The sequence below is a fragment of the Myotis nattereri genome (assembly GCF_964212035.1).
Source record: "Myotis nattereri genome assembly, chromosome: 7".
Classification (NCBI taxonomy): Eukaryota; Metazoa; Chordata; class Mammalia; order Chiroptera; family Vespertilionidae; genus Myotis; species Myotis nattereri.
Window position 1 is genome coordinate 58,654,027 of NC_138082.1, and position 72,089 is coordinate 58,726,115.

At 36.4% G+C, this 72,089-nt stretch overlaps 2 protein-coding genes across 2 annotated transcripts; both read right to left on the reverse strand.

Annotated features, from left to right (window-relative positions):
* Positions 1-19,527: 19,527 nt before the first annotated feature.
* On the reverse strand, positions 19,528-20,049 carry LOC308522640 (protein tyrosine phosphatase type IVA 1-like; the record flags this gene model as incomplete). The annotated part of the gene is made up of 2 exons (XM_081096113.1): positions 19,528-19,641; positions 19,714-20,049. The coding sequence occupies 2 exons, from the start codon at positions 20,047-20,049 to the stop codon at positions 19,528-19,530; spliced, it is 450 nt and encodes a 149-aa protein (XP_080952239.1).
* A 344-nt stretch (positions 20,050-20,393) lies between these two features.
* LOC308522761 (uncharacterized protein) lies at positions 20,394-20,528 on the reverse strand (the record flags this gene model as incomplete). The annotated part of the gene is made up of 1 exon (XM_081096326.1): positions 20,394-20,528. The coding sequence occupies one exon, from the start codon at positions 20,526-20,528 to the stop codon at positions 20,394-20,396; it is 135 nt and encodes a 44-aa protein (XP_080952452.1).
* Between the last annotated feature and the right edge of the window lie 51,561 nt (positions 20,529-72,089).

Sequence of the window (72,089 nt, forward strand, 5' to 3'; positions counted from 1 at the left end):
TGTAGGTAGTTTTTTAAAAGCATGTTCCATGTACAAGGCAATATATATGGTGCTAAGGAGAGAGATAGCTAAGCTATGATCTGTGCCTTAGGAACTCAGAATCTTTTGGAGACAATAGCAAAATAAATAAATAAAATATAGTACAAGAACTTTATTTTTCTAAGTCTCTCAGTCTTCTGTTGCTAGATTCATTTTTCATTACATGTGTTTCACAAATAATTATCTCCCATATTCTTTAAAGTGATTATTTTGAATGAAAACACAGAAAATTTATTATTTGCTTTTATAAGAATATGCATTCTATACAAATACTTTCATTTAATCTGGGTTAGTTTAAGATTTAAGTGGGGTGGATATACTCTAGACCAAGGTAAAGAATTTTATGTGTTTTTGCTGCAAGTTTTTTTTTTTTCTTCTCAATCCTCACCCAAGGATCTGTTTTTATTGATTTTATTTTTAGAGAGAGAGGAAGGGGGGGGGGGAGAGAAACATCAACTGATTGCTTCCCATATGTGCCCCAACAGGGGTCTACCCTGAAACTGGGTGAGTCCTGACCAGGAATCAAACCTGAGACCTTTTTGTTCCTTCAGTGAACTGGACAGTGTGCCAACAAACTGAGCCACACTGGCCAGGGCGTTGCTACAGGTTTTTATGCATAATTTTATGAGTTTTTACTGTAAGTTTAACATTAGGTTATAATATGCAAAGGATATGTAAAGTTACTGATATTTTTGTAGATTTGTCTTAAATTTGTCCTATGGATTGAGTTGTGTATTTAAAGGACTTTTGCCTTTAAGAAGGGCTGACAGCCTTTGTAGGGGTGTGAACACAAGAGTCCATGTAACAATGCAGTGCTTATGTCTGAGCACTTGGGCTCTCATATTGTTAGTAGAGTTACAAAAGACTATGATGTTCTTTAAAGAAACAGCATCAATGCCATCAATTTTAATATTAATTTTAATTTTGGAATGAAGAAGTTTTAGAGTAAAAATCTAGGTCATTCAAGTTATCTAAGCAGCCGTGGCATCAAATGATCTGAATATATTACAAGAAAAGAACTATCATTAGGGTGAGACTGGCTTCTGTTCTTTGTTTCCTGTTTGGCCACATTGATGCCAAGAATTATGAATATTTGGAAACATCCTCAGTAATTGAGTTTTTCACTTTCTTCATGATGTTTGTTATTGCATAAAGTCCTCATTGAATTTTGTAACCTTTACAATGATTTCATAGCAGAGAAAACGATTTCATACAAGGCATATTTTAAGAGAGTATTACTTAAATGAGTTTGAATATTAAATCCTGATGTCATTTGATTTACATATTATCAAAGAAACATAAAGTGTGTTTTCTTAAAATAATCTTAGTCTTCTAGTAACTACCTAAAACTATTCATAACATAGTGTAATTCTTCCTAGACAAACTCACTAAAAATTATGCTTTTGTGATCACTTGTTTAAACTTACCAGTTTTTTTTTTAATCTTTCCTGTTTTATAACTGGTCCAAAGTTTGATAATTTAAAGTTAAAATGCCCTTTCAGAGTTGATGACTGTTCTATAATGTACTTTCTCCTGTTCACTTAATAGAGTTGTACATTAATAAAAATCTGTAGATTAAAGCTATGTAGTTATTTTTCTAATAAAAAAGTCTCCCCAAATATCTGGCATTTTGGATCAAATTTTAATGTTTCCAATTTTGAAATCTCAGCATAAAACTGTTGATGTGGGTCCCTTTTGATAAATTATAAAGGTAAACTTTAATGAACATTGAATAGGGTCACCTTTGCTTCTTGGGGTAATAGAATAAAACAAAACAAGCAAACACATTTTTCTTACTGCCACATGCCTCTCCTTAATAATAACTTTTGTCTCTTCTGCAGAAATAGATGCTGTGTAAGTCTCATTAAATTACCTGACGGATGGAATAAATACACAGTCCATGGCTCGGCAGTCCATAGTAAACTGAGCAAGGGTCTTGATATCTCGGAGTTCTGCTTATTTACACATGCCTTGGACTCTTCTCCCAGATATGTAAATTATTCTGGTTAAAACTAAATGCTAAAGTCTACACCATTAGTCTTCCACTTCATGATCTCCACATGGGGCTGTTAGAGGGATAATGTACCATACAATACACGGTTTACTTTTAATTAATAGAAAAAAATGTGAAATGAATATTAAATGTAGCTTAATGTGGAAGAAAGCTCAGAGCAGTTTGGTGGCTATTTATTTATTTATTTTAAAAATATTCAGCCCTGCTTCATCATTAGAAAATAAGCAATGCATTACAGGACCTCAAGCCTCACTGGAACCTTTGGAAGCAAAAGGGGGCTTGGAGAGGCCTTAGCAAACCTGCTAAAGGTCCCAGGCCTGACACAAAGAGGGGGTGTTGCAGGGAGAGGAATGGAGTTTTTTGAATCCTAACAGGACAGAGCTTTCCTGCCCGAGTCTCTCCATTCCCTGCTAATATTGTCTCCTGTTCTGTATACCATACGAATTGCAGGATCTGGTACGAAATCTTAGACTAAGAAAGCTCATCAACCAGAGCATTTAATTAAAACGCACGATCTGTTTGTCTGCGTTCTAATTCAATGTGTCAAAATTAATAAATAGAATTACCAGTTTGCAAACAGTTTATCACACTGTTCCCGACCACAGAATGCCATTTTAATTATGCAACCTTATTTATGGCAATAAAATGATCGCGTTTCATAATATTTGCCAACAACACACGTTAGGATTTAAAAAGAAAAGCTCTATTAAATCATCACTTTCTCCGGTGGATTCCCTTTTGTCTCGCATGGCTCACCTACGATAAGGTAAGGACCCCGACACAAGACAAAAAGAACAGAAATGGCTTTGGCGAGGCTTTAGGAGATAACCAGGCCCTCACTGAAGGCACTCATTTGCAAGATTAAAGGATTTGAAGTAAAGCCTGAAATTAGTAACTTTTCATCTCCTTTTACCCAGACAGGCAGTGTTTTATAATAAAATAAAGACCTTGCACTTTCAAACCTTTGTGCCAGCCAGACTGTGAAACGGAATGCTACTCAATTTTAAATTATTCATACATTCTTAATTGTGATGTTATCCTTATAAATGATAGTAATGGTACCGTTTAAAACCTAAAAACCAGCAGGCACCTGCCAGTGAAAGCACAACCATTGAATGCTTAATATTAGAGGCTATTCGAAAAGACTCAGCTAGGAGGGAGTCAGTAAGACATTTGATTTTACACTTAGGAATTAGGTAGCTTGACGTGATTAGCAGAAGGGAAGTGAAATGCCAGTGCTTAATTTACAGAGACTTTACAGGCCATTTGGAAAAATCAGCCTGAGCTCAGAGAGTACCTGCAGAAAATTCTAACTCTCCTCCTATGAGCATTAGCTACAAACAATTATTTTTGCATTAGTTAGCAGGGATCAAAATATACGGTGAGGTGAAGAAGATGTCTGAGGTCGTGAATAATACAATGTATTCACTTTCAAAAACCTGAAAATTTGTGTGTGCCTGTCCCCATGCATTTGTGTGTGAGTGTGAGTGCTTAAAAAAGTTTTTGAGAAAGATCCCTGTAGCAGTCCAAATAGTTCTTTTGAGTATTAAGAGAACTGAGCTAAAAGTCTATAAAAACGAAGGTCTTTACGAGACGTATATACCAAAGTCACTTTATTTTCTCCAACATTTAAAAAAAAAAGATGTTGCTTTGAATTCATTTTCAGAATCCTTTTAGTGATATCCACACTTGTCATGGTGTTGGGGGAAGAAATGTCTCTCTGAAATGTGGCCATATTCTTTTGGAACACACTTGTTAAAAAAAATTGAAACTTTTTGAGGTTGTGTCATTTTTAGATGGACATTTTTATATGCATCACTTTCTGTAACCTTTTGAGCAGTTTTTTTGTTTTTTGCTTTTTTTCTGTTTGTAATTTCACATTACAAGTCTTTAATAGTAAAAAAGAAATTAGCTTTTAAATGTTTTATTCAAGTGTCATTTTTCAGAAGACTAAATAAGCAAGGAGATCATTATTAGGCTTCCAACTTTGGACTGGGACATGCGTGTCCCTAGGGTTCTAATGGCACCGTCTTAGGAATCATAAAGTGATTCCAGCCTACATGCCATTAAAGGCTTAGAGGAGCTGGTGTTAGTGAGCCACACTTGAATGCCTAGAAATCTGTTATTTATTCCTGAAACCTTCTCTCATACTAATCAAGGAAAGTTATCTTTATGTCCAGAAGTCTAAAAGTTGATCCATGTGGGATCTTAACACTGTTTTTCCCAAAGCCCCAACTGTAACTGTGTTTGTTGTTATTGTTTAGCTGTTTGCTTGTGTCTGCTCTGTGGCCTCACTGAAATGAACTACTTTTCTACATGCATGTATACTGAAAATACACATTTTTAAAATGCTAATAAATACTTGGTCAGGTAGGAAGCCTAGTAATATTACACCATTCTAATGAAGTGTCTCAGACTTAAAATGTATTATTTACTTCAGATTTGAAATTTTAGAGTTTTAGAAGAAATGTAGTTTACATATTTCAAGCATGGGTGCTTGATTTAGAAAATTGGGGTTACTCCAGGACCTGCGGCTTATTTACCAGCTGCATGTTCTTGGACACATTGATTAAGAAATGAGATCATGCAATGAAAGCATTTAGACACGTGATGAGGCCCAGTGACTTTCCATAGTCATGGGCTAAATTGAAGGTCAATTTTTGGAGAAACCAGCTTTGTACATTGTTCTATATAGCTTCACTAGCAAGTGATCAGGTCATTAGGCTATTTAACAAACAAAATGCAATAGAGTAATAATAAAATCAACTTTGTTTAGTTGTTCCACTTTATATCCTTCCTGGGATAATTCTTATCCAGCTCCCTGATGAAAGTTCCAGCAGGCCCATGAATTCGCACTCATCTTTAAGAGCTAAAATGTGATCTATTATTATTTCCTTAAGTTCAATATTCAGTTTCAATTCACTGATTAAAAAGTTTCAGTTCCAAAAGTAACTTTTTAAAAATATATATTTTTTTTATTGATTTCAGAGAGGAAGGGAGAGGGAGAGAGAGATTGATACATCACTGATGAGAGAGAATCATTCATTGGCTGCCTCCTGCACGCCCGACACTTGGGATTGAGCCCACAACCCGGGCATGTGCCCTGACCAGGAATGGAATCATTACCTGCTGGTTCATAGGTCAACGCTCCAGCACTGAGACACCGGCTGGGCCCCAAAAATAATTTTGAAAATGTAGCTTAATTTAATCTTAAGTCTCTTCCCCGTCTCTATGGCATCACACTGACAAGAGCTGCAGGTGCAGTGGGAGGCATGGCCTTTGCTCTTTCTCCACCAAGTAGTGTCCTAGCTTCCAAGGTTGCTGACCCAGTTATCAGGTTCTGTCAGGGTCAAAGGTAGGGGCAGGGAGGAGAGGTCAAGACAGAAGTCAATTCAACACAGGATGTTTTTACTTATGCACTATTTCTTTCTAGAATCGCTTCATTTGTATATTTGAGAAACTTCATTTTGTTCTTTAAGAACTAGCTAATTCAATGCTACCTTTTCCCACTACAGCTTTCCCTGCTTTCTCCAGTCAGAAGTAATTATTTTTGTGTGTGCTTGAGGCACTCTGTACGTGTCTTTAGGACATTACTACTTGATGCCATGAGCAATTAGAAGTCTTTTCCTTTAATCAACTGTCTACCACATGAAGGAAAGACTGTGTGTACACATTACTCCTTTTGTAGGTCTCCAGACAGTAGCATAGCTTTGGGTAGTATAGCATTGTAGCTACAACGATGAATTTTTAATCTGATTTGGACAGACTGGATCCATACTTACTTTTAGTGAAGTAAAAATTTACACCTAAAAACCACTTGAGTTCCATCTTTACTCTCAGTATGTAAATCTTTGTGTGCAATTTTTTTTTTTAGTTTATGTAATAATTCTGGCACTTTCCCCACAAGTGGAATTATTCTTTCTGGGAAAACTTAAGTGTTTAATTCTCCTAATCTTGATAGTACAAATTTCTCATTAGGCAAGTCTTCTTGGTATAGAAATTTATTTCCTTTGGATAGTTCTGATGCTAGCTCAATATTTGTTTAATATGCAATCACATTATTTATAAAAGTATAATACAGAAAAATTTGAAAAATAAACAAAATAATTCATAACCCAATTTTTCACAAAGGAATGGGAAAATATTTTAACTTGACTGCTAAATTTGTCAGATTTAATATACCTCCAAGGTAACTAATTGAGAAAGATTCTTTGGCCACAGTACCTGTAATTGATTTATAATGTCTGCCATTATACAGAAAGGAGTACTATATATATGCCATCCTCTTCCTAATACAGCCACTAATCATAAAGTAAGGATTTCTTTCTAGTCATTTTCACCTGTGTATGTTATTTATGTTGTAGTTATGGTGCCAAATAACAATTCTGAAATCATTTATATATGTGGCTTAAGCATTACCGATTTTTAAGCCTTCCTCTTTCCAGCCTAATTTCTGCTTCTGACTTTATTGAAAGTACCAAATTTTTATGAATTACTTATTAGTATACAAGATGAGAAGAAAGATTTTATCAATTTTTAAATTCCATGTAGAAGAAATACATATAGGTTACAGTGCTATTTATTTTAATCTGTGATAAAGTATCTTTATTATGTTGAATACAAATATTTCACTAATTTTATATATTTAATCTATAATTCTGTATTAAAATAATTAGTTTCACATTCTTTCTTGATATTATAATTATTGGAATAAATTTGATAAATTTCTGGAGAGAATATTTTCAACCTGTCATATTTCCCCCACAGGCTAGTAAGCTTACAATGAATGCATCTTATGGATGGCAAGACAATGGGATTTATTGATACCTGACAAATAGACAGATAGATAGATAACAGACAATGGTAGATAGATAGATAAATAGATAGATAAGCATTTTTATAGGTAGATGATAGACACATACACACATCATATATAATAAAGAGGTAATATGCAAATTAACCCTCACGCCCTTGCATCACAAGATGGCCACCCCACATTGTCACAAGATGGCTGCCCCCATGTTGTCACAAGATGGCTGGCAGGGGAGGGCAATTGGGGGTGACTGGGCCTGCAGGGGAGGGCAGTTGGGAGTGACCAGGCCTGCAGGGGAGGGCAGTTGGGGGTGACCAGGCCTGCAGGGGAGGGAAGTTGGGGGTGATCAGGCCAGCACGGGAGCAGTTAGGTGTCAATCATGCCAGCAGGGGAGTGGTTAGGAGACAGCAGTCCTGGATTGTGAGAGGGATATCCGACTGCTGGTTTAGGCCCGATCCCGCAGGGGTCCCAGATTGGAGAGGATGCAGGCTGGGCTAAGGAACATCCCTCCAGTGCATGAATTTCATGCACCAGGCCTCTAGTATACTCATAAATTTGGGCATTACATCTTTTTAAAAAATAAATCTTTATTTTTGAAAGCATTATATATGTCCCCTTCCCCCCTACCCCCCATTGCCCTCTCACATCCCTCCCTTCCCAAGCCTTCATGGACATTACATCTTGATTGGCAACTGTCTCTTCAGAAATTACTACATAATGTGCTCTGAAGATTAGGGTGAAGACTACATATTCTAAAGATAATATTAATTACACATTAATTATACCCTACATTCATATGTCATTTGTTTTATTAAACTTTTTACTTTAAGAAAAATGTAGATTTGCATATGTTTGTAAGAAATTAGTCCTTTTACTAGTTTTCCCCAATAGTAACTTCATATAAAACTCTAGAATCATATCATAAAACTGTAGTATCATAAAACCAGAATATTAATATTAATACAGACAAGATACAGAGCAGTTTCATCATCAAAGGCATCTCTCCCATTGCCTTTTACAGTATATCCACACACACACTTCTCCCACACTATGCCCATTTCTATAACTTTGCCATTTCAAGGATTTTATATAAATGAAATCTTGCAGTATGTAACCTTTTGGTGACTGGTTTTTTTTACTCAGCATAATTCCTAGAGATTTATTTAAGTTGTGTGCCTCAATTTTTTTTTCTTTTTTGTTGCTAAGTAGCATTTCATTGTATAGATGTACTGAAGTGTGTTTAACTATTCACCCATTAAAGGATGTTTGGGTTTTTCCATATTCCATTTTTTGACTCATGAATAAACTGTGATGAATATATTTGTACAGATTTTTGTATAAATCTAAGTTTTTATTTCTTTGAGATAAATATACCAAAGTTCAATTGCTGAGTCATAGGGCAGTTAGTTGCATGTTAACTTTTATAAGAAACTGCCAGACTACTTTTTTTGTTGTTGTTTCTTAATCCTCATCTGAGGATATTTTTCCCCATTGTTTTTCAGAGAGGGTGGAAGAGATGGGGATGGGGGAGAGAGAGAGAGAGAAAAACATTCATATGAGAGAGACACATCAACTGATTGCCTCATGCACACTTCCTGACTGGGGATGGTGCGTGAACCCCCAACCCTTCCGTCAATAGGCCAACACTCTACCCACTGAGAAAATTAGTCAGGGCCCAAACTACTTTTGAGAATGGCTGTAGCATTCTCACCATAAACGTATTAGTTTCCGGCTTCTCCGAATTCTCACCAGCATATGGTATTGTTATATATATATATTGGCATTAGCCATTCTGCTAGGTAAGTAGCGTTACCTCATGGTTTTAAATTACATTATCCTGATGGCTAATGATGTTGATCTTTTTATGGGCTTATTATCTGTCTACCCTTACAGCAACATATTTCATCATGTATTTTTCTCATTATCTAATTCATTTTTTTAATTCTTGAATTTTGAGACTTTTTAAAAGTACATTCTAGATATTAGTCTTTTATCAGATATGTGGTTTGAAAATATTTTCTTCCATCTGGAAACTGTATTTTCATCCTCTTTACATGGGTGTTCACAGACCAATCTTTAATTTAGATAATATACAATTTATTATTTTTTCTCTTATGGATAGTGTGCTTGGTGTCAAGAATATTTTAGGTACTCTAGGGCTGATGCCTTTTCACAGAAATTTTAGAATAATCTTCCTTATGCATACTTTCTGGGGTTATGATAAAATCTGCATAAAACATATAGATCAATTTATGAAGAACTGATATCTTCACTTTTAATTATTCTGAACTTAGAGTCTTCTTTCATCAGTGTTACATGATTTGAAACATAGAGATCCTGCACCTATTTTGTTAGGTGTATACATTAGTAGTTAACTTTTTGGAGTAATTGTAAATGGTATTTTGTTTTCATTTTGACTAACATTGTTTAAATTTCTCCAATTGTCCAATGGTTTTCTTCTTTCTTGCTCTCCTAATTCTAAGGAGGACTATATGACCATTCACTTTTAGGCAATGCTTAGCCTTCTATGGCCATTTCTTCCTTATTCTAAAGAGTTTATAATGGAAAATGGAAAACAGAAAGGCATGACATTTTCTAAGTTTTTATATAGCCATATTGTTTGTGAGAGTGAGGTTCAAACAAATGTGGATGACATAGACTAACAGACAAAATAGAAACTTAGATGCCAAATAATAACTCAAGTATATCAGCCATTTGAAACTGTGGCCTCTGTAGTTTGAAATGATGCATTTATATCTGCATAAATTTTTAAGCACCCCCATTATTATATGTGCATGTATATCTAAAATACATGTGGTAAATTATATAGCAATATATTATGAAATAAGAACAAAATATCTCAGCATTTTTTAATGAACAAGATAAACAAATAGAAATCCCACATTATTCTCTTATTTCAAAGAATTACTTGCATACTCAAGTTTTAAGGTCACTTTTGAGATTACAAGTTTAATAACCATATTCAAAAGGCGGTTAGCTAAGGGGCCTCTCATGCTATAAAGCAGTGATGGCGAACCTTTTGAGCTCGGTGTGTCAGCATTTTGAAAAGCCCTAACTTAACTCTGGTGCCGTGTCACATATAGAAATTTTTTGATATCTGCAACCATAGTAAAACAAAGACTTATATTTTTGATATTTATTTTATATATTTAAATGCCATTTAACAAAGAAAAATCAACCAAAAAAATGAGTTCGCGTGTCACCTCTGACACGCGTGTCATAGGTCGCCATCACTGCAAGGGATGTCTCAAGTTTTGTGTTCCTAGCTTAATCTTGTTTAATATTTTTATTGATATGTTTTCATGTCTCCTTTTGTAAATATCCAATCTACTATGCACACATGAGTGCAGTGATCTTTATAAGTTTAGGGCCATTCTTTCTCTTATGAAAATTTTTACAATGGCTTTCTGTAGCACATAGAATGCAAACTCAAAATCCTTTATGGCAGCCTACATGGTTTGGTCCAGTCTCACTCTCTTCCTTTATCAGTGGTTCTCACCTTCTGGCCCTTTAAATATAGTTCCTCATGTTGTGACCCAACCATAAAATTATTTTCGTTGCTACTTCATAACTGTAATGTTGCTTCTGTTATGAATTGTAATGTAAATATCTGATATGCAAGATGGTCGTAGGTGACCCCTGTGAAAGGGTCGTTCAACCGCCAAAGAGGTCGTGACCCACAGGTTGAGAACCGCTGCTTTATTTCTTGTTGACATCTTCCGTGTCATCTTTACAGTTCTGGCTTCAGCCTTTTTCTCAGACATGCTGCACTCTCCATCCTTGGCCTGCACTAAGATTTTCCCAGATATTTCTTTTGTTGCCTCTTGCAATTCAACATAAAGGTCCCAGATTAAATGTGAGTTCCTTTATTTTGTCTTCCTTAAATTCTCAGTTCATAGTAGAGTTTGTCTATCTTCCATCTCCTATTTCCTATTATCCTCTGTCACAGCACCCTGTCCCCTCATTACACTACCACAAGTGAAAATTATTTTGTTTGCCCATTCTCTTGTTTTTGCTTTACATCTCTTTCCCCTAAGTGACTATAAGTTATATGAGGGTGGGGTCCTTATCTCTCTTGTTCATTTCTGCACACCATAAAATGGACTAAACAGATCTGTGATGATTAATGAAAGAATATTGAAGATATATAAGAAGGAATAAAACTGGGAATTATGTTTAAATGTGTATTTGACTTCAAAAAACAATTGTGTATATTTTCCCACAAATAGTGGAGGATCTTGCAGTTTTTCTTGACTGCATATTTACTATGAACCAGCACTGACATGGCTGAAAAATTAAAGCGAAAAGTTATGGCCAGAACCAGGGAGGTGATAGCTTTAGTGTATTATGCTCTCTTTAGACAGTGCCTAAGGTACTGTGTTCCATTTGGGTGCACCTCTCTCTGTCTCTCTGTCTTTCTCTCTTGCTTCAGTATTTTTTTGTTATTGTTTTTCACTAGGGCATCATTTGTATTCAATAAAATTCACCCATTTTAAGTGTAGTTTGATCGGCCTTGGTAATTGTACAACATCATGACTTTCGAGACACAGAACAGTTATTAGGGTGATATTTTAAAAGGTAGCATCAATTATTTGAAATATATATGGAAAAAGATCAAGATTATAGAGTGATTAATACTTATGCATGATGGAACTGATGGGAGTAATGGGGCATGTTTTGACTTGGAGAAAATGCAAGAGTGAAATGTGATAATGTTTTGAAGGACCATCATTTGAAAAAAAAGGAATTAAATGAATTTTTAATGTACATAAGGAGTAAAATAATGATTAATATGTGAAGATTAAAGATAGGTAAATTTTAGCTTAACCACGGTGAAGATGTTTTAGAAATTAATGCATTACAAAGTAATAAGCTTCCCATAGATGTGAGTACCTAGCCAAGAGTTAAATATGTCAAGAAGTTTATAGAAAAATTTCTTAACTTGGATGGAGATTAGAGAACATGATTTCTAAACTGGCTCTTATAAAATCGGTTGAATGAATGAGATCATGAAGGTTGGGAAGGGCAGGCAGTAGAATACTCAAGGAAGAAGCAGGATTTGAGTTAACGTAGGGAGGCCTTAGAGATTTCAATTTGTCACAAAGAAAGGTAGGTAGAAGTAATATTCGGAAGAAAAAGTGTTAGAAATGCAAAGGTATGCAACAACACATTTCAAACCAGGTTAGATTGTTCTAAATAACCACTTGGATTTTATGGATCACAGACCATTGAAATAGAAAGGAAAAAAAAAAGTGTCCTCTTACATTGTTTTTCTTATTTTCTTTATTCATAAAATGGATTTAAATGTAAAAGGAAAAAGATTTTTATCTACTTGCACAAACTCCCTGGTCTCTTAAGCAGGACTAATGATCTTAAATGTATAAATAGCATACAGCTACAAACAAATATATATTTTTCATTTGAAAACATCATGTAGGTTTGCTTTTCTTTCAGGCAGATAATGGGCCTTTTTCCCTCAAAGTTCAACCGACAAGGAAGAGGCAGATTTTTCTCTATAATTTGCTATTATCCTAAAACTCAAAAGCAAACCCAAATGCCATCAGTGGCTATAAACTGTGATGTGTTTGAAAATGGAAATTTGACCACTTCAAATAGCAAAATCTTCATTTCCATTAGAGCTTTATGAACTGTCTGATTGTAGATCAGGATAAAACATACACTTTTTTATAGCCTGCTATGATGCACTAGGCAAGATGATGAAAACAAAGGCAATTATTTGTACTAGAAATAGCATATATCATTAAGCATTTTATTCATGAATATAGCCACATTGGTTCACCTTGCCTATTGCTGGATTTATACCCTCAAATGTATAGAGAGGCCTTCTATTTTAGCTAGGAGATTTGTCCTTGGGAATATTATGTTTATCTTTTAATTATACACTTAAAATACAATATTTTAAACCACCAACATTCAATAAACTAAATAGTCAATTAATTTGGTAATTATCTTCCCCATCAACTCACAAAGAAACTACCCATTAAAAAACACACACAAATACTACTATATGTAATACTTCAAATAATAAAGAATTAAAAAAACAAAAACAAAAAACACAGATATGTTATTTCTCATTACTTTAGCCAAGGAAAATAAAGACAAAGGTTAAACAAATTCTTTTCATACAATTAAACACAGATAAGAAGCAAAGTTTAGTAGATCTTTCAGAATTGACAAAGTAATGAAATATTTTATTAGAAACTAGAAGCCTGGTGTATGAAAATCATGCACTCAGGAGGGGAGGGGAGTCCCTGAGCCTGGCCTGCACCCTCTCATAGTCCGGGAGCCCTCAGCGGATGTCCGACTGCCATGGAGGTGGGAGAGGCTCCTACCACTGCCACTGTTCTTGCCAGCCATGAGCCTAGCCCTAGCCTCTGGCTGAGTGGCACTGACCACCAGGGGGCAGCTCCTGTGTTGAGTGGGATTGGGCTGAAACCAGCTCTCTGACATCCCTGGAGGGGTCCTGGATTGTGAGAGGGCACAGGCCAGGCCTAGGGACCCCAGTGGTGCATGATCAGGGCTGGGGAGCGATGCGGGAGGTTGGCCAGCCAGAGAGGGACCACAGGAGGGCTCCAGGACATATCCGGCCCATCTCGTTCAGTCCTGATCGGCCAGACCTCAGCAGCAAGCTAACCTACAGGTCAGAGTATCTGATGGTCAGTGCACACCATAGCAACTGGTTGACCAGTCAACTGTCTGCCCCCTGGTGGTCAGTGCATGTCATAGCGAGTGGTTGAGAGGCCTTAGTATCTTATTAGCATACTACGTTTTGATTGGTTGAACAGATGACCGGATGACCAGACACTTAGCATATAAGGCTTTTATTATATAAGATAAGGACCTAAATATGGTTTTGAAAAATTTTCAAATGAAAAAGTATTATTCAAAAAATAAAAATGTAACTGAAAGTTATTGTGAATCTCCAAGCTAGTCAACCTAGAATAAATCTAGGCTATTTTATTTTCCTCATGGAGATAAAAACAAAGTAAGTAGAAAGGCTCCTTTTTTTTTTTTTTTTTTTTTGAGGAAACTGACAACAAATATTTCCTAGTGGAACAGAAATGCTTGCCCAGACTGTTGGGATAAATGAGCATTATGAAAACAAGTTTACTGAAATATTTCTCCTTTTTTATAGCTTAGAAACCCATGCTTTAAAGGGTAGGTAGGATCTTTCTTTTTCAAGATGCAAGACATTCATGTACTTAAATCTTAAATGTAGGGGGGGTTTCTTTGTGATCCTTGTTGTCTGGATGTTGGTCATCCAAGCTTGCTAGTGATTTTGTCTTATTATTGTAGGCTCAGGAATATTCAGATCTGTGTGATCTCTGGTGCTTTTTCTTGCGCGTTAGAGTTGTAATATGCCCACTTGGGGCAGATTTGGAGATTGAGTCTACCACTTTTCAGCTCTGTTACTTTGGACAAGTTTCTTAACTTTGCTGAGTTTCAGGTTTTCACCATGACATGGGTTACTGCTACCACTTTAGGAGGATTGATGTAAAGATTACAGAGAATGCATGTAAAGCATCTGATGCAGTGTCAGGTTGACATAAAAACTGACACAAAACAAAGGAAAACTAGCATATTTATTATTGGGGAAGAGAAAATTAGAAAATCATCATCATGTTTGGGAGGGATGAATGTGATTCATTGGTTGTTTGTTTGTTCAAACCTGAGAAATACTAGATTCAGCTGTATTGAGATCTTCTAAACTCTTGACTCCAAATATGCTCATCTTCATTCACTTGTTAGTCATTCATTCAACAAGCCCCTGTTAAGTGCCCACTGTGGTTCAAGTAGTACTTTAAATCCTAAGTATTCAAAGATGACTGACTAGAAGAGAGGTTAGTCCAACTCTCCATGTGATCCCTCCCATTCCAATGGGGGAGACAGATTCATAAACAAGGATATATTAAGTGCTTTTGTGGCGGCCCAGGCAAAGTACTATGAGAAACTAAGGAGCAAGCATTGAAATCCTCCTAGAAAAGTCAGTGAAATTTCTAAGCAGAGGTGAAACTTGAGTTGAATTTTTAGAGATAAGAAGCTGTTTGCCAGGCAGATAATGTGAGGAATATTCCTGGAAAACACCAGAATATGCCCAAGGAGGAAGTTGAGGAAGATCCTAGCATGTGAGGGGGAGCACACATGGCTGAGTATAATTGCTATCGCATGGTGGGAGTATTAGAAAATGAATTTTTAAAAGTAGGTAGAGATGCTTATACTATTCCATGGAAACAAAGGTGACCCTGGAAGATATTAAGCAAGAATTAGATACCAGACTTGCATTATACAAAGATCTATTGGTGTCAGTTTTGAGCATGTAATTGATTGTTGGGAAGTAGATGTAAAAAGACCAATCAGAAGTCACAAAAATCTATTCTTGATAATTTAGTATTGCAATGACTGTTAATCCAATCAAATGAACTTTTGCATATTAACACTATATAACTGCCTGAAATAATGAAAGTGGTCACTGTGGCTTCAAACAATTTTTATGTCACCCTCCCTTAAATTCTTTTGTTTTATGTAGCAAAAAAAACCCCTATACAGTGATATGAAGAATCAAATATATAGCTGTAATTTTATGTCTAAGTTTTTTTCTTCTGCAAACTTATTTTGCTATGTGTGTAATTATATTATGCAAATGTGCACAATATAAAAGCATTTTTAAATAATAAAACAAATATCCAAGTACACAACAGCTACTTTAAGAAATAAAGTTTACCAACACTTTTTAAAGCCACTTGTGTGCCTTCCCTGTCACATTCTCCCTCAGACCTGTTATCTCTATTATCTGGGATTTTGCACACTTTTTCCTTTATTTTTCATAAGAACTTTGTATATTTTTCATTCCTTTGTAATTTTTTTTCCCTCTGCCCCCATGCCAACCTAAGACAAGATTAAGAGTTGTAGTGTCTACCCTAGGTCTGATTGACATACACGAGATTATTCCCCATTTGGTATTACATAGCACAGAGTTGGTGAGGTGAAAGCACATTTTATGTTAGCACAGACTCAAAAAAAAACTTGGAGCACTGGATTGCACATATGTTATCTTTGAACTGCTGCCAAATCATAAAAGAATGTAGAGATATGAAAACTATTATGCCAAGTGAAATATTGTCATTAAGATTATACATTTTTTGGTGTCAGTCATTTATATATTTTTTGAAATAATTTTGACTATCTGAAATACTGCTCCAAGGTTCCAAATACACTTTCTAGGTCAATAGTAACTATTTTTCTAGGTCTTCTTTGAGTAGGATATTTTATATAAAGCAGTTCTGTTAAATAGTGCCCAGCACAAAGTACTCAAGAAATGTTGGCTCACAGTGTTGTTGCTGTTATTATTGTTGCCACCTTTACTCCTTTAGTGATATTCTACTATTCTATTGAAAAAAAAATGCAGTGATGGGAGATGTCACTGTATAATATTGGGAAACTTTGCTTCATTAATGTATAATACCTTACAGTATTGTGATATTTTGCCTATTGGTAGGATTTCAGTGACCCTCGGATTAAATTTTTTGCAACCTTTCTCTCTTTCCATTTCAATCAATGTAACCATCCCTATTAGAGAATCCTTTTCATAGTATTTAAGTTATGAAAGCAGCAGTGGTAGACATTACTACTGCTCATCAATATCTCTATTCTTTCTGAGCTCACTGAGTTAGGCCTACCATGCCTCTAGGTAGGGTCACATAACTGATTCTGGCCTTGAAATGTGTCCGTTTTGGTGGAGGCGATGAAAAGCCTCTGCATGATTCTCCAATCTTCATTTTCTCAGTAGTAATCATAGAAATTGTATATTGAGAGGGTGGATCAGCAAGATTGAACACCTTAGGCTGTTATGTTGCCACAATGAGGACAGCTGCCCAGGAGGGTAACCTGACCTATAGTACATTTTGCATGAACTAGAAATAAATTATGTATTAAGCCACTGAGATTATGAGGTTGTTTGTTACCTAGTCTGCCTTGACTAATACAAAGTACTACTTTATTTTTCATGCACAACTAAGGCTGGCATTCTTGTCTTGAAGAAAAAGAGCACATTACTCATTTTAAAGGACTATCACCGTGCTTGTACTAAAAGGATGAAAACATGGGAGATAAATATTTATTGCTGTTGGCGTTTACTTGCTTTTATTCAGTATTCTGATAGCTGTTTCTAGATATTTAAATACATATACATAAACAAACATATTAATCTCTAATTCTTTTGACATCACAAGTGAAGTAATCTAGATGATGATGATGATGATATGGCTATGATTTATGAAAATAGGACCTTATTTGGTATCTAACAGCAAACTAAACCGGATTAGTTCGTGGATCGTAAATTATTGTGGGTAGAAAACTCTTTTGTTTAGAATTGAACAAACCACAATAAATATTGATTGGAAAGAGTTTGTGTTAGGTAGCCTAAACTAAGCTATGCTGCAGGAACAGTCTCAAAACAAGTGACTAACAACAAATTTACTACTCATTTGTATATATTCACTCTAAGCTGAGCATGGCTATGTTCTGAATCATTTTCATTATGGAATCCAAGCTGAAGGAGCAGTTGATATCTGGAACATTGCTGGTCCTGTGGAAGGAAGGAAAGAGATTATTAGAATCACATGATCACCTCTCTTAGAAGTGTCACACATACCCTTACTCATATTCCACTGGATAAAGCAAGTCATATGGCCAAATATGATTCATTGGGGTAGGGTAGATAATTCTTCACAAGAAAGGGCAATGAGTATTTTGTACAGTAATGCAATCTAGCCCATGGTTAAGCAGAAGTTTGTAAGGCTAGGGATAGGATCAGAAAGGTAAGCCTTTTGGCATTACCAAGAGTACATAGTGTCAGCAATGATTTTAGATAATTGGATGGTTGAGAACAATGAAGAGTATAATAGAGGAGTCTGTTTGAGAGCCTGATCTCAATCCCACACTGACATCAGAAAATAGGAAGCCCATGAGAGTAGGACTGGAAAAAAAAGGCACCAGATGAATATTTACAAGATTAAGACCAAAAACTGAAGGTGTATTTTCAGTTTTGAGTTAAAACTTAAAAAAAAAGAAACGTACTCCTGAAACCTATATAATTTTATTAAACAATATCATCACAGTAAATTCAATTTAAAAGTGTTAAAAATATAAATAGAAATTTAAAAAACCTTTATATTAGAAATAATTTCAAATATAGTCATAAATAGAATAACAATGAATCCATTATATACCTATTATTCATATTCAACAATTATTAAAGTATGACCAATTTTATTTTATTGCTCTCATTCACAAATTCCTGGTCAGATTACTTTGGATCAGTTACTAAAAAATTACCAACAGATTGGGGTAAACTGTATTTTCAGAAAAGGCCACAATATATTCTGTTCTACAACTCAATGAAGAGAATGTGGTGAAGTGACTGAAGAAATTTTTTTTTAAAATGCATCTCATTTATTTAGATGTTTAAGCTCTCGCACTAAATTTTTACAAGCCTGTGAACACTGACAAATTATTTCTCCCACAGAACTGTAACCACACATTCCCAAACACTATAAATATATGGTTGAACTAACATCAATACATATCACCATTTTATCAATTACATAATAAAACAAATTATCAAGTATCCAAATATTAAGTTACACAGCTCAAAAGGCATATAAAATATTAGATGTCTGCTCAATTCATTAGCAGAAACCCACTTCTTTTTTTGCAAGAGGCTGGGAAGGAAAAAGAAAATCACACTTCAAACAAAAATAAGTTGGTAAACTTCAGAATGTATGAAATAAATACAAGAATTCAGAATTTTTATGATTAAGAATTGTTTTAGTTACAATAAAGCATGTCTACCTTTAAAAAAATATTTACCAAAGAGCATATTCTACATGTTCCACACAAGACAAAAGCAACATTTTACTAAAAATACTGAATAGCCCCCTCTCATTCTTTTCTCAGGCCCTTCCTATAGGTTGCACACTAAGTGCAAACATTAAAATTAACTGTAAGGCTTTTTGTCTGGAGACATTAAAGACATGTGGTTCTATACAATGCAGATTTTCAAAATGGAAGCTTTCCATAACAGCACAAAATGAGATTTATAGAAAGACATTAAATAATAACAAAGACTTTGTATAAAAATCAAAAAGTTGAGCAAACCTGATGTGTACTTGTATGAATGTGGGAGATGTAAACATAAAGTGAGCAGGCAAATAACCATATAGGCTCTACTTTCTATGTTTGAAATGACTGAAGGGATAAACCACATAAGGTCCAGAGTGATCTTTCTAAATCTTTTATATATCAGTGAGATTCTGACATGGGAATAGACTTAAAGACATAACTCAATACTGCATGATTTCAGGAAAAGTGAATTGGTACAAATGATAAGCAGATTTTAAATGCTGAACAGTAAGAATCTTTTGCCAAGTGTCAAAATAGGTTGATCATAACCCAAACATAGAGGCTGCAATTCCGTCAAGCTTGTGGTCTGGTAAAACTGATTTTCAACCCTCTTTTGGAAGCTTCATTACTCACCAAGCCAACATGGCGGCTAATACATATGACAAATTAGGCCCTATCTCAAGTTCCGCTTTCAAGGCAATGGCATCAGGCACCCGTTTTATTGAATGCAACAGCTGTTTCTATGACCACTGGACTCTTTGAAGCGCAGCCGCATTTTAGGACGATACGTCTCCAAATACAGAAGTTGCTTGCTGTGAAACGCTCCACGCCGCTTTTGTCTTATGAACCGTACTGCATCTTCCTATTTCATTCCACCTTCGATTAATTCTAGGGCAGCAAGCACCGGAGCTCTTCCAAGGCCTGCAACACAATGTACAGCAATACAACAACCAGGTTCTTCACGAAACTTAATTTTTACAAGACTTAACCAATCATCAACAATCTGGTTGGACGGTGGTGCACCATCATCGAAAGGCCAATCAAGAACTTGGATGCCTTCTTTCTCCACCAGAGTAGTGTCATAAGTTGCTTCACATACTCTGACTGTTGTGGTAACGCCATACTTCTTAAGTCCCTCTATGAATTTGTTTAAGGTCGCATTGGTCGGATTGTGTGTCATAAGAAATCTCATGTTCTTGTATGTGACTTCCACAGGAGCTGGGCGGTTCATTCGAGTCATGGTAATTTAGTTAAAAAACACTCAATAAAGTTATGAAAGAATTTAAAAATTGAACACAGAAATGATGCAAAGAAACTGAGTCTACTTCAATATACTCCACTGGAAATTCTCAGTGCTCTGAGTGAAGTTGGGAGTAATGGGAAATGACATGAACCTCCTTACAAGAAGCAGCAGTTCTTCAATCCAGTCATACTGAGGCAATAGAAAGGAGGTGCCCTGAGGTGTACCCCATCCAGGTCAGAACTCTTGTAAAATGCTCTGCAGTTTTCAGTTCAACACGTCTGCGTCCAGGTTAACCACTCATATGGGGGCTTCTTGGTGGAGCAGTAATGAATTTCTGCAGTTCACTTGTCTGCATAGCGGTCATGCTGTGCCTGGCAATAATCTCCACTGCCCTTCAGAAACTCCATAAATGTGTGACCACGAACACCACAGAACTGAGGAATATGTTTACTCATTGAAGATTGTGGCCTAATCATACAGCCGGTCCCGAGGCGGAGGCGACCCAGACAGCGGCGGTGGAGATGGCTGCAGGGCAGGGGGAGGCAGTGGTAGCAGCAGGGCAGCGGAGGCAGTGATGACAGCGGCGGGGGCACCAAGCTACCATGCAGTGAACCGCTCCGGAGAGCCCACTGCCGAGCCGGTCCGCAGTCCATGGGGCCAATAGGCTCTCTATCTCTTTCAAGAATCATACCTCAAGGGCTCGGAGCTGGCACATAAATCTGTCTCCCCTGAAATCATAAAGCTGGAAAGACTATGTGGAGATAGAGAGATATGTCCAAATTGTCCCAGTTTTTCCATTTCTCAGCTGTTTCAGTCTTTTTAGCCAAGCACCACCTTGTAAATTTGTGAGCCTTCGAAAAAATCTAGACCCCAGGCTTTGAGCTCCCCTAACAGACACTAAATGAACTAAAGTAAGTAGTCCCAACCCAAAATACATATTTTGTTGTTTCAAGCCACAAAGTTTTGAAGTGGTTTGTTAGACAGTAATTGATAAAAACATCAAGGAAGGTATTCCACTTTACTTCAGCAGGTATTTTTAAAATTTCTACTTTGTTCTAGGCATTGTAGAAGGTACAGAGATTCAAAAGTAAACAAGATATGATTCATGCCATCCAGTAACTTATAGTTTAACAGTATTGCATATATGGTTATATATAAAACTAGAGGCCCAGTGCACCAAATTGCAGGAGACCCAGACCCGCAACACTGGCGAGAGTCCAGACCTGCCCCGCAGGACCTGCGGGCCCCACCTCTGCCGTGCCAGCCCTGCCAGCCCTGCCAGCCCTGCACGAGCCCCTTGAGCCCCACGCAAGCCCTGCCTTGCCACGTGAGCTGCAAGTACCGGCCTGCGAGAGGTGCTCCATGCACCTCCTGGTGACTGGTTGTTTGGTCGTTCTGCCATTACGGCGTGATGACCAAAGGCCTTTTATGATATAGACTAGAGGCCTGTTGCATGAAGAGATTCGTGCAATAGGCCTTCCCTTCCCCTGGCTGCTGGCACTGGTTTTCCTCCAGCACCCGGGACCCAGGCCTTCGCTCCGGTCCGGAGCCTCCCATCTTCGCTTTGCCACTTCTCGCCTATGTATGCAAATTAACTGCCATCTTTGTTGGGTTAATTTGCATACTCTCCTGATTGGCTGGTGAGTGTAGCAGAGGGACAATTTACATGTTTGTCTATTATTAGATAAGATAATATATAAGAGAATATATAATTTTAAGGGTTCTATGAAATAGAGCTGGTCTTAATAAAAAATATTCATCATTTATTATATATGTATTATATTGCCAGACATTATACTAGATGTTTTACATTATTTCACTAAGCCTGAAATGAGTCCCATTAAGTAAGCATTAGGAGCTGTAATCTTAAACTTGACCAAAATAAAATTCAGAGAAAATAAGTAAAGTGCTTGAGGTAATCTGGTAAGTAAATGGCAAAGCTGGAGTTTCTATCCAGCTGATGCCTGACAGTTGTGAATGCATATTGTTGTTTTTCTATAATAATGGACTCTTGCAAATTTTTTTGAAGAGTCAATTTCAGTTGAAGAAAGCAAGGTTTACTCATTTTCAAGTAAATTTTACCCCTGATTCTAAATAATATTTAAAATAGACTCTCTGTGGTCCACAGTGACTTGTTGGGATCCTCAGCAGTGCTTCAAGTCCCAGCAGCTAGGGACCAGGATAGGACAATGATGATGGGCTGGGCTGCACACACTCAGCTGTGGGGTCAAGTGCTGGTGCCTGGGTCATGGTAGGAGACAATTGCAGACATACATGTAGTAGTTGGGACCAGAGTCAGCAGTGAGGGCCAGGGCCAAATGAGGCTACAGCTGTGTGGGCCCTGGCTTTTGGTGTGCACTCCTGTGGTTGCAGAGTCTCACCAACAGCACTTGCACAGCAGTGGGAGCTGGTGATGGGAATTTGGGCTGGCGGAATGCAGGTGCACAGCTGAGGGGCTAGTTGCAAGCAAGCCCGGGAGTGCAGGTCAGTGACAATAAACAGACCAGAGCTGGGCCCACCTACAACTGTGGGGCTCCTGGCTGTCAGAGTGCACTACTATGACTGCAAGCTCTTACCATGGGTGCATGGCAGTGAGAGATGTCAGAGTCAGGAGCATAGGTGGGTGGAGGCTACTGCAGGTGAGCCCAGGAGTGCTGGCCAATGACAGAAGGTACAGTCATATCAGGGCCTGCACACAGCTGGGTGCACACAGTGTGGTGGAAGCTGGTGCCAGGCATCAGGCTGGCTGTGAGGTATACAGCTGGAGTGGCTAGTCCCAAGCACAATGGTGTGTCTGGAGGGGTGGTTCTGCCTCAGGGATCTAGATTGGCTTCCTGTGCAGCCACAGAGATGTGGATTGGCTGTAGATCTCAGACTCAGGTGAGAGTAGAGGGAGAGAGCTGGGAGGGATTCAGGGATCTGGCATCTGTAAAGACAAATACCTGTGGACACAACGTGATGAAATCAGTAGGGGCCATGGTAGCTGTGCTGACACCATTTTCTTCAGTGGTGAAAGCTGCTAGGTTCCTCTGCAGAGCAGATGACTATGAACCATTGTCACTCCTGCCAAGTGGTAGATACAGAGAGCCCCTGCTCTTCTGCCTTGCTCTTGGCCAGCTCTATAAGGCTGAACTTGGCTGATCTCTGGAAACCAGAGTGGTTCCTTCATCTGGTGCCCCGCAAGGCTTGAGAAGCCAGTTGCTCACCTCCCTTTTCCTTTCTAGCTGGGGCATTCCCTCTTGGCACTGAGCAGTATTGGCCTGCAGGGGGGGATGATGCAGAAAGAGTGAAGCTGTTCTACCTTCCATTTTTGTTCAGTTATTTTCAGATAATTTTGTTTCATTGTGCTGCTTGAGTTCTCTCTGAGCAATTTTTCTTCATGGATACCTGTCTAATTGTTTACCTTTGTGGCTATGGAGGCTGAGGTCTCCCACTCCACCATTTTGGCCCCTTTGCTTCTTTCTTGAAATGCTTTTCGTTATTTAGCTTTGAGGGACAGCATAATACCACAGTATTGTCTGCTTCACTGGCCTTTCCTTCCCAGTGTCCTTTGTTTGTACCCTCTGCCCCACCTCTAACACTGCAGGGGCCAGAGGCATGGCTTTCCCTCTTGTCTGTCCGTATACACTCCAGAGGTGAATTCTGTAGTCTCAGGCCTGTGGTGAATCTCAAATTGATCACCAGTGCTAACTTGGCATTCCCAGAGGCATGACTCCAAGGCTCTAAAAGTCAAAACATGGCCAAAGCAAAAGTTTATTCTCCTCTCCCCAAGGAAGTGTGTGCCTCCCCTATTCTTGCCTATTTGAGTAAATTTGCCCACATCTACTCATTCATCACCAAAAATCTTGTTATTTTCCTTTATTCCTCTCCTTATTGGTTCTATAGCCATCTCTTCTATAAGAATGTTCTGCAAACTCTACTTCCATATATATTTCAAATCCATCCACTTCTTTCCATTTCACCACCTCTTCCCTGGTTCAAGTCATCATCTTTTCTTGTTTGGACTACTGCAACAATCAGCTAACAAGTGTCTTGTTTTAAACCCTGATACTTCAATTTTCCCCACTGAAGCCTGAGAGAGGTTTTACAATCTTACACTGTACACATATTTCCTGGCTTAAGAACTTCCAGAAACTTCTAAGGGAACTAAGCTTATTTTTGCCTTTTAACCTTTTCACTAGCTCTTCCTTTCAATTGACATGTTCTTCCCATAGATTTTATCAGGCTATCTCCTTTGTGTCATTCAGATCTTTGCATAAATATCACACCCTCAGAGAGATCTTCTGAAGTCCTCAGTCTAAATTTGAATTTACTATCAAACAGCACTCCTAATTTTCTGCCAAATACTTATAACTACCTGAAAATCGTCTTGATTTTTTTTTGTTTTGTTGATTTTCTGATCCATGATAACAATAACATTCTTTGTTTCTTTTTTTCCCTGTGTCTGAGAATATATCTCTAATTCTGTCACATAGTAGGCAATAAATACATTCATTTTAATAAAAAAAATGACTAAGTCTTACAAGCATACACATACAAAAATTATGAAATTATTTAGGAATACATTTACCCTACCTGCATTAATAACTCACATCTGGAGAATCCTATATAATTAAAGAGAAACATGCAAATTAACCATCCCTCTGCTATGCTCAAGCCATGGCCACAAGCCATGCCCACAAGCCAATCAGGAGCGAGTATGCAAACTAACCCAACAAAGATGGCAGGAGCCACAGAGCTGGAGCGAGCAGGAGGCTTGGGTTGCCCCCAGAGATGGAGGATGTCAAGGTTCCTGCCTGCCTTGGCTGGCCCTGGGCTCCGCTCAAGGCTACAAAGTTTCAATTATAGAAGATAAATAAATCCCAGAAAACAAAGAAAAAAAGGAGAGGCTGGGAGTTTGGGTCACTGGGGGGCATGGCCAGCCTGAAAATGGCCATTAGCCCCTCACCCACTCACCCAGGCTGGCCAGGCACCCCAGTGGGGACCACCACCCTGCAGGGGGTGTCGCCAGCCTGAAAACAGTCCTCATCCCTCACCCAGGCTGGCCAGGCACCCCAGCGGGACCCCCACCCTGATCTGGGACACACTTCAGGGCAAACCAGCAGGCCCCCACCAGTGCACCGTGCCTCTATCCCAGCTGTGGGCAAACTACCGCCTATGGGCCGGATCTGGACTGTTTGAAATGAATAAAACTATTGAAAAAAAAGACTGTACCCTTTTATGTAATGATGTTTACTTTGAATTTATATTAGTTCACACAAACACTCCATCCATGCTTTTGTTCCGGCCCTCCAGTCCAGTTTAATAACCCATTGTGGCCCTCGAGTCAAAAAGTTTGCCCCTGCTCTATCCTATATAATAAAAGGGTAATATGCAAATTGACCATAACAGCAGAATGACTGGTCACTATGACACACACTGACCATCAGGGTGCAGAGGCTCAATACAGGTACTGCCCCCTGGTGGTCAGTGCTCTCCCTTGGGGGGAGCTCTGCTCAGCCACAAGCCAGGTTGATGGCTGCCAGCACAGCGGTGGTGGCAGGAGCCTCTCCCGCCTCCTTGGCAGCACTAAGGATGTTCGACTGCAGCTTAGGCATGCTCCCCGCTGGCAAGTGGACATCTCCTGAGGGCTCCTGGGCTGCCAGAGGTATGTCTGACTGCCAGCTTAGGCCCAATCCCCCGGGCCTAAGCTAGCAGATGGATATCCCCAGAGGGGTCTCAGACTGCAAGAGGGCACAGGCCAGGCTGAGGGACACCCCTGAGTGCACAAATTTTTGTGCACTGGGCCTCTAGTCACATTAATAATCTAAAAACTCATGCTATAGATTAAAATTCTGTTTTTTTTTAAAATATATTTTTATTGATTTCAGAGAGAGAGGGAGAGGTAGAGACAGAGATAGAAACATCAATGATGAAAGAATCATTGATTGGCTACCTCCTGCACTGGGATTGAGCTTGGGCATGTGCCCTGCCTGGGAATCAAACCATGACCTCCTGGTTCAGAGGTTGATGTTCAACCACTGAGCAACACCAGCCAGGCAAACTTCTGTTTATTTAAGTAGCTGTGAAGTAGCAAGAAACTAGAAAAAGAAAAGCATCAAGATAAGGAGCCCATTAATTAGAAATTTGACTGAAAAAATAAGTCAATGAGGCCTAAAGTTTCAAACTGAAGATTACCAAAGATCAGAACCTGTTGTGTGAAGCTCATAGACAAATTTTATTAGCAACACATATGATTCACAAATAGCAGTTAATAGAAAGAAAAAAAAAAAGCAAAAGCTAACCACAATGTCAAATGTTGTCACTGAAGACAAGTTCATAATAATCCTGTTGTACTGGAGGGGGAATGGGAAGTGACAGTGTGACATCATAAGAAGTGCATTATGTTGAGCTCAAGAAGAAAGCAAGGTGAGTAAAACTTACTATATAAATAGCAAACAGATCACAATAGAAGGAAATAGTGGCCACTGTTGGTATTCAGGATGATTAGATTATGCATTTGGTAGTCAACTTTTCAGAATTAAATCCTCTACCCAAATGTTAAACAAGTATGTTCAGTAGTGCATTATGGAAGTAGCCAAAAGAAATATCTCATTGGTTAATTTGGCTAAATCGTTTAACATATTTGGTGTTCGGTGTTCAGTTCTTGTGAACTGAACTTAAGAACTCAGCTTATTACACATTGTTGGTTTTTGTCTGTGTACTCTTTGCTCTAAACCCATTGGAGTGTTGCATAAAGAAAATAGGATTTTGCTTTAAGTGACATGAACATCATTCTTTCTATGTCAATCAGTTGAGGTTGGTTGTGATGACTGAGCCTTGCTACCCTTACTTAGCAATGTGGCCCACTCTTAAACAAATTCCAATAGAATGGACCAGGAAAGCAATGAAAAAATAAAACTCATCAACACTCTTCAAATAAATCCTCAATCTTTAATATGAATAAATAGAACAGTTCTCTCAGCAATCAGATGGTTCTTGACTGTAGGGGCCTGATTAGCATTGCAAAGGATGAGGTTGATAGACAGGGTATGTGCATGCAGGGAACGGAGTTCAGAGAGACTGAGGAGAGGAAAGGATTATACTTAATAATGGATATATTTTTGAACTCCTTAGGAATGTTTTGTTGCCTTGTGACTGCAGAGCACTGTGGGATTTTGCTGTACTGTGTTTCCCTAGGGTCTTATCATTAGATGGTTACCTAATTAGCACACAGCACATTCTTGCCTATGTTCTATTTGCACTGCAGATGCTTTTATTTCATACATCATTCACAACCTGCAGCAATTACAAAGTGGTAAATGACCTTATGCGATAATTACACTAATAGATCTGGATTGTTTCATTTGGAGAAGACTGTTTGGAGAAATGAGGTGTCTGACATGTACGAAGAGTGGTTACAATTATATTCTTTCTTTAAATTCCAAACATAAAGCAAGTAAAAATAACTTTTAATCATTAAAGTTATATCATATACTCAATCTAATGAAATTCTTAGGCAGAGATTTCCCTTTAGAGTGAATATAACCTCTCTGCCGATATCTCCAATTTTGTACTTTTACTTAGACAAAGAGTACTTGGACTTATAACTGGTATTTTAATAAATCAACAATTTCTAGACTGTTAAAATCAGGAAGAGAGGATGATTATTTTTCTCTAAAACTGCTCAAAAACCAGTCTTAAACTAATAGTTGTAGAAACCAATAAATAAGCTATGATCCTACTCTTTAAGTGGTTGCAACCCAAACCAGTAGCAATTTTCAAAGGGAATGTACACTCACTAATGATGAATGCCAATATAGAAGAAAAAGAGATGAAAATAAATGATCTGGGCTGGTACTTACCTGCTCTCCCTTCCTTTAATACAATGAAGTATCTCAGTAAGATGTTTTGAGATGATTCCTAGAAAGAACTTCTATCAGCTGAACACACTAATAAGATAATTTAAAAATCATATAGCTAAGTATACTAGTATAAATAGAATTTCTAGTTAACTTGAACTTATATCATTGTGTTTTGAATTTAGTCCACAATGATAATAATATCTACCTAATATATGTGAAAACACTTTGAGGCTTATTTGATATTATATCAATTAAATAAAGTTTTATCAGCTAATTCAACATAATAATTTTAGAGCACCTTTCTGTACAAACCTAGTCTTCAGAAAATATGAATCGTCTTTACTGATGAAATTCACAAAATATTGACTCAGACTCAATTTTACTTTGTGTCGACCAGAAGCTTAAAGGTGAGCAAAGCATCATTTTTTTCTGTAACTTAAATATTTGTCAATGGGTAAAAACAATAATTAAAATGATAAATGTGATTGAGTGAAGAAAACACCCGCTTGATACTTTAAAAAGATGTTTTCTAGACCTCATATAGCTAATATTTCAGGGGATTTGGAATAATTAAACAAAAAAATTTTTTTAGCTGTAGTTGTTGTGATATTCCCCCAAAAGTTCTACCATAGTCACATTTGCTCATTGGGAATTTTCTGCTCTTGTCTTAGATCTCAATCTGAAAGTTATTTGTTCAACAGAAGCAAGAATGTAATACAGAGCATAAATTTAACAACAGCTCTTTAGTGGGAGTCATAAAGAGGGAAAATGAGGAAGAAAAAAAAAAGATAATAGGAAAAAAAGGGAAGAAGAAGGAAGGAAGGAAGGAAGGAAGGAAGGAAGGAAGGAAGGAAGGAAGGGAGGAAGGAAAGGGACAAGGAAAGAAAGAAGGAAAAAACAGAAAAAAGAAAACATGGCCTTTTAAAAAACACATATTGATTATAAATTAATTCATATTTCAGAATTGTAAAAATGTGAAAAAATAAATATATGATTTGGCATGAAGGTATTAAACATTATTTCCCTGGCTATGGTACACACACACTCACACCCTGCAAGTACAAGCTCCAACAGTAACTAGTATGCTAGTGGCATTGACCAGTCATTTAAATTGTTTCAACTTATATTTTCTTCACCCAAAGGTGATTGGAAGAAAAGGGGTAGACCACAATTTTCTAGCATGACTTGCAGCTTCAAATAAATGGTCTCATCCTATATTCATGAAGGAAGAAATAGTGTTTTTTTTTTTTTTTTTTCCTTTTTGGGGCAAAATCTGGAACTCCTTGAAGGATAACACAAATAATGCTCAGGGGCCACCAATCAACTATTTTATTTCTATTAACTAATGAAAACCATTTAAGTGATTCCACTTAGCTCTTGATGATTTTCTCGACTGCCCTGGTTTTTCTCCATGAGATTTTCTGTTATACTTTTAATATGGTCACCATTAACGTCAGGTTTGTTTTCAGGCTGCCTGGCAATTTTTCTCTCCCCTCCCCCTGTACCCCTTCCTACCAGTAGCTTTTTACAGACATTTTCTTCGAGTTTTTCCCATTTAGTCACCCAGTGCTTTGGTGACCAGGGTAGATTTAAACTTTGCTTCTTTTGTAATCTTGGGGTTCTTTGGGAGATTGTTTTAGATTTTGTTTTGGTAACATCATGAGACTCACTTTTTTTTCTCCCGTAAAGTATTTATCCTCTGATGAAATAAAAACTTGCATTATTTCACTGTCTTCTCATCATCACTATTGTTATTTTATTTTTTTAAAAACCACACATTGTTCTTTTCTACTCAAAGCTTGGCATTCTGAACTCTGAGTAATAATTCAAGCAGTAGGAAATGAGGTAGTGGGACACACTGTGCCAAAATGAAATACTTGCTCCTAATCAGTGCAGTGAAATAAGACAGACTTTGTTGAATATCTTATAAAGCATTACCAAGTACACATTTTACATGTAGCCAAGTGAGTAAACAATTGGGGTACTGTAAGTTGCTTCACAGCATAAAGCTGAATAACTCATTGAACGAACTTCAAGAACCACAGTTCTCTTTTAGAGAACTAGTGCTTTTCTCCATTAGAAACACCTCCTTGATGTCACATTTTGGGAAACTGAGAATCTTAATAAAGGCACTTTTCATTTGACATTTCTTGTCCCTTTCTTTTGTTTGATGATCAAAATTGAGCTAATTAGCTACAGTAACTCACTCAGACTTCTATTAGTCTTGATAATAATGAAGGCCATCTTACATTTTTAATGGCAATTTCTCCCCCACATGGTAGTGGGAGGGTGGAGGAGGGGGGTGGAGAAGAATGACAATGTGAAAGGAAATCATAATAAAGGCAGTCTTGGTAATCCAGTTTATTGGGCACTCAGTGGGCTAGTTTCTAGTACAGGAGGAAGATGTCATAGGAATGGCGATAATTCATATTTGGGCTTTAAAGTCAGATGAAAAGCTTCAATGTGCTGGCTGCCAACTACTAGCCTTGTGATCATGATCTGGCTACTCCACTTCTCTAAGCCTCGGATTCATCTTTGAAATAAGATCATGATAGTTCTTACTTCTCAAGACTGAGAACTTTCAAATGTTATTTTATTTAACATTTGAAGAAGCTGATGAACAATTGATAATAATAGTTATTATTATATGGAACTACGGCTATTGGTGTTGTCTGGAGCTTAAAACATGGTCAAAAATGACAAGGACAATTACATTGCTTCAACCAAATCCAATTATCAAGCAGATATTTCACACACACATATAATAGTTAGAAGAAAATTCATTTATTTATTTTTTTTTTTACCATTTGTTTCCTTACCTAGTAGCCTTTGTTTTAATTTTAATGACAAATTTTAAGGAACACATGGTTTAGGAATACCTTTTTTTTTAGAAAAGATAAACTTATAAAATGAAGCTTGAACATGTCAGAAAGAATTCTTACAATTAAAATCTTATAAAATATTTTTTTCACAAAACTGTACCTTATTAAAAAGTTTTTTTCCATTTGCTCACTTGAGAAAATAATCCCAGTTTTTTTGTTCTGTTTTGTTTTGTTTTGCCTATGCTTAAATTTCATGAGTAGAATAAAACAGCATAATTTTTCTCCCCTGGGGTTCAAGAGTTTATTTCTTCTGATCCAACAATAAATCAAGTGACAAAATGGAATTTCTTTGCAATACATATGCAACAAGTTAAGTTGCATAGACAAACTGAGCTGCAGTTTAGATACAGCAACTCTGGAACATTTTATTGTAAAGGAATAGTGCTTGGAAGCTACTTAAAGAAATTACTACAAGAGTAACTATGAGAAGACAATATTACGACTAACAATAGTGGACCTTAAAAAGTGATTTCTGCAGTTTTGGAAATGTCTGCTAATCAAGTCAAACAGCAATGTATATGGGGTAAGTATAAAATAATGCTTATTTAATTAATATTTCTAACATTGTTAGCTTCTTAGAGAGGATAGAATGGTTAAATTTTTATGTGCATTAGCATAGTTTTGTTTTATTTTCACTGCAGATTGTGTTTTCATAGAATCATGCTCATTGTCACTACACCTTTATGGCATCACATGTTTGGAAAACCCCATAATCAGATCTGTCTCTCCAAGAGACAAAAGCCAACTTTGTAGTTATAGACAAGACACAAACGTTAAGCCAGCTCATATTTTCCTATAGCTTCTCTTTCTAGTTAAGTCTGCAAACTAATTTGGATTAAACTAAAACAGACTTTTGCTCCAAGCATTTTGGAAGTTTAAAGAGTTTGGCTAATTTTGGTTGCCTTTTCAAAATATTTCTTATATGGCTTCATGTCTGCGTCCTGGAAGGGGACCAATATGTGCTTAAATCTTGCAAAAAGTTGCTCTTTTCTTTTGCCCAGGCTTTTGAAAGGCAGCATATACATGGACATTCTAAGGATTTCTGTCTTCTTTTATCAAATGAGATGCTGGACAAAGTTCATTCCCATTAGGACTTGAAATCTTTGGGAACAAAATATAAAATATGCATTGTAAATATACTGTTGTTTTTCTGATATTTTAAAACTTAGTAGGTACTTAAAAATTATTTTTCAAGGACAATAAGAAAGAACAGATAACTATGCTTCCAGTGCTTTCTTATCTTTGTTTCTTCCTCTTTCAGATTTACTACGACTTCATTTCTTGCCAGCTAAACCTGAAAGCAGGTTATTTTAATTTCTACTTTAGATTCTGAGCTATCATTGGTACATGATACTACATAAGAAATCTACTCTTCTAAAAAATCTTTGCCATTGATGCCACATACAAATACCGTATGGACTAGCTCTCAGAGCCAAAGCAGGAAAAATCGCCAAAGGGTAAAAATAGTTCTTGATATGATGATATGCTGCTAAAAGCCACATGGTGTTTGGGTGCAGCATTTCACAGTCAAACAATCATAATTTCATGCCTAAAATGTGCATGTTATTTCAGGAAAATAGAAAATCTGAGCATTGCACATTTGCTACAGAATGACCAGTGAGTGTTGCTATAATGATTTGTTTTTCCTTTACAAATGAATATTTCTTGCTGAGCCTTTTCATGCCATATTGCCTGGGATAGCAAAGGGAGTAAGGACAGGCTGAGGTGAGAGGAAGAGAGAGTATTGAGTATATCTGGTCTTTTGTGCTAAATGCCTATACTTTTGCAATCTAGGTTGGATATAAAGCAAGCCTCTCTTTTCTTTTTCCTTGTTAGGTGCTATAGTCTTCATCTCATAAGAACTGAACTTTGTAGGGCCTCTGCCTGATGGTAGGGGACCACTTTTCAGAAGAAAGGTTTGTAATCTGCCCCCAAGTGTTTTACAGTGTTTATTAAAGAGTTCCTATGTATTCTTTAACAAATATGTATGGCAATAAAACTCTTCCTCCCTTAAAGTTATAATGAATTTAAGAGAGTTCTATTGGTCTGAGGCCATGGCCACTGTAATGTAGATACAAGAGCATAATGACAATTCCACTAAAATACTCGTCTTTTATTTAAACTATGAGATGCTTCAGAATCAGACTGTAAGGGAAGAAGGATCATGAATGAAGAACAAGGAGGAATCAACAGGGGAAAGAATTGGAAGCAAAAAGGAAAATGCATTAAGGTATGTGTAGTTGTTTCATTTTGTTTTGGTAACAAGAAGTTGCTTACCCAAAGAGAAAAAGCAAACCTTGAAGTTATTAAACAAAAGTTGGTTTGTAGTATTGATGAAACTAGAAGTATATTTAAAGGCTGGACACAAAAAAGACAGCTGAAAGGCTATGATACTCACAAGGATGGATAGTTTATCAAAAAATGAAACTAGGATAAATAAAAAGGGTCTGACACTTTCCTGTAAGAATAATTGATAGCCTTTTGTAAAGCTTACTGTGTGCCAGGTACTTGGAAAATTAACTCAATTTTCTAAAAAAACCCAAACACTTTATAGATATTATTATTACACCCATTTTACAGACAAGGAAACTGAGGAAGAGAAAAGTTATGATATCATAGGCAGACCTCTAGGTGTATGAAAATGGGGTTCTACGAAACAACCTCATAAGGTGAACTGATCAAAATTCCTACCTGTCTAATTACGGTGGGTAGTCATGTGTCCAGCCTGTAACTTCTTTATAGTGAAATGTTTTTAAGCAAACCCTGTCCATTTGTCTTGCATATCTAGGTTAATACACTTTTTAAATGCCAGAAGTAACACTCCTTGAAAGTGTAGCCAAAAATACAGCACAAAATCTTATCTCGCCTATAATTCAATATCCAATTTGCTTCTCCCCCTTTCAGGTAACCTTTCCTATATTCTCAACTTAATATCAATGCATAAAAAAAACTATAAAACTGTTATTCTCCTGAGCATTTAAAAGCTTGCTTCCTGACAATTGTCAGAATTATCTACAAGTTTGGATATTTCTTACATTGACAGTGTAAGAATAGTTGGGAAATAAGTTCTAAGAATAGTTGGGAACCAAGGCTGAATGTGTAGGGAGGCAACCTGTGGATATGAAGTCAACACAAAACTAGAACTAGTCGGGGGAAAAAAGATTACTAAGCATTGAATTAATTTAAAAAAGACTACAAAAAGGGAAATTATAATAAAAACTAATATAATTGAGTTACTTTACTCTGTATGCTTGTTGTCTAACTCAACTCAGTATTGTCCAGCCCTGACACAACATATTTCAAGATGGAGAAGACCTTAAATGTCATCTAGTCCAGTGGACTTCAATCTTTTTCTGAAAAAAACTCACCTGAAGGACAATGTTCACATGTAAGGTACATCCTGAGGTGAAGAAACTGGGCTAACTGTGAAGAACAGTATGGAGTTTCCTCAAAAAACTAAAAATGGAACTCCCATTTGACCCAGTGATCCCACTTCAAGGAATATACCCCAAGAAACCAGAAACACCAATCAGAAAGGATATATGCACCCCTATGTTCACAGCAGCACAATTCACCATAGCTAAGATTTGGAAACAGCCTAAGTGCCCATCAGCAGATGAGTGGATTAAAAAACAGTGGTACATCTACGTATGGAATACTGCGCTGTGGTAAAAAAGAAGGAATTCTTACCATTTGCAACAGCATGGGTGGAACTGAAGAGCATTATGCTAAGCGAAATAAGCCAGTCAGAGAAAGATAAATATCACATGATCTCACTCATTTATGGAATATAATGAACACATAAACTGATGAACAAAAACAGATCCAGAGACAGAGAAGCATCCATCAGACTGTCAAACTTCAGAGGGAAGGTAGGGAAGGGTGAGGGTAAGGGGGAGAGAGCAACCAAAGGACTTGTATGCATACATATAAGCCTAATCAATGGACACAGACACCAGAAGCGTGAGGACATGAGTGTGGGGGGGGCATTGGAGGGCAATGGGGGATAAGGACACATATGTAATACCTTGCTCAATAAAGAAAAAAAGAAGAAACTTGGCTAAAGAGATTATCTCAGGCTTCACAGTTAATTAAGAGTAGAGTGAGGACTCACTCAGCTGCTCTGATTCCCAACTCCAATGATTAAAAATTTTGAGGGATGGGAGAGAGGTGGAAGACAATGTCTCTAAGACCATGCTACTAACTAACATAGATACTGGACATATTTATGGACTATCTATTATGTCTCAAGCACTGTTCTGATGCAAAAAACAGATGTAATTCTAATCTTCATGTTTCCCATAAGTAGCAAAGAAGAGAAACTAGGCAGTTAATTACCATATAGTTGTAATAAAATAGAACATTCTCAGATCATTGAGGATAGGTGTCATATCTGGACTCCACTTGGAAAGGTTTTCCAGATGATCTCTGAAAAATGGGAAAGTGGTGTTCACATGAGGAAATTGGAGGAAGATTGATCCAGCTAGAACTGAAGAAGAGAAAGTATTGTGTAGTGGGCAACTTAAGGAAATGTTTGACTTGAATGCAGAGCTTAATGAAAAGTGGCAAAAGTGAGGCTGAAGGGGTTAGAGGGGCTAGAAGAGTTTTCTACACAATATTAAGGAATTTGAACTATATCTCAAAGCATGTTTGAAAAAATGTTTATACAGACATACCTCATTTTATTGTGATTCTTTTTATTGTATTTTGCAGATATTATGTTTTTCATAAATTGGAGGTTTGTGGCAATGCTGCATCAAACAAGTCTGTTTGGTGCCATTTTTTCAACAGCATTTGCTCATGTTGTGTATCTGTGTCACATTTTGGTAATTCTGGTGATATTTTAAATTTTTCATTATTATTATTTTACTATTGGTTATAGTGATCTGTGGTCAGTGATCTTTGATATTGCTATTGTAATTGTTTTGAAGCACCAAGAACCTTGTCCATATAAGAGGCAAACTTAATAAATGTTGTGTGTGCTCTCTTTGCTCCACTTACTAGTCATTTCTTTATTTTTCTCCCTCTCGCTGGGCCTCCCTATTCCAGGCACAATAATATTTAAATTATGTAATTAATAATCCCAGAATTGCCTCTTAGTATTCATGTGAAAGAAGAGTCCCATATTTCTCACTTTAAATCAGAAGCTAGAAATGATTGCTTAGTGAGGATAGCATGTCAAAAGTTGAGAGAGGCCAAAAGATAGGCCTCTTGTGCCAAACAGCCAAGTTGTGAATGCAAAGGAAAATTTTTTGGGGAAAAAAATACTACTCCAGTAAACACACAATAAGCTTTACTGCTGATATGGAGAAAGTTTTAGTGGATAAAAGATCAAATAAACCACCTCCATAATATAAAGGTGTTAGGTAAAGTTTCAAGTGCTGATGTAGAAGCTGCATCAAGTTATTAAGAAAATCTAGCTAAGATAATTAATGAAGGTGGTTACACTACACACAAAAAAATAATGTAAATGAAGCAGCTTCACATTGGAAGAATAAGCCATGTAAAACTTTCATAGCTGGAAAGAAGAAATTAATGCTTTGCTTCAAGCCTTTAAAGGACAGGCTGACTCTCTTGTTAGGGGCTAATGCAGCTGGTGATTTTACATGAAAGCTAATGCTCTTTTACCATTCAGAAAATCCTAGAAGCCTTAAAAGTTATGCTAAATCTACTGGACCCATGCACTATAAATGGAATAACAAAGCCTGGATGACAGCACATCTGCTTACAACATGGTTTACGACATATGTCAAGTTCACTGTTGAGGACTACTACTCAAAAAAAAAAGATCCTTTTCAAAATATTACTGTTCATTGACAATGCACTTGATTATCCAAGAGCTCTGATAAAGATGCATCATGAGATTAACGTGTTTCCATGCCTGCTAAACACAAAATTCATTCTTTATCCCATGGATCAAAGAGTAATTTCTACTTTCAAGTCTTATTATTGAAGGAATACATTTTGTAAGGCTATAGCTGCCCTAGTTAGTGATTCTTCTGATGGATCTGGGCAATGTAAGTTGAAACCCTCTGGAAAGAATTTACCATCCTAAATGATATTAAGAACATTTGTAATTCATAGAAAGAGATATAAATACCAACATTAACAAGAGTGTAAAAGTTGGTTCTAATCTTTATGGATGACTTTGAGGGGTAAGAGACCTCAGTAGAGGAAGCACCTCAGTGGTGGAATTAGCAAGAATTAAAAGTGGAGTCTGAAGATGTGACTGAATTGTTGCAGTCTTATGATCAAACTTTAAGGATGAAGAGTTGCTTCTTATAAATGAGCAAAGAAAGCAGTTTTTTGAGGTGGAATCCAGTCCCAGTAAAGATGCTGTTAAGATTTTTGAAACAACAACAAACATTTACAATGTTACATAAACCTGGTTGATAAAGCAGCAGTAGAGTTTGAAAGGACTGACTCCAATTTTGAAAGCAGCTCTGTGGGTAAAATGCTATCAAACAGCATTGCATGCTACAGAGAAATTGCTCATGAAAGGAAAAGTCAAACTTTAAGAAATTGCTACAGCCACCCTAACTTTCAGTAACCACCCCTTTGGTCAGTCAGTAGCCATAAACCCAAAGGCAAAACCCTCCACAAGCAAAAAGATTACAATTCACTAATGGCTCAGATAATGGTTAACATTTTTTGGCAATAAAGGTTTATTTTTTTTAATGTATTTCTTTATTGATTTCAGAGAGGAAGGAAGAGGGAGAGAGAGATAAAAACATCAATGATGAGAAAGAATCATTGATTGGCTGCCTCATGCACGCCCCCTACTGGGGATTGAGCCCACAACCCAGGCATGTGTCCTTGGCCGGAATGGAACCTGGGACCCTTCAGTCTGTAGGCTGACGCTCTATCCACTGAGCCAAACAGGCTAGGGCAGCAATAAAGTATTTTTAATTGAGGTATGTACATTAATGTTTTAGGCATAATGCTACTGGGTATTTAATAGACTATAGTATAGTGTAAACATAACTTTTCTATGCACTGGGAAACCCCTAAAATTGCTTTATTACAATATTTGCTTTATTGTGATGGTCTGGAACTGAGATCACAATTACTCCAGCATATGCTTATATTTGGTTGCTACTACATTCATGAAAGTCTCCTATAGACTGTAAGAGCTTTAAGATGATACATGCTCATAATTTTTCCTTTGGGGAAAATGCACATATGTAGATATACTGAGAATTTGAGAATCATTGTTATATAATAGAGGACCAGTGCACAAAATTTGTGCACTGCAAGGGGGTGTCCCTCAGCCCAGCTTGCACCCTCGCCAAACTGGGACCCTTTGGGGAATGTCTGACTGCCGATTCTCACAATCCGGTACTGCTGGCTCCCAACTGCTCACCTGCCTGCCTGCCTGATTGGCCCTTAACCGCTCCCCTGCCAGCTTGATCAATGCCTAACTGCTCCCCTTCCAGCCCGACTACCCCCAACTACCTTCCCCTGCTGGCCTGGTTGCCACCAACTGCCCTCCCCTGCTGGCCTAGTCATTCCTAAATTCCCTCCCCTGCTGGCTTGGTCAACCCTAACTGTCCTCCCTCCCCTGCAGGCCCGGTCATCCCCAGCTGCCCTGCCCTGCTGGCCTGATTGCCCACAAATGCCCTCCCCTGCAGGCCATCTTGTGGCAGCCATCTTGTGATGACATGGGCATGGCCATCTTGTGACCACATGGGTGTGGCCATCTTGTGTGAGGGTGTGATGGTCAATTTGCATATTACCTCTTTATTATATAGGACAGTGATGGCGAACCCTTTGAGCTCGGCATGTGAGCAATTTGAAAAACCCTAACTTAACTCTAGTGCCATGTCACATATAGAAATTTTTTGATATTTGCAACCATAGTAAAACAAAGACTTATATTTTTGATATTTATTTTATATATTTAAATGCCATTTAACAAAGAAAAATCAACCAAAAAAATGAGTTCGCGTGTCACCTCTGACACGCGTGTCATAGGTTTGACACCACTGATATAGGATTATATGAGATTCTCATAAAAATGTTACAGATAAGTGTATTGTTATTCCTTTCATGAACACCATATTTTCTTCACGCTTACATTCCTTAAAAATGAGGATAACTACAAATTTCAAATTTTAATAAAAGTGGTGCACACCAATTTTAATTTTAGCAAATTCTTGTCTAATGACTTTACAAATATGGGGAACTGCAATTCAGCAGAATTTCCCAGAACTGATGGCATTATCTGTGTGTATATATAATGTCAGGAAAATGAAATGATGAAAGGTATTTAAAAAAATATTCAAGGTAAAAAGCAAGTTTACCCTAATTATACAAAGTATCAACATCTAAAATACTTTATAAGATACTGCTTGGAGACATTGATAAGAATTTTTCTTTTTTTTGAGTTAGCATGAAATCATCAAGATTTTCTGAGTTATTTGAAAAATAATTAAAAACTCAGTGTTTAATATAAGTATATAGGTTCTGTGGGAAGCATATTTTACCTCTTTCTTAATAATTTATACAGTGAATATATGTTAATTTTTAATTAAGACACAATTTTAAAATTGTTTTACTTAAACAGTTTAGGCAATAATTTTTAATCAATTTTTTTATTTTGAAAAGGGGAAAATTTAATATTAAAGGCTTATTATTGTGTAAATATCAGGCATTTTTACAATTAGGATGACGTCTTTAGGTATTTAAATTCTCAAAACCAGTTATTCTATTACTGTTAACTTTTACATTTTTCATTTAAAGCATGTGAATTATTGGTGGTTTTGAACAGCAAACAGAAAACTTAGAAGCTCATAAGCTAGCTTTTATATTCATGTCTTAAATTTATGTAACTTATTTAACTTTTATAGGTTTCATTTTGATTCCTGTGATCCTTGACACATCTAATGTTGTTTGTTATGAGTAGATTCAACATTTTTATATCTTCCTATAATACATGAACTAATTCAGTTTGCAGTCAAATTGAATACAATTATGAATAAATAACAGGCACTATCTCAAGCACATCGCTAGGCAGTTACAGCAGAGATCTCAGCATTGCATGTCTACATGCGAAGAGAGTTTTGATATATTTATTCTCTTTAGAAAATGACTTAGCCATTATGACAGAAACAAAAAAGGGTGCATAGCCATGTTTGCCCCAGTGATTTCTTGTTAAGTCAGTTTCTCTTTTGGTCTTTAGCACCCTGTGATTTTTAATTCCTTCAATGACCACATTCATTGGATCTTTTGTGTTATCTGATACTCAGTCAAACTTCATGAGGAAATAGCCCAAGAAAGCATTCTCCAAATTCAGATTCATACTACTTTTAAATTGGTCTTGAGAGTGACAGGCGAGCCACTTGCAGGGACAGCCTCGCAGAAGAGGAAACGCCTGGGGCCCTAGCAGCTGAATGCCCCAGGCAATCTGTGAAGACAGAATCGCTCTCTGAACCAGTGCTGGGAGTGCCCTTGCTGGACAGATTTGCTTGTTGGGAGGTTTCTCTCTCTCTCTCTCTCTTTGTGGTTTTGAATCAAGATAGAGAAATCATTTTGCTATGACATTATATTAAAAAAAGGAGAAGTCAGGCAGAACTTGACTCATGAGGTGTATGTTCTCTTCTCAGCGTATCCCTGTAACTCCTACTGACAGCACAGGCAGTTATGCAGATGCACACAGGAGAAAATAGACTCTTTTTAACATTAAACATCAGATCTGGGTCTCCCCAGAGCATGCTGGTTGCTGGAGTGGCTGTGAATGATGCCTTTTCACAAATGTTTCGGCTGTAAATCAATCCTGAATCATCATTTTCCTGGAGTTCTTTTCTACCCTTCTAAAATCCTAGTGAATCACGCATGCCCCGACTCCATTTCATACTGAGCCTAAATACATATACCGAACCAAGACTCAAATAATTAAATGCGACTTTTCTCATTATTTTCCTCTGAAGATCCAGAGCCTAATCTGGCTCTGGTTAACCAGTTTAATTGGACTTATAAAACAGTGTCACTTTATTTAGTTGAAATTAGTTTTCTATTTCTCCCCTTTTTGTAAGCGTTGCCTGTTTACTTAACAATATTTGGCTTTGCCTAATGATATGTACAGAAGACAGTGCTAAGTGGAACATCAGCTGTTTACATCAGCTCTAACAATTAATGCATGTTAATTTTTAATTACACTGATTGTACTAGAGGCAGAATGTATGTTTCTTCACAGAACAGATGTACTAGTCAGCTTGACTGGTGAACATGCATATCGATCAGATGTTGATGCTGCCAGCAATTCAGCAAAGTCTGCTAAGAGTGTTGGCTTCTAATGTACTTACAAGTTTACAGCTTAGAGTCCTGGTGGAGGCAATACAGCTCTGTGCAATCTCCTTTAATGTTAACGGATTATCACAATATGTTTTGTGGTGAGCATTCTTCAGTGTGTGATTGGAAGATTGAATGGATATGAGGGGACCCAAAGATGACTTCACTTGTAGATTGCTTTCTCCATTCTTTTTTGAGTCAGTGTCTTCCAATATTTTGTTTTATCATTAGGAAAATTTTTTTAACCCATGGTTCTTGTGTTATGTTAAATGCTTGACACAGATGGCCATTGTCACTACAAGTAGAAATTGAAAAGATAACATAGATACTTACAAAGCAATCTGTCTCTATTGAGTTCTATCAACAGAGCTAAATGGAACATATAAAGAAAATGCCAAGGAGTAAGATAGCAGACAGCAGGTAGGCCTTCAATAAATTGTCAATCAATTAAGAGGCATTTATTGACTATTTCAATATGGTGAGCATTTCAATAAACACTATAGGTTGTCTAGCTATGAAGGGTAGAAAGATATCTCATTTTTTTTGCCCTTAGGGAACTCATATTCTTATTGGAGAAATAATATTTATATACTCAAAACAAATATATATATATATATATATATATATATATATATATATATATATATGCAGTTATATGCTGGCTTGATAATGTGTAGTTGATAACATGGATTCAATAAATAGAATATCAGAAATGCTATATAATAGAGTTAAATTGGAGTTGTTTTCCTTCAAAATATGACTTGAATTCATAGTTATTAAACAGGAGTGTCTTAATTTGCTTTGCCAAAATCTTTTACATTATTCTGCAGATAAGAATATCGAACTAAAACATACATTCTTTTCCTTCTTTCCTCAACTCTTGCCCTCTAAAACATTCCCAAAGAAATTCATTAGGTGTCTTTTGCTTACAGGTAAACAGTGAGAGCCTGATTTAATCATTTTGACTCACTGACTGAACTTTGGGGTATAGTTGTGTGTGTGTGTGTGTGTGTGTGTGTGTGTGAAAATTTTTTAAAAGATTGAAAATTCATATGACAATACAAAGGACCAAAAATAGCGATGGCAATCTGAAATAACAAAGTTGAGAAATGTACAATACTAGATATTAAATGAAGACAGTGTGGTATTATCAATAAAACATCAAAGCAACTAAGTAAAGAATTTAGAAATAAGCCTGATTATGTATGCCATGCCAATTTAAAGGGAACAATATGGTCTTTTTAATAAATGGTGATGGGCCTGGCTGGCGTGGCTCAGTGGTTGAGCATCGACCTATGAACCAAGAAGTCACTGGTTTGATTCACAGCACATGCCCAGGTTGTGGGCTCGATCCCCAGTGTGGGGTGTGCAGGAGGCAGCTGATCAATGATTCTCTCCCATTATTACTGTTTCTTTATCTCTCTCTCTCTCTCTCCCTTCCTCTCTGAAATCAATAAAAATATGTTTTTAAAAAATAAATAAATGGTGATGGACCAATTGTATATCCATATAGATAAAAATGGGCTTTAAACTGTCTATTTTATACCACACACAAACAGTAATTTAAGATAGTTTCTAGAGCTAAGTGTGAAATGTAAAACTATTAAGTTTTCAGAAAAAATTAAGACAATATATTTATGACCTTGATGAAGGCAAAGGTTTCTTTAGACATGCATCAAAATATTCAGAAAATAAAAAAAATTGCTAGACTGGAATTTATCAAATAAATGAAAGTATTCATCCAAATACATCATTAGCAGAGTGGAGAGACAGACCATAGGCTAGGAGAAAATATTTGCAATGTATGTATCTCACACAATATATAAAGGACTCCTAAAACTAAAATAGAAAAAGACAACCAAACTAACTTTAAAACAAATTAACAAAGAACTACAACTTGCACCTAAAATAAACTATTCATTTGGCCAATATATGAAAAGATATTTAACATCATTAGTTATCATGGGACTATAAATTATAAAAACAATGAGATACCATCACAGCCCTATACAAAGTGCTAAAATTAAGAGGACCAAACAATGCCACAGGGTGGCCAGGCTATGGAGCAATTAAAACCTTCATTTATTGCTGGTGGAAGTACAAATTGTAAAAATAATTTTGACAAATGGACCAATGTTACTAAAGCTAAACGTGCATACATTCTATGACCCACAAGTTCCATTCCTAGAAATATGCTGAGAACAAATAATTGTTGATGTCCATCAAAAATGTCTGAAAATTGTCATAGGAGCTTTATATTAATAGTGCAAGACCAAATAATGTTCAAGAGGACAATGACAAATGATGGTCATTGCACAGGAAAGGAGAAGAAATTACTGATAAATGCAATAACACAGATGTATCTAAGAGGCATAACATTGAGTGAAAGTGATGCCGTTGTAATAACCTGTTTATTATTTAACAGGAAAGGAGGAAAGGGAAGACTAGGTAATATAGGTGTGCCATTTACATAGCTTTGAAATTTAACACTCTCCAAGTCTGTTCTCCACTTATGGAAAGGGGAAGGGACTGGACAAAGGCATTTAAACAAATTCCCAGTAAGGTCTGCCTGTTGGGCACACCTTGGAACAAATTAGTGGCCAGGATGGGTGTGGCCTTGCAAGCATGCAAAATCTGAATATTTAAACTTCTGAATGAAGGAGCGCATTCTATAGATTTTTACTCTCCCTCTCAAGCCCAGGGCTTCTGTGACTCCTGTTGCAGGGTCATACTCCCCTGCACCCATGTAGCTCACGGCCACGTGGGACTTCACACAATGGACGAATGAACCTTTAATTAGCCTGGATGCTGAACTACACCTGGCTGTGACATGAAATGAAAGCTCTGGACACTGGCCTTGCTTCTGGCTCTATCGGAACCCCTGCGGCACCTCTTTCAGGACTGGCTTCAGGGGCTTGGGACTTTGAAACCCGAGGAATGTAACGCGGTGCAAATAGAGCCTTTTTACTACATCACATTCTCCCATGGGAGCTTCTGAAAGTTCTTATTTCAGTGGTACCACAAGACCCTCGCTCCCACTCATGTCTGGGAAGTCTGGCTTATTAATTCCTCCTGCAACAAAAGTACCAGACAAAACAAGAGTACACCAATATGATTCTATATAAAATAGCATTGATTTATATTCTTGGGGTTAAAAAATAAGCAAAATGATAGTTTCATTTTGGGCATGACTATACTAGGAGCTTTACAAGCCCACACCCCTCAGTAACACTGGTGAAATTTAGAAATAAAAACAACCATTTAAAGTTTCAGAAAATGGTCCTAAGGGCAAATAGCAAATGGGGAAACATTTATTCTAGAAATTCTACTGTAACTCAGAACTGCGAAAATCTGTAGTATTTTAGTAAAGACCCATACCTTCCTTTCTCCCTCCTCCTATTTCAGTAAGTCAGAAACACCATTCCAGACTGCAAGAGCCAAGAATTCAGCTATCTCTCTCTCTCTCTCTCTCTCTCTCTCTCTCTCTCTCTCTCTCTCTCTCTCTCTCTCTCTCTCTCCTAGTTAAAGGGCTATATTTCCTGGAGGTACAGGACATCAGCATTTCTCATCTTGTTTCCAACTACCTGTTGCTGAGCCAAAGTTCCAGGTGAGTGTGGTTGAGAGATGGTGCTCTCTTTTTCTTCTGTCTAACCCCATTCATGGCACTGAGGCTCTACCTTGGGCATGGTGCTTGGGCAGGGTACAAACTTACAGCTTGATGATGAACACTTTCTGGAGATCTGGTGCACTGCATAGTAATTATAGTCAAAATACTATATTATATCCTTCCAAGTTGCTAAGCCTAAATCTTAAATGTTCTCACCACAAAAAAGAAATGGCAATTAGATGACATGATAGAGATCTTAGCTAACAGGATGACAGTCATATTGCAATAGTTAAATGGTTCAAATCAAAATATTACACAACTCAAACTTACACAATGTTAAATATCAATTATCCCAATAAAAATTAATATAAAAAGAAAATAAATTGCACATGATAAAAGATCTAATGATATATAAAAATTTCAACCCAACTTAAAATATATACATAAATTTTGCCTGTCTACTCTTTTAAAAAAAGTAATTCATAAGCATGCCAAAATGCCCAGAACCTATTATCTCTGACCTGGCCAATTACAATATCCTCATACATATTCTCCTTCTTCGGCCTCTATTCTCATCCTTTCTAGACTATTCTCTGTTGTTCAGGCAGAATGATCCTTTAACATTAAGTCGGATAGACTGCTCACAATCTCCCAGTGGCTTCCAACATCAGGGCCTACAAATTTCTACCTATTTTGGTACCTGCCACCTCTCTGACCTCATTTGCTCCCACTCACCCTTTACTCATCCTCTTGGCCTTTGGCCTCTTTGCCATTCTTCACATACTCTTAGCAGGTTCCTGTCTCACCATTTCCATGGATGGAAGGGCCTTCCCTATGTGGTTCATTCTACTTCCTTCTGGGGTCTGATTAAATGTCAGCAACTCAGAGAGACCTTCCGCCATTGATCTCTGCAACCCTTTTTGACTCTTTTTCCTACTTACCTTGTGCAGCACAGAATAGGAATCACCTCATATTTATACATTTTTTCTCTATCTTTTCCCACAATATTGTAAACATTTTTAATCCTTTTATATCTCTGGCTCCTAGAAACAAATCTGACACAACACGAATACTTAATGATGGATAGGTAAAGAAATAATAATAATTTTTGACTATATAAAATTCTTTATTAAAAGCATGGTAAGCAAAGTTGAAAGATCAACATTAAAATGGGTAAATTCTTTTCAACCTCTATGCCAGAAAAAGGCCATACAAAGAGCTCTTACATAACCCTTAGGAAATGACCAAAAATAAATATATAGGCAGTTAAGAGAATAACCAATGATAATAGTAAATGAATATATGATAACATCTTAAAACTCACTAGTAATTAGGGAAATAGAAGTAGAAACACTGTTTCTTGCCCAATAAGATTAGGGAACATTAAAAAACTGTGACAGCCTGCAGGGCTGGCAAGGCATGGGGAGAATAGGAACACTCACAGTCTTGGTGTCAGAGCATTTTTGTAAATTAGATTGGAAGGCAATTTGCTAATATTTATTAACAAGTTAAAGGTGCATCTGTTACACTTTTAGTAACCTTTATGACTGAAACACTCACACCAGTTCACAGCATTTATGGTATTTGTCTAGGTCATTCCTTGAAATACTGGAAGTGTGCAGATAATGTAAATGTCCTAATGACACATCCATTTTCTAGTATAACATGCTGGCCTATTTATTCAGGTCTCTCTGCTCAAATCTCCCCACCTGCCTTCATGATCACCCTATCTAATGTATGGTCTAGTCCAGATTTTGTTTTGTTTCCCAAAGTGTGAGAAGCACTCAAATATTTATTAAAATAAAACTGGATACTGTTGTGAAAGCACAGTCATAATACCTTGCCAAGAGAAGGAAAGTAAATCATAGATACCTGGAAGAATATAAAACAACTAGAGGCCCGATGCACAAAATTGGTGTAAGGGGCTCAGCTCTTGCAGCCACAGCAGTTTGCCTCAGCCATCACAGCCCTGGCTTAGTCTGGAAGGTCGTCCGGAAGGATATCTGGAAGGTTGTTCGGCTGTCTGGTCTAATTAGCATATTACCCTTTTGTTAGAGATACATGAGGAATGATTCCTTTAGAGGAGTAGAATGGAAAACAATGCTTTTTATTTATTATCACACTCAACTGTTTGATTTATTCTTTTCACAAGAATCATGTGTTTATTTGACACTATAGTAGTAAAACACTTAAGAACAATAAAATTATCTTTAAAATAGATGGCAAAACTTTCAGTTTACTGAAACCATGATGTTAAATGGGGGTCAGGGTTAGGGTTAGAGTTAGTGTTTGGGATTACAATTTTATTTTATTCCAATTTTCCCTCCAGAGGATGAATGAGGGAGCACACGACATGGGAGTGGAGGAGGATGTGTGAGCATGCACAAAGGCGTGTGCATGTTAGATGCTGCTTCTCATTCTGTTCCCGCTTGAGAGGCGTGGGGCACTTTGGGTTCAAACACAGAAGAGTTGCCAGACATATAGGAGAAAGGAGCACCTTAGCTTTTTCATTTTTTATTCCTACAACAAACCCCCTATCACCACAAAAGTTGTATTTTTAAGAGAGAATATGAACATGTGTTCAGTGTTCTAATAAGGCTCTATTAATTTAGGGAACTGGTATTATAATTCACATTTTCTTCATATTGTTATTCTGCAATTACTGGATGAAACGTATCTTGTGCCAACTCATATTGTATTTCTAGGACAATTATAGAATATGAAAGATTTAATGTAAAATTTTCATTATCCTTCATAGATACTCAAAACGTATTCTCTTAACTTCTTACTAGACCTAAAAAGGGCCTTTGAAATGCTCTTTTGGTGAAGAGCTGGATTTAAAAATGTAAAATAATAAATGGAGCTACAAAAAGTAGAAGAGAATTCTACCACATGCATTTCTATTGCTGTGACAGCTACCGATACTCATAAGCACCATTATTATTACCAGCATTCATTGAGTGCTCAGCTTATGCCAGAAACTATTCCAGGTGGCTTATGGACACACAGGCTCAATATATGTGTATGTAGAAGTGTTCTTGGTGCATATTAAATGTTCACAAGTATTAACTACTATTATTCTATAAATAAGGTGGGGACTATTACAATTGTGCATAGGGGAAAACTGAGGCACTAAATTTAAAGCCCATCCTCTTAACATTAATTCCAGTCTTCTTTTCAGTAAAAGAAATCTAGCATGTTGCATGGCGTCATGTAAATGATTTATATTGTTTGATCCTTAAATTAAGTGGGGCGGAGGGAGGAGGGCAAGAACACAGAAAAAATCAGTTCATTTGCTGTAGCATGCCAGAAAATTCCAAAGAAGTCAGAACTAGCCACTCTACCCATTAGAAGAAATGAGTTTAACTCGAACTTGAAAAACATTCTTGTGTGAGGCCTTAAGAATAACAGAGCTATGTTGCACAATAATCTGCAATTCAAAAGGAAAGAACTAGAGACTTTTTAAAGCTGGTAGATTATGATTACCTAATTGGAATACTCATTTCATTGGTCTTCCTTTGAAGGATGTTTCATTTTTGTTTTACTCCTCGGTGGTACATTCAATTACTGAAAACAGGATGTGCTTATAAAAAAAGAATCCAATTCCCAGCACTGAGGAGCAAAGGCACATCTACTAGTAATTGTTGTTATTGAACCGAGTACCACGGAAACCAAAACAGCAAATGGTAATGTTAATAATTAAAACAAAAACAAAAACAATCTCACTGTATTGTGCAATAGGAAAAACAGGGAAAACATTTTTCAGGGTTTAGATTTGCTTCCTCAGAACGGAAACTACTAAAAGGAAAGAAACTTTGGAATGAGTTTGTTTTGTCCTTGTCAGTTCCATTCCATCTTATTTTGTGAAATATACAGAGGTGGTACAAGGCTCATATATTTCCTGGACACTGTTCCACCAAAAATGCTGAAGTCCACATGCCCACCGCCCATCTGCACTGCAACAGCATTATTCACAATGGACAACTCCTGCCCGTGGCATCTTTCTATAATGATAACAAAACCCTTGCTATAGAACTCAATGTGCCTGTTGCAGCCAAATGTCAAAGGAGAGAAAAAAGAGTCCACCTTAGCATTTTGGAGTAAGGTGTTAAAAAAAGCTTTCAAAAACAGGTCTCTGTTGGAATCAAAGACTAGAAAAGAGTAGCATGCTTTCAGTCAGGTCTGTGTGGATATTCTACCAGAGAGTAGAGACTATGCCCAAATATTAAACCTATGCACAAAGAGATTCCACAAACTCTTATGACTTTCAGCAGCAAGATGTACAAGAGGAAGTTTATTTACTTATTGTATGTACTGATGTTACACAGTTCTAAAAACTCTAGAGAGAATATTTTACTTTATCATTTCTATTGGGATACTGCCATTTTGAAGGAACTAGTGCTGTCTCTGATATTTTATTTAGGTATTCAAATCCCCAAACAAACAAACAAACAAACAAACACGTTTATTAGAGAATTCATTTTTGAATTTGCCAGGCGTTATGATTCCATTCTATGACTCATTAGTCAAAGCTCTTCTAAGCATTAGAGAATTGAGTTCTTCCTTGTCTCAGAATTTTGTATTTAATGATTTCAACTCTATCTCTTCTTTCTAATGAATGTACATAAGTATCTTAGGTATGAAGCTTCCCATATGTACAGATTGCACTTGTTATTTATTCTGTAGAGAAGCCAGCACAGTTTTCATACCTGTTTTCTGGCGACAATACTGAGGAGTAGAGGAGGATGACATCAAGTTAAGTATGGTCAAATATTCTTAGAATAAAAGATGCTTGTTTTAGTTTATGCTCCTCTCAGCTTGGGTAGAAAAAGCAACAGTTGAGATCATGGTATGTAATTCAAGTAGTTGTAGTTGCTAAATGTCTTAGCTGGACTTGATAACAATGATCATACCTTCTATTTAATTTTATTTAATATTTAGATTTATTATTTACAGATATCCCAGAACCTACTTCTGAAATCCAGTGTTTTTGATAACCCTCTTAACATTGCAACATCTTAAAATTCAGGGAGTATGTCTTCATCAGCCAATGGACAAAAGTGTAAGTGAATAGCACACCTCGATCTGAAAGATATTAATCCATCCTTCTGCACTCAGGTAGTGGTAAGTGTTAACCAGTTATCCACCTGATTGCTTTGGCAATCAGCCCTTATAATTTCTACCTTAACCAGTTGTTCCAATATCAGTCAGTATAGGCTAGATTTATGCTGTGATCACAAACAACCTTGAAGTCTCAGTGGCTGTGACAGTTTTCTACTGCTGCCTACAAATTATTGCCAATTCCATGGCTTCAATCAATATACATTCATTAACTCAATTTTTAAATTTATTGATTGATTTTAGAGAGAGAAAGGAAGGGGGGAGAGAGAGAAAAAACAAACAAACATTGATTTATTGTTCCACTTATTTATGTATTCATTGGTTGATTCTTACATGTACCTTAGGTTTATTAAAAATTGTCCCATGGGAACTTCAACTTAATTAGAAATTTTCATGCAGCATTTATTTTAGCAACCGCAACTGGGGATTTACCTATATTTTAAAATTTTCTCTAGTTTTGGAAAACACCTTCTAAGACTAATCATAGCACCAATATCCTCCATTACTATTATTAGCTTACATATGTTAATAGCTAGGTCTCTTTAAGTGGTCTAGACAGGGATCTCAGTTTTGGCAACTTTTGTTAAAAAAAAATTGTAAATATAACTGGGGGAGTACATTCTTCTTCAGCAAAAGACAAGATTATTGTTTAAATAATAAGGAAATGTCTTCTGTCCCCATGAAAGTTTGGTCTTGTTAAGTGTACTCTCCACAATGTGGGCAATCACTAGTTTCCGTGGTACATTTAACAGGTTTGATACATGCATTTGTATTTGCAAAGATCTTTCCCCTTTGTTTCTAACACAGACTTTAATCACCTTCATACCTGTTTTCTCCCCTGGCTACTAACACCTGTCCTGAAATTATAGTTTAGTTCATGAATATTAAGAGCATCAAAGTTGCTAAAATGTATAGAGCTCATTCATTCATCACAAAAAGTTTTTCTCTCCACCTTTTCCCATTGTCCAAAACAGTTTAATCTATTTTACTTAATGTCTGTTTTAATATACATGTTTAGTATCATTTGGCTCTAATTTTTGTGAGATTCTCTAGTAGCCTTACAGATAAACTCTTTTAATCCACACCATTACATCCAAATCTTATTTTCTATGGGACTTGAATTGTGTCTGTTTTATTTATGGTAGACGTTTATTTTTTATCCCCTGCCACCGTCACCACAATGAGCCATTCCAAGTCGCCTTGGTGTGTGTTTGAAGATTCAGTCAGCTCTCTATATACCAGAACATCATCTGGGACCCCAGTCCAGTCTCATGTCGGAATGCCCATCAAAGCTCCCAGCTCTTGCTGCCATCTGAGCTGGTGGCAGTCCCAAAATTCACATGTACCTCAGGCTGTGTCTGTAGAGCTCCAGAGCATGGTTAGCCTATTATTCAGAAAATGGTTGGCCCCTATGTCTATGGGGGTTTTTGTGCTGAAGGATTTGCTTTAGGCTAACAGACAGCTGCAGTGTTAATAGAAACATATGCAATCTGCACACACAGTCTTTTTCTCTTAAATAAGTGCCCATTAAAAAAGAAACTATATGATAATTAATGAGGAAGGAAGGTAGTACAGGGTAGATGGTTTGTCAATATTGTAGTTAGGTCATTCATCTGTGGAGCAGTGATATTCACCTACTTCTTCCTTTGTCTCAGAGATGTAGAGTTAATATTTCACTTCTTATTTCAGACACTCTCTCAAGCATTATTTTAAACAGGCAAACAGGGACCACTTCCAAGATAAAGAAAGTCGCCATTCTTTAATGATGAATTCATAATGAAGGGAATCCTCATTCCAAATGGACTTCTGTGAGGCGCCATTCCCTGAAGCTAATGTACCTGGGTCCGTGGGAGAACCAGTTAATGAATGGTAAATTAAGTTGTAACACACTTAGAGACATGGGTGATGTTTATGTGACACTAGTTTACTTTAAAACACTCCCTATTGACCTTTACAAAAATAATACGAGAGCAATTTGAGATGAATATTTACAGTAGGTGGAAATAGTTCTGAAGTGCTAATTCCCAAACCACTGTTTATAAAATGTCCTGCTTCTGTGATCCAGGTTTTCATAGGTTTCTTTAGGCAGAGAGGAGCAAGCTTGCCAAATTCAGCAAGACAATTTCTTACTTGAGAAAAGACATTATTACCTGCAGCCCTTAGATGGCAGGAATCGAGTAGACTAGGTTACCACCCCCCGGTCCCTCCTCTATCTCCCCCGCCCCGCCACAAAAGAAAATAATCACAATTTTTCACATGATAGCACCTGCATTGAAACTCCTAGCTACATTTGAAGAAAGCCTGAAAATATGTGAACTCAAAGGGAATATACCATTTAAGTAGAAAAACCTGTAAATAGTAATTCTTGGTACTTCATATTAAAAATATTACTTTAAAAATTAATTCTATTTTTTGATAAATAGTGTCTTTGCAGTGGATACCTCTCTATCCAGACCTATGCATTTGTAAATTGTGGGGGAAATATTTTAAATCAAGGCCATAAAATAAGCATAGTTAGAGAGCTAACATGAGGATTTTTACTTCATTTACATTCATTACATATTATGGGTTTAATTACCTTCCTCAAATAATACCAGTATGAAGGAAAGATGCTGAAGAAGGCGTACTTCTATGATGATTTTATTGATTGTGACTGATGGATGGCATCAACATTTCATAGTGAAGAATCATGGTTTTGTTACATCAGGAAAATTAAATTGGGAGAGTTATTTTCTTTCCCAGTGATAGTGGCAGTTAGAATATTTCACCTGTAATGAGATGTGTGCGTTATGTGCCATCGTGAGCCACGGCTCAGCCATTAAATATATGTAAATGAAGAGAAACACAAGAGAGCCCGGGCATAATAACGTGCAGAACAGAGAAATGGATCCTGGAAAGTGATTAATTTATTTGATGATGCCTCAAGTGAGGAATTTTAGGTCACAAATGAAGTGACAGAATGACAAATTACCATTTTAAAGAATTTACTGGGCATCATTACTGAACAATTGTCAGGTAGTTTATGGTGGCTGAGAAGATGGTATAAATATAGATCTTTTCCTTATCTGAGATGAATTATTAATCACCTTTTTAAAAATCTTTGTGAGTGATGGTTGGCTGTCTGATTGGAAATAATGTGTTCTACAATTTTAACTAAATTCTAATATGATATGTAACAGGAATCTTTACAATTAAAGTCTCAGTGGAGAGTGGTAGGAGGTTTACAGTCAATTGCAGTTTTAATGTGATAGAAGAGGATGAATCCACCGGCATATTTCAATAGATTTCCTTAGGTATATTATCCCTGCTGTGATGTTATTCAAATGTTTACAGTTTATTTTCATTTGAAAAATGACATCCAGATACTTAAATTGTTTTCCTTGGTTTATTAGTTAATGAAAATGAAATTCATGTAATTGCTATAGTTTTGCAGCCTGCCACATTATTTAAAGTGAAGTGACTGCCTTTGTCAGTGACATTATAAATGTCGTCTTCCTGTGTTTTGTTCCATTTTTGTTTGCTTTATCTATGTCATGTCCCTTCTCTGTCTATATGTCACTGTGTCTAATACCAGTAACAACTGGAGTGTGAAAGACAAAGTTAGAATTTGAAATAAAGACGTTTTCTTAAGTTTCTTTGTATGTTTCGATAATTAAAGCACGCACTGACCTGCTTTATATATAGCCCTAACAATTCCCAAACTAAAAACAAAACTCTCTAATATGAGGTGCATTAAAACTCTAATCACAAATGTCTGTTATTGTTAGGTAGGCTACTTAAACCAGAATTTATACATCTACTCATGTATGATCAGCCTCTTAGATCAAATGTATTTGCTATTGCAGAGATCATTTTTAAATAAGGATTAAAGACAGAGGTTGTGTTTAAACAGAGTTTGCCTGTTATCTAACAGAGTAGACATGTCTAGAAAACTATTTTTGGCAAGCTTGCTCCTAAGAAAGCAGATAACAGTTGCCTTTTTGCCTTTTTAGATGGGAAGGCCCTAAATGACGAATTTTTTTTCACCTGGAAGAAAGCTTGAAATCTTGCTCCCTTTTCACTATATGTGCACCTTCTCAGTTTAATCTTGATTCATTCTGAGAGTATGTGAAACATTTAAATAAGTATTCCCTGTGTTACCCTTGACATCTTACATTGCTAAACTGGCAAGCAATTTCAATTTTTAATGTACAGGCTACTTTTTAACTCATTTTGCTTTTATTTTTTTCACCCCTTTAACCTGGGTGGTAAAATTTCACTGACTCTTTCTGTCATAAAAAAAAAAAAAATAAAGAAAAGTGAGAAAACAAATAGAGTTGTTTACTTTTACTCTCAGGGTTCATGAACAACATGCTGAGTTCAGAGAACATCCTGGTGGTACTTCCTCTGCCTCATGCTTTCCTTTTCCACGAAGGATGCTGAGCTTTGCCCTGGTGTGAGGAACGGGGTGTGAGGAATGGTACACTTCAGGTCAGCCCACCCCAGTGTTTCAGCATTAGAGACGACCCTCGCCTCCCACATTTCCTTTATTCTCACTTGCCACTGAAAATGTAAGTATGCAAACAAATGAACGAGGGCACGTCTCTCTAAGGAAAAGTCAAATCCTGTATCAGGTACTACAGAGACATTGGACCTGTTTAGCCTAGCGCAGCTCAGAGTGATCAGGAGTGCATCAGAGGAAGAATGACTGCTTTATGTACCTTCTGCCACACTTTAAATACCTTTCGTGTTCTGCCAGCTTACATCAGCTGTCAGAGGAAGTTGCAAAATGAAATGAAGATGTCTTTGACTTCAAAGCTTTGAGAGAGCAAAATAAAAGATTTTTATGCAGAATAGTGCAGAATAGCTTTTAAATGAACTTTACAGACATGGCAAAGGAGAAGCTTTATGCAGTTTCAAGACTATAATTTTTGGCCCTTCGCATGATTCAAGCATATGATAGAGAAAGAGGAGGAACATTTGATTAATTGACATGTCAAGAAACGGTCACTGTGCCAAGTGCATCGTGAAAAAAATATGTTATCTGTGCTCTTAACAGTCTTACAAATGGATGAGCACTTGAGACAGAAAATGTTCAGTCATTTCTTGCAATTCTACAACTTGAGATTTCTGAGTTTTATTATACCAAAATGACTTAATTATGTTCATTTCTTCTCTTTCTATTAATTTGGTTTCTTTCAGGAGCAGTTCTTCTCTGACTCCCTTCTTCCCTCCAAATCTTTGCAGAGGCATTTCTCCTATCAAAAGGAAACCCAACTACATCTCTCCAGAAGTCTTCTCCCTACAGCCTATTTTTCCAACTTTTAGGCATAAAAAATTTCCAAATGCACAGAAACTGAATGTCTATCTCGGCACTACCTAGATTCTAGCATTTATATTTTACTATACTAATTTAATCAGATATCTAACCATCCACCATTAATCCATCTTATAATTTTTAAATGTATTTTCTGGTAAATTACAGACATTACATTTCACTTAAATACTTTGCACTTAAATACTTTGGCATATATATATATATATATATATATATATATATAACTAGAACTTAATATTTATATTTATTTTTGCTCTTTTAAAAACAATATATCTGTATTGATTTCAGAGGAAGGGAGAGGAGAGGGAGATTGAAATATCAGTGATGAGAGGGAATCACTGATTGGCTGCCTCCTGCACATCCCACACTGGGGATTGAGCCTGCAACCCAGGCATATGCCCTGATCAGGAATCAAACCTTGACCTCCTGGTTCACAGGTTGCCACTCAAACACTGAGTCTCACTGGCTTGCTTATGTTTTTTTTTCTCTCTTGAAGTAAATGTTACATATAATGGAATGCATACAGTTAAATTTCAATAAATACATATATTGATATAACCCAACTCCCTGTCAAGAGATAGGCCATTATTATTGCCCCAGAAATTTCCTTAATTCTCCTCCCAAGCAATACCTTACCTCCCTTCCCAACGGGGAAAACTGCTCTTCAGAATCTTTTCCAACAAAAATTAGTTTTGCCTGGTTTGGAATCTCATATAAAATGAAGTCATATAGTATGTACTAATTTGTGTTTGGCTTCTCTCTCTCTGCAAGTCATTTTTTGAGATCAACCATATTGTTACATGTATCAGGTGTATTGTATGGCTGAGTAAAATGATATTTTCGGAATACACTGCAGTTTGTTTATCTATTCTATATGTGGACAGTTGGGTTTTTTTTTTTTGAAATTTGGGGTATTATGAGTTAAGTGGCTGTGGATATGCTTTTTCATGGACATGTTATTTCATTTGAATAAATATGTGGGTGGAATTGATGGCTCATGGAGTATATGGTTGTTATAAAAACTGACAGAATTTTTAACATAACCACGGTGCCATTTTATATTTTCACCAACACTATATCACAGTTCTGATTGTTTCACTCTCTGGACAACATCTAGTATTGCCACTCCCTTTGTTTTAGGCAGCTTGGCAGTTTTTACTTTTCTAGTTTTTCCCTCATCTCTTTTGTGTCTTCAACCATTTTCTTTCTTCAAGAATTCCTTTTAACCAGGTGTCAAACATGCTCTTGTGTTTTCCTCCTTGAAAAACAAATAAAAACAAAAAACTTTGACCAAATATCTGCCCCTAGCTATCCAATTATTTTTCTACTCCTGAAAACTAAGCTTTCCACTTTGTTAACTAGGCTGCTTCCATGTTATTACTAGAATCTTCTGAATCTTTCTGACTTTTAGATGCTGGGATTCCTTAGCCCTTGGTCCTGGGCCTTCTCATGTTCTCATTGTTTTCCTTCTGCCAGGAGGATAGCGTTGATTCCTATGATTTTTAAATAAATCTCCATGACAACAATTCTCAAGTTTATGTCTCTGGCATGACTTCCCTCTGAGTTTCACCTGCCTGATTTACATTTGCATATGTCTATGGTTCTGATATGTCTAAGTCACCATATCTGACTTTGATCTCATACTCTTCTAAGTATGCTGTTCCTCCAGGATTCTTATTCTCTACTAGAACTGTGCATTCCCTATTCTTTCTGCCTAAGCCAAAAAAAACCCCAAAACCCCACAAAAAACAAACAATTTTAAAACCCATTTAAACAACCTAAAATATATTTTTTCAGAAAAACAAAAAAACCACTTAAAATATCTAATGTCTAAAAAGTATACAATACTTACAACATATCTAATGTCTATAAGTAATACAATACTTACAAAAGTATTATACAATACTTACAATTAATTAAAGTTTTACTTATCAGTGCTTAGGGAATGTAGCTGAAAGAAACTCTAGGGACAAAATAGTCAGGCTTACGGAATAAAGAGGGTCCATGGGGGAGGAATGCATGGGTGAGGGCTTGGAGTCACCAGAAGAAAAATGAACAAGAAAATTACTAATAAGTTAATGATGAAAGAAATTAGAATCAGAAAATAATAAAATATAATTGAAATAAGAAATAAACCAAGTGGTATGATCAAAAAAGCCAAAAATATGTTATTTGAATGACTAATAACATTGTCAAATCTCCAGCAATGTTCATAAAAAGAGAGAAGTTCCAAACAAACAAAATTTTTTATAAGGAAGCAAGCATACAGTAGAGATTAAGAATAAAATAAAAAATTAACATTTATGCCAATAAATTAGCAATTTTGAAATGCATTGAATCTGTCATATTCCCAGAAATTTTAGCTAGCAAAAACAAACTCAAGAAAAAATAGAAAATATGAATTATTAAAGGTATTAAAATAGTAACTATAATAATCATATTAAAAATTACTAAATCCAGAAAGTTTTATAGGGTGACTCAAGAAAATATTAAGCAAAAACAACCCAAAATACTCAAACACCTGGAAGCTGAATAGCATGCTATTAAATATTGATTGGGTTACCAATGAAATCAAAGAAGAAATTCAAAACATCCTGGAAACGAATGACAATGAAAACACAACAATCCAAAACCTATGGGACACAATGAAAGCAGTCCTGAGAGGGAAGTTTATAGCTCTACAGGCCTATCTCAAAAAACAAGAAAAAATGGTAGTAAATCAGCTAACCCTACAACTCAAAGAATTAGAAAGAGAGCAACAAGAAAACCCCAGAGTGAGCAGAAGGAAGGAGATAATAAAGATTAAAGCAGAAATAAATAACATAGAGACCAAAAAAATAATACAGAAAATCAATGAAACCAAGAGCTGGTTCTTCGAAAGGATAAACAAGATTGACAAACCTCTAGCCAGACTCACCAAGAAGCAAAGAGAGAGGACCCAAATAAACAAAATCAGAAATGATAGAGGCGAAATAACAACAGACCCCACAGAAATACAAATGATTGTTAAAAAATACTATGGACAGCTCTACTCCAACAAACTAGACAACCTGGAGGAAATGGACAAATTCCTTGAAAAATACAACATTCCAAAACTCAATCAGGAAGAATCTAAAAATCTCAACAGGCCAATAACTATGGAAGAAATTGAAGCAGTCATCAAAAAGCTTCCAGCAAACAAAAGCCCAGGACCAGACGGCTTCACAGGGGAGTTTTACCAAACATTCAAGGAAGAACTAAAACCTATCCTCCTCAGACTACTACAAAAAATTCAAGAGGAAGGAACACTTCCAAGCTCATTCTATGAAGCCAGCATCACCCTAATACCAAAACCAGGTAAAGACAACACAATGAAAGAGAATTACAGGCCAATATCCCTCATGAACATAGATGCCAAAATCCTCAACAAAATCTTAGCAAATCAGATTCAGCAGTACATCAGAAAGATCATACACCATGACCAAGTAGGATTTATCCCAGGGATGCAAGGATGGTACAATATCTGCAAATCAATAAACGTGATACATCACATAAACAAATTGAAAGAAAAAAACCACATGGTCATATCAATTGATGCAGAAAAAGCATTTGACAAAATTCAACACCCATTTTTGATAAAAACTCTCAACAAGGTGGGAGTAGAAGGATCATACCTCAACATAATAAAAGCCATATATGACAGGCCCACAGCCAACATCATACTCAATGGACAAAAACTTACACCATTTCCCCTAAGAACAGGAACAAGACAGGGATGCCCCCTCTCACCACTCCTGTTCAACATAGTACTGGAAGTGTTAGCCATTGCAATTCGGCAAGAAGAAGAAATAAAAGGCATCCAAATTGGAAAAGAGGAAGTAAAACTGTCCTTATTTGCAGACGACATGATATTATACATACAAAACCCTAGAGACTCCATCAAAAAGCTACTAGACTTAATACATGAATTTGGCAATGTAGCAGGATACAAAATTAACCCGAAGAAATCTGAGGCATTTCTATACACCAATAGTGAACTTTCAGAAAGAGAGATTATAAAAACAATCCCGTTTACCATCGCACCAAAAAAACTAAGCTACCTAGGAATAATCTTAACTAAAGAGGTAAAAGACCTCTACTCAGAAAACTACAGAACGTTGAAAAAAGATATAGAGGAAGACATAAACAGATGGAAGAACATACCGTGTTCATGGATTGGTAGAATCAACATCATTAAAATGTCCATACTACCCAAAGCAATCTATAAATTCAACGCACTTCCCATTAAAATACCAACGGCATACTTCAGAGATCTAGAACGAACTCTCCAAAAATTCATCTGGAATAAAAAAAGACCCCGAATAGCTGCAGCAATCCTGAAAAAGAACAAAGTAGGTGGGATCTCAATACCAGATATCAAGTTGTATTACAAAGCCACTGTTCTCAAAACTGCCTGGTACTGGCACAAGAATAGGCATATAGATCAATGGAATAGAATAGAGAGCCCAGAAATCGGCCCGAACCAATATGCTCAATTAATATTTGACAAAGGAGGCAAGAACATAGAATGGAGCCAAGATAGTCTCTTCAATAAATGGTGTTGGGAAAATTGGACAGATATATGCAAGAAAATGAAACTAGACCACCAACTTACACCATACACAAAAATAAACTCAAAATGGATAAAGGACTTAAATGTACGACAGGAAACCATAAAAATTCTAGAAGAATCCAAAGGCAACAAAATCTCAGACATATGCCGAAGCAATTTCTTCACTGATACAGCTCCTAGGGCACTTGAAACTAAAGAGAAAATGAACAAATGGGACTACATCAAAATAAAAAGCTTCTGCACAGCAAAAGAAACCATCAACAAAACAACAAGAAAGCCAACTACATGGGAGAACATATTTGCCAATGTCATATCAGATAAGGGTCTAATCTCCAAAATCTATAGGGAACTCATACAACTTAACAAAAGGAAGATACACAATCCAATCAAAAAATGGGCAAAGGACCTAAATAGACACCTTTCAAAAGAGGACATTCAGAAAGCCAAGAGACATATGAAAACATGCTCAAAGTCACTAATCATCCGAGAGATGCAAATCAAAACAACAATGAGGTACCATCTCACACCTGTCAGACTGGCTATCATCAACAAATCAGCAAACGACAAGTGCTGGAGAGGATGTGGAGAAAAAGGAACACTTGTGCACTGCTGGTGGGAATGCAGACTGGTGCAGCCACTATGGAAGACAGTATGGAGTTTCCTTAAAAAACTGAAAATGGAACTCCCATTTGACCCTGTGATCCCACTTCTAGGAATATATCCCAAGAAACCAGAAACACCAATCAGAAAAGATATATGCACCCCTATGTTCATAGCAGCACAATTCACCATAGCTAAGATCTGGAAACAGCCTAAGTGCCCATCAGTAGATGAATGGATTAGAAAACTGTGGTACATCTACACGATGGAATACTATGCTGCTCTAAAAAGGAAGGAACTCTTACCATTTGCAATGTCATGGATGGAACTGGAGAGCATTATGCTAAGTGAAATAAGCCAGTCAATGAAGGAAACATACCACATGATCTCACTCATTCATGGATAATAGAGAACATTATAAACTTTTGAACAATAATAGATACAGAGGCAGAGCTGCCTCAAACAGATTGTCAAACTGCAGCGAGAAGGCCGGGGAGGGTTGGGGGGCAGGAGGTAGGGGGGTAAGAGATCAACTAAAGGACTTGTATGCATGCATATAAGCATAACCAATGGACATAAGACACTGGGGGATAGGGGAGGCTAGGGGACTGTCTAGGGCGGGGTGATAAAATGGACACATATGTAATACCCTTTGTAATACTTTAAGCAATAAAAAAAAATACTAAAAAAAAAAAAAAAAAAGAACTACAAGATGGAGGTATTTGCTGAGGGTCCATAGCTCATTTTGTGGGTACTGTGTCTGCCCACAGAACCACCTACTGTGTTAATTCTGGAAAGTCGTGGTCCTTGCTCTTTTTCTGGTCGATTATAACAGAGAGTAATGACAGAAAATGTTCACATAGACAATATTCTACTTTGGAGAAATAAGGTTATTATCCACAATTTCTTAAATGCTAATCATAACTCTATCCCATTCTCTCTCACTCAAGATAGCAAATTCAAAGCGGCAGTGAGAGTGGTATCATAGGAGCAAAGTTGAATCCATTCTAATTTATTATTTAAAGAGAAACATTTGCAAATTTTAAAACTCAGGTTTCAGTAAAAACCACTGTGAGACATCTCACAACTGAGTCAGTTTTCCTACTGAAATAAAAACTCCAAGAAAATAAAAAAAAAACAAAAAAAAAAAGAAAATATTAAGCAATACTAAATATAGTGAATACCAAACATAAAAGAATTATTCCAAACAAGGTTGTTATTATCTAAGTACCAGAAGCCTGATGCACGAAATTTGTGCAAGAGTAGGCCTTCCTTCCCCCTGCTGCCAGCTCCGGCTTCCCTCCGGCTACCGGCAACCACCCAGGATCCAGACTTCCCTCGCAGCCCCGGGTTTGTCCAGAAGGTCGTCTGGTCTAATTAGCATATTATGCTTTTATTATTATAGATTTAGCACGGTATTATTCTTCATATTTATATGAACATTATATACTTTGATATGCATGAATTATGCATAATAAAATTATTTTCAAAAACAAAATAATAAAATTTCACTTTGTATGTGAATAAAGATCTAATGTGAAGATAGAATAACGTGGCATTATTCTATGTAAAATCAATATAAACATACTTTTTACATAGATATGTTCTTTGAACTTATATTTAAAGATAGAAAAATTATACAATGAAATTTTACTAATGAAAGTAAAAATAAAGATATCATAAAACACTAAAATCATAATTATCTGAGCAAAATTCTTTGTAACTAAACTTATCTAGACAGAAAGCCACAGAGATGGAAGACGTGAGCTTGGAAGAAGTGAGCCAGCTGGACTGCGTGGGCTCAGGAACAAGCCACAGAGGCAAAAGAAGGCCCCCTGGACCTTTGGAAAAAGAAAAGTGAAGAAAGTGCACCTGGGGGAGCAAGAGGAGGAAAAGACACAGGCCTGCTCTGGAGAGAGAGAGTGGGTCCTGGGGAAGTAAGGGGTGGACAAAGATGGGGTGTGTTTCTCTCTCAGCAGAGAGAGTGAGCTCCACCTGCTTTCTATATCTAATTAAGTCATCATCATATGTAATAAAAATAAAATGACATTATAAACTAGGTGAAGTTTTACAGGTAATAGTTTTCACTATCTTTTGTGAGGTGACACACCTTAAATCATCATAATGTAATTGCCAATTTACATGTGCAATCTCGGCCTGAAGATTGAGTTAATGCTGATTAGTAACCTAGATTTTATTTTATTTTTTCTTATTTTGGACTCTATTCTGAGTGGAAGATTTCCTTCAGGAATTCTCTCTGATTAGCCTTCAGCATCTCTTAGGCCCTATCCTTTGCTTTCAAATTCACTTTGGTTTCTTATTATAGTAAACCCTTATTTTTTTCAGACTTTGGATTTAACAGACAAAATTTCTGATCCATATGCCATATGTGAAAATTAACAACATGTTAATTTTAAAATGCCTTTAACCAAGATTTGCTTATAATTAAATTAACAGGTTATTTTTTGTTGTTATTTCACTTTTATTTTTAACAAATTTTAGTGAATAGGCCATATGTTGGAGAAAACACTGTAGTAATTTTGCCAATGTAAATAAATATTACATATCTACAACTATAATCTATATACAGTGAAACCTCAGTTCTCGAACTTAATTCATCCTGGAAGGCTGTTCAAGAAGTGATTTGTCCGAAAAACGAATCATTTTTTCCCCATTAGAAATAATATAAATTGAATTAATCTATTTTAGACCCCCAAATGATTCCCTGTTTTATATACGGATTAATCTGTAAATAAACACTTTTCTTAAACTTATAGACCCATCCCCTCCTAGCCTTAAAGGAATCATTTTCAGCATTCGTTCTAGGGGTGTCTTGCAGGTCAGCATGCAGCATATTTGCTTGTTCATACTATATCACTGCCTCTGAAGCTGTCACTGGCTAACTGCCTTCCATTTATCCAAATCAACAACAGCTTTTCCTACCTGTTCAATTCCCTGAGATAATTGTTTCTTTCACACCCTTAGCAATATTAGCATTCTTGATGGCTTCCTTATGTTTTAAAATTGAGCTAATAGATTTCACCAGCAACAAAAGCATTCTCTCCTTAGTTTGTTGTCTGAGAGATGTTTCCTGTCATGCTGAGGTATCAGCATGAAAGAATTGTCAGGTCGAAAACCAAAGTTTGGTTCAACAACAGAGACATTTTTTTCTGTGAACAACTTGGTGGAGAACCAAATTGTTCTAGATGGGAAAAAATTGGAGAAATGAAGTTTGACTGTATATAAATGCAAGTGGCACAGCTTGTAAACAATGTTTGGTGAATGATTAGCACATGATAACACTGCCTCCAGCAGTGATTAGTTCTGTTGTGGAGGGGTGTGACTTTCTGCAGTAGTTTTAACGTGTGCCAGCCAATGTTTGGATGTGAGCTCTGTGCATTTGTTTACTTGTGGTGACTGGTGAATGCATGCATTTATGAGACCTATTCAGTATATATTTAAAATTACAGTAATACACATAGAAAAATTTTCTGTGAAATTAAACTTTTTATACATAATTTTATTTACACCAATGTGTGTCTACATAAATAAAAACAGGTAAACTAACAAATTTGTCAGTTTTTTAACATAATCATTTGGAAAAACTACTTTATTGCATATCAGACTTTTGGCTTTAATGGACCCCTGTCAGCCAATTATTCTATTATATTGAGATTTTACTGTAAATACAAATTAAGCTTGGTTTCTACTGTGAAAAGCAGATTTTTGGAATGAAACTCTATTAACCAGCAGATAAGGAGTTACGTTCCTTTACGAGAAAGAAAAATATCACTTTACTAGAATTAGTATAAAAGCAAAATAAAATGATATCATAATAAAAATCACAATATTCACTAAGTAAAATCATTTTTTGAGATGCATTTGAATTAAAAATAATTTGCCACTAGAATAGTACAAAACAGTTGGAAAGACTCTAAGAGACTTTAAGTAAATTAAAACTGTGATTCATATTAAACTGTAAAAACAATAAAAACCAATGAAGAAAAAGAGAACCTACTTAAAATACATTATACTTCTTGAATCTTTGCATTCCACTCTTTAAAATATTAAAACAAATTCTTAGAAGTATTGCCTCCCAACACTCTCTGTATTTTTTTTTTTTTACTATTATTGGACATATATTGGATTTCTGATATATATATATATATATATATGTATATATATATATATATATATATATATATATATATACACACACACACACATTAGGCTTCCTTTTCCTGTTACCCATGACTTCTAACTCTCCCCCCACCCCCATCTTCATTTTTAATTGCTTTTTTCTTAATGCTGAGTAATTTTTTCAGATATACTTTCCAGTTTATGAAAACTCTCTTCAGCCATGTCTAACCCATTCATTAAGTTTTTAATGTCTATCCCTATATTTTTGTATCTAAAAATTCTATTTGATTATTTATAAAAACATTTTCAGTTTTAAGTTTAATGTTGTATTCTTATTTTCACATGTATTTGTATCTTTATCTTTTTAATCATTTTAAACAGTGTATATATTCTATGATTTGTGCCAATTCTAAAGCTACAGGAGTAATCTAAAGAGAGTCCTGCATAGAACTATCATTTCAGTATAAAATTTATTTTATTTTCTTATTTTCATTACTTCTTGTTTTTCCATTCTTTATTTTTGAGTCTTCACTTTATTTTATTATTTTTTCCATCACCATTTATCCTCCATATACTGGCTTCCAACTCTACCCATCCCCCTTCACCCCACAGTTATCACACTTCTTTTTGTACTTCTTCTCTTCCAGATAAAAATTCCCTTTCCATTTTCCCTCAATCTATTCACTTAGTTTCTCCTCAGCATATCCCTCTCTTCCTTCAACTGTTAGATAAAACTTTGATTCCTCTCATTTTTTAATGTGAAATATCTCAGCCCTCTTTATTTTTCTGCTCTCTTATTTAATAGCTTTTCCCTTAATACATATACATACATATACAACCTTTCAGGGAATCTTCTCCCACAACAGGCCAACATTTTTCTATAAATTATATGCCTTTCTAAATATGAGAGGTAGATATAGTGTCAGGTATTTTGATAAAACATTTAATAACATATTTTTTCTTATTGATTACACATAGAAAACTATGCTAAAGCAGAAGTCACAATAGTAAAGGGATAATTATCTATAAAGATGTTCATAAAAGTTCTTTTTTAATCATAGTATTCTTTGTAATGTATTTTTAAAATATGAAATAATCTAAATGCCCTTCACTTAATTAATAGATGCATTTAACAACTTGCCATAATTGCATTATAAACTATTACAATAAGTATTGTTATGTACAATTATATATAACAGCTAGAGGCCCAGTGCACAAAATTTGTGCATGGGGAGGGGGAGGTCCCTCAGCCCAGCCTGCACCCTCTCTAATCCACCACCCCTTGGGGGGTGTCTGACTGCCTCTCACAATCCGGGACCACTGGCTCCTAACTGCTCGTCTTCCTGGCTGCCTGATCCCCCTAACCACCTCTGCCTGCCTGTCTGATCTCCCCTAACTGTTCCCCTACTGACCTGATAGCCCCTAACTGCCTCTGCCTCACCCTGCACCCGGGACCCATGATTCCCTCCTCTAGCCAGTTGCAGGCACCCAGGACCCAGGCCGGCTTTGCCCGGGCTGGCCACAGCCGCAGGGGACCGTGTGCAGGGGGCTTCGCTTGGGCCACAGCCGCAGGTGCTGGCACCTGGGAGCGCGGGGCAGGAGGCTTGTCTCTCCACACACCCCCGCCCTCCCCCCCCACCCCCGCCGGGCCACAGCCTGGCTGGTCCCCATTCCTCTCTCACAAGCTCATTTGTGCCTGGCTGGTCCACATTCTTCTCTCGCGAGCTCATTTCTGCCTGGCTGGTCCCCATTCCTCTCTCCCTAGTGTTGAGTGTCTGAGCCATTATGGCGTGATGGCATTAAGGTGTGATGACCATTTGCATATTAGCTCTTTATTATATAGGATATGTTAATGTGATGTAAATAAACAGATATTATTAGTATTATGTATAACATGGTACATATACATATACACACATATATACACATATTCATACATAACCACCACCTGTTGAATTAAGTTCATTTTACAGGTTGTGACAACCTGTTAAATGAAGTTCATTCATACATACTCACATACAAACAGCATACATATACACATTGATTGGCATGAGTTAATACAAACAGATCAATTAATTGTCCTGAAATAGACTTGAGTTTTTTCTGATTTCCATTATTTAATATGAAGCCTAGATTATTATTATCTGTCAAGTTAGAAAAACATTAAATTAGTTTAATAAGATTAATTTACATATAATATACAATTGAGACTACCTATTCCAAGAGAATTAGTTTCCAAAATTTGAAGGAAAGGTGAGGCAGGTAATTTAAGGTCATGTGAGATATTACTGAGAATTTGGGAATTGACATAAAACAACATGAACACAATAGGCACTTGAGAACATAAAGAAAATAACACTTTGAAGTAAAAAGTGGCACAGAATAGACAGATATGTACTAAAATGTTTTACACATTTTTTCCCTTTTAGAATGTTACCTAGGCATTCATTCTTTTATTCCCACCTTATCCTCTCCTATCTGTAATGTCCGGATTTTAAATCATTTCTACATGATTTATAAATTAGTCTCATTTTGGTTGAAATAATATACTGCTGGAATTCATGGTCTTACCTACAATTATAAAATTATTCTATATAAAGTATATTATAAAGTTTAAAGAGTTCTCTTATCAACATTTGAATCACAACTAAGTTTAAAAGTTGGTACTACCTACAAGTTTATTTTTACCATATAATTTATTTTAACTACTCTTACACCCTCTAAAAATTTGAGAATATGTGTACATTACCAGTTCTTGAACATTCAACAAATATATATGATCTTAATCACAAGTGTCATAAAATGACATGATGTGTAACAGTATCTCCCTGTCATTTCTCTGACAGGCAGTGAAATTCTTGAGTTTAATGACTCTTTAAATTTTACATTTCCTCCAGGGATATAATAGCCAATTGAAAGGCATTGTAAGACAAAATGACTAAATTAGAAAGAGTGTAACAGAATGTCATAAAATCAAGTGAAAAATTTCAAATTTGGACTTCCCACATAAAAGCACAGTGAGCTAAAAAAAACTGAGTGTCTTAGGACATGTCGACAACCTGTTAAATGAACTTAATCTTTCTCTTGAAAGAAATGTCAAACTGTGATCAATTTCTATATCATGTTACTATATTGAGCAAGGTAAAATCCTGTTTTGAACTGTTCTTTTTTGACAATGTTTATTTAAGTCCATATTAAATAATTAAAAATGTCCTTATAACTTTGCCATTCAGTCTAATTCCTTATTTTCATCCTAAGGCAATCAGCAAGTAGGAAGATGTGACTTTACAAATGTTCTTTACAATAAGAGTTATAATGAAAAGAAAAATATCATAAATATATAATAGTTCACCTTTCACACTAGTTTATTATAAATTACACTTGCATTGAAGTTAATAACTTACAAAAACAATTCTGTAGACATACTGGTATTACTTGGGTCCTCAAATATTAGGTTTTATATACGCTATTATAATCAGTTTTCTATTTTTATTTTTCATTGTTGTATTTATCCTCTATTATTTTCTCCTCCAACTTTTAAAAAAAATGTTTATCTTTTCCTCTAGTGGTTTAGAGAATAAATTAAAAAAATTAAGGGCATACTAGAATCAGCAAATATAATTTTTGTTCACATAAGACAAGATTTTCTTCAAATTTTCTATTGTCCTTACCTTCTTTTAATTTTTTTCACATTACTGATAAATGCTTTTCATTTCATGCCTCTTCTATTTTAGAATTTTTCTTTTGAAATATAAATTAAAAAAAATAAATAAATAACATAATAAGTACTTTAAATAACAGTAAGAAGTATTTTATCTTAATTATAAATTTTATTGAATGTGCATTGTGTTCTGTGACTTCCTTGAGAAAGAAGAACGAACTTGAAGGAATCATGCTATCTGATATCAAACTATTCTATAAGGCTATCATAATCAAAACAGCATGATATTCGAGAAAACAAACTAACAATACACAGACATATAGATATAAACGCATGCTTCTATGATTATTAAATTTTTTTCTTAAAGTCAGGAACATTCAATTGGATAAAAATAGCCTATTCAATAAATGGAGTAGGGGAAATTGGACAGATAGGTGCAAAAAAATGTAACTAGACCCCTTTCCTACACCCTAAGCAAGATTTGAAACCATAAAAATCCTAGAAGAAAAAATAGGCAGTAAACTCTTGGACATTTTGTGTAGCAATATTTATATATATATATATATATATATATATATATATATATATATATATATATATATATCCTGAGGCAAGGGAAATAAACAAACAAAAAAATGATACTACAACAAACTAAAATGTTTATGCATAGCAAAGAAAACCATCAACAAATCAAAAGACAACTTACTGAATGGGAGAACATATTGGCCAGTGATACATCTGATAAGGGGTTAATATCCAAAATTTATAAAGAACTTGTAAAACTCAACACACAAAAAAACCAAACAATCCAAGTAAAAAATGGACAAAGGACTTGAATAGACACTTCTCCAAAGAGGCCATACAGATGGTCAATAGACATATGAGAAGATGCTGAACATCACATCACTAATCATCAGAGAAATGCAAATGGAAACCATAGTGTGATATCACCTCACACCTGTCAGAATGGCTATCGTTAATAAATCCACAAACAACAGGTATTTGTGATGATGTGGAGAAAGGAAACCCTCATGCATTGTTGGTGGGAATGCAAATTGGTGTAGCCACTGTGGAAAGCAGAATGAAGTTACCTCAAAAAATTAGAAATGACCCAGTGATTCCACTTACAGGAATATATCCAAAGATACCAGAAACTCTCAGTTGAAAGAATATATGCACTCCTATGTTCATTGTAGTGTTACTTACAACAGCCAAGATTTGGAAACAGCCAGAGTGGCCATCAGTAGATGAGTGGATAAAAAAGCTGCAAGTACATTTACTCAATGAAATACTGCTCAGCCATAAAAAAGAAGGAAATTTTACCCTTTGCTATGGAATGGATGGACCTGGAGAACATTATGCTAAGTGAAATAAGCCAGTTAGAGAAAGACAAGTACCATATGATGTTACTTATACGTGTAATCTAATGAACAAAGCAAAGTAACAAAATAGAAATAAACTCATAGAGAAAAAAAAAAAAAAAAACAGATTGACAGTGGGGAGGTGCCGGGAGCCGGTCCACGATTGCTGTTTCAAGGGACCTGGCATATATGGCATACTGTTCTTAATATGTTTGCTCACCTTCTTGGCACTATGTGTTTTAACCAAGGTCTCTGAGAAAGGTTGTTTCCCCAGGTAGGGATTTTCCCCTGAAGTTAGGGAGGGAATAAAACCTCTTAACTAAGTGCCAGGTGGGTAATTAATCACTTTAACTACGAACAATCATGCTTAAGCTACATAATCTTTACTCCCTGGAATGGAGATAAGAAACGCCCTAACCTTTGAAATAGAGATTGATAGGATTGGAATCAACTGTATAAATACAGATGTAACAAGACAGAACCGAGAGAGACAGAAATTGGCACAGAACCTACACAGAACGTTCTCTAGAGACAGAAGAACTTCACTGGAGAGAACATAGCAAAAGATCCTGGACAGAAACTGGCCTCAGAACCTAGAGACAGAACCTAGCGAGAGAACATGGCAAAAGATCCTGGACTGAACCTGACTACAGAAATTGGCAAGAGAACCTGACTAGAACCTGGTGACTGAACCTGACTGGAGAACCTGGACAGAACCTGGCTGGAGAACCTAGCGAGGGAACATGGCTACAGAGCCTGGCTGGAGAACCTGGAGAACCTAGCAAGAGAACATGGACACAGAACCTGGCTGGAGATCCTAAGCAGAACTTCGCTGGAGATCCAGACCAGAACTTGGCTGGAGATCCTGGCTGGAGATCCTGGCTAGGCTGCTGATCAACCGAACGCTGTCTCCTTGTCATTCCTTCTTCGCCGACTCCGTCCACACCTCTGGGGACCCCTGGACCCACTGGGGTAGGACCAGAACTTCGCTGGAGATCCAGAGCAGAACCTCTCTGGAGATCTAGACCAGAACTTGGCTAGAGAACCTTGCTATGATGATCATCTGAACGCCCTCTCTGTGTCATTCCTTCTTCGCCGACTCCGTCCACACCTTTGGGGATCCCTGGACCTGCTGGGGTTGGACCCCAGCAGGGAGGGATGCTGGGGGGCTGGTGAAAAAGCTGAAGGGATTAAGCCAAAAAAGCTTGTGTACACAGACAACAGAGGGAAAGGGAGGAGGAGGAGATAGAATAGGGTAAAGAGGGGAAAATGCCAATGGAAGGGGACTTGACTTGTGGTGAACACACCATACAATATCCAGGTGGTATATTATAGAGTTGTATACCCGAAACTTACAGAATTTTATTAACTAATGTTGCCCCAATTAATTTAATTAATAAATTAAAATTTAAAAAAGAAATGTTCTCTGCTTATTTGGTACATTGCTGGAATGAGTTGACTAGATTATTTGGATTTTCTATAGGTTATTAATTAATTTGTCTGCTTGATCTAGAAGTTCCTGTAAAAATGTATATATACAAGTTATCTATTAATGCTATGGTAGATGTTCTACAAAACATAGTCTCAGGGAAAGACTGAAATGGGCAAGGGTGAGGGAAAAAGAAATGGGCTGGAAATATGAAATGATGCTAACTGATGTATTATCAAGGATACTTCATTACAAGTCTCAAAGAGAAACAGCTCAATAGTTATGTCTGCTCAGTATACATAATTCTTCTTGAGCAGGCATGCTTTAGAGTAGCACATCAGTGAGTACACTTTATGGATGGAAGTGTGTTCCCACAAATTCATATGTTGAAACTCTGGTTCCCAATGTGACTGTATTTGGAGAAATGGCTTTAAGAAAGTAATGAAGGAAGAGACACTAGTTGTGTGTGTACATAGAAGAAAAGCCATGTGAGAACACAGAGAGAAGGCAGCTATCTACAAACAAAGGTGAGAGGCCTCAGGAGCAATAAAACCTGCTGACACTTTGATCTTGGACTTCCAGCCTCCAGGACTGTGAGAGAATAATTTTTTTTTTCTGTTTAAGTTATCCAATCTTTGCTATTCTGTTATGGCAGCCCTAGCAGACTAACATAAGGAAAAGAGGAATCTTCCAAGCTCCCAATTATCTCTTTAATCTATGAGTTAAAGTTTATCGCTCTAGGTCTTTACATCTCTGTACTTAAAGATGGTACTATTCCTTGGACAGAAGTTTAGGATGCCATATCCTATGCTCTTTGATATAGAGTTTTAAGTCTAGAAATGTCATTAGAGCTAGGAACTCCAGGTGTGTAGCTAGTTAGCTGAGATATGTGAGTAGCCAAAAGTGGATGACTGGCACTTAAAGTGCCAGTGCATATTTGGCATTGCACATGGCAGTGTGTGTCTCTGAATTTGAAGCCATCCTTAAGATATATGTTCTAAGTAATAGGACAAGTGGAAAAATGAATACCTGAACTCAAACCATCCTAACTGAAGTCTCATACATAGATCTTTATTCTCATTTTTCTTGTCTTTATTTTACTTAATTGAACATACATATTTCACACTTGAATATACAATAAATATTTGGGATTATCTAGTTTAATACTTTCACTTTAAGAGTGAGAAAACTCAG